We start from the raw sequence: 72,089 nt of genomic DNA on the forward strand, positions 1-72,089 counted from the left end.
ACCCTAGGTTGTATACAGCGGAACACTCTCATCAGTTTGTTACCGGTAAACCCTAGTAGTATACAGCGTTAACACTCTCATCAGTTTGTTACCGGAAACCCTAGGTAGTATACAGCGTTTTACACTCTCATCAGTTTTTGTTACCGGAAACCCTAGGTAGTATACAGCGTTAACACTCTCATCAGTTTGTTACCGGAAACCCTAGGTAGTATACAGCGTTAACACTCTCATCAGTTTGTTACCGGAAACCCTAGGTAGTATACAGCGTTAACACTCTCATCAGTTTGTTACCGGAAACCCTAGGTAGTATACAGCGTTTACACTCTCATCAGTTTGTTACCGGAAACCCTAGGTAGTATACAGCGTTAACACTCTCATCAGTTTGTTACCGGAAACCCTAGGTAGTATACAGCGTTAACACTCTCATCAGTTTGTTACCGGAAACCCTAGGTAGTATACAGCGTTAACACTCTCATCAGTTTGTTACCGGAAACCCTAGGTAGTATACAGCGTTTACACTCTCATCAGTTTGTTACCGGAAACCCTAGGTAGTATACAGCGTTAACACTCTCATCAGTTTGTTACCGGAAACCCTAGGTAGTATACAGCGTTAACACTCTCATCAGTTTGTTACCGGAAACCCTAGGTAGTATACAGCGTTTTACACTCTCATCAGTTTGTTACCGGAAACCCTAGGTAGGTAGTATACAGCGTTTACACTCTCATCAGTTTTTGTTATCTCTCCGGAAACCCTAGGTAGTATACAGCGTTTACACTCTCATCAGTTTTGTTACCGGAAACCCTAGGTAGTATACAGCGTTTACACTCTCATCAGTTTGTTACCGGAAACCCTAGGTAGTATACAGCGTTTACACTCTCATCAGTTTGTTACCGGAAACCCTAGGTAGTATACAGCGTTTACACTCTCATCAGTTTGTTACCGGAAACCCTAGGTAGTAGTATACAGCGTTTTACACTCTCATCAGTTTGTTACCGGAAACCCTAGGTAGTATACAGCAGTTGTTACACTACACTCTCATCAGTTTGTTACCGGAAACCCTAGGTAGTATACAGCGTTTACACTCTCATCAGTTTGTTACCGGAAACCCTAGGTAGTATACAGCGTTTACACTCTCATCAGTTTGTTACCGGAAACCCTAGGTAGTATACAGCGTTTACACTCTCATCAGTTTGTTACCGGAAACCCTAGGTAGTATACAGCGTTTACACTCTCATCAGTTTGTTACCGGAAACCCTAGGTAGTATACAGCGTTTACACTCTCATCAGTTTGTTACCGGAAACCCTAGGTAGTATACAGCGTTTACACTCTCATCAGTTTGTTACCGGAAACCCTAGGTAGTATACAGCGTTTACACTCTCATCAGTTTGTTACCGGAAACCCTAGGTAGTATACAGCGTTTACACTCTCATCAGTTTGTTACCGGAAACCCTAGGTAGTATACAGCGTTTACACTCTCATCAGTTTGTTACCGGAAACCCTAGGTAGTATACAGCGTTTACACTCTCATCAGTTTGTTACCGGAAACCCTAGGTAGTATACAGCGTTTACACTCTCATCAGTTTGTTACCGGAAACCCTAGGTAGTATACAGCGTTTACACTCTCATCAGTTTGTTACCGGAAACCCTAGGTAGTATACAGCGTTTACACTCTCATCAGTTTGTTACCGGAAACCCTAGGTAGTATACAGCGTTTACACTCTCATCAGTTTGTTACCGGAAACCCTAGGTAGTATATACAGCGTTTACACTCTCATCAGTTTGTTACCGGAAACCCTAGGTAGTATACAGCGTTTACACTCTCATCAGTTTGTTACCGGAAACCCTAGGTAGTATACAGCGTTTACACTCTCATCAGTTTGTTACCGGAAACCCTAGGTAGTATACAGCGTTTACACTCTCATCAGTTTGTTACCGGAAACCCTAGGTAGTATACAGCGTTTACACACTCTCATCAGTTTGTTACCGGAAACCCTAGGTAGTATACAGCGTTAACACTCTCATCAGTTTGTTACCGGAAACCCTAGGTAGTATACAGCGTTAACACTCTCATCAGTTTGTTACCGGAAACCCTAGGTAGTATACAGCGTTAACACTCTCATCAGTTTGTTACCGGAAACCCTAGGTAGTATACAGCGTTTACACTCTCATCAGTTTGTTACCGGAAACCCTAGGTAGTATACAGCGTTTACACTCTCATCAGTTTGTTACCGGAAACCCTAGGTAGTATACAGCGTTTACACTCTCATCAGTTTGTTACCGGAAACCCTAGGTAGTATACAGCGTTTACACTCTCATCAGTTTGTTACCGGAAACCCTGGAAACCCTAGGTAGTATATACACGTTAACACTCTCATCAGTTTGTTACCGGAAACCCTAGGTAGTATACAGCGTTTACACTCTCATCAGTTTGTTACCGGAAACCCTAGGTAGTATACAGCGTTTACACTCTCATCAGTTTGTTACCGGAAACCCTAGGTAGTATACAGCGTTTACACTCTCATCAGTTTGTTACCGGAAACCCTAGGTAGTATACAGCGTTTACACTCTCATCAGTTTGTTACCGGAAACCCTAGGTAGTATACAGCGTTTACACTCTCATCAGTTTGTTACCGGAAACCCTAGGTAGTATACAGCGTTTACACTCTCATCAGTTTGTTACCGGAAACCCTAGGTAGTATACAGCGTTTACACTCTCATCTATCACAGTTACTTCCCATCGGCCTCGGAATGAGTTTGTACCGAAGTCTCCTATAAACGGAGTTGTCTCCCCTATATATCAATGTCATATTTGTACCTAAGTCTCTTGAGACGAAGTTATCTCCCCTATATCCCAATGTCAGATTTTTGTACCTAAGTCTATTGAGACGAAGTTATCTCCCCTATATCCCAATGTCAGATTTGTACCTAAGTCTCTTAAGACGAAGTTATCTCCCTTATATCCCAATGTCATATTCGCACTGATCATTTACGGTCGTGTCGGCGGAACAACGGGTCAATTAAATACGCGAGATGTCTAGAATTATACTACGGATATCCCACCTTCAGAGGCTTTGCTAATTTATCATTTGGTAATTCAACAATCTGTTCAAATGGAATGGGCAGGTCTCGTTTCAACTCGCAACATAAATGACCTATGGTAAGTTACATTTGTAATCCCTCTAGACTTGTTGGTACCTTCGATAAGTGACTTTTGGTACCCTCTCTCTATGACATTTGTAACCCCTCTAGACCTGTTGGTACCCTCGATAAGTGACTTTTGTAACCTCTTTAGACCTGTTGGTACCCTCTCTCTATGACATTTGTAACCCCTCTAGACCTGTTGGTACCCTCTCTCTATGACATTTGTAACCCCTTTAGACCTGTTGGTACCCTCTCTCTATGACATTTGTAACCCCTCTAGACCTGTTGGTACCCTCTCTCTATGACATTTGTAACCCCTTTAGACCTGTTGGTACCCTCTCTCCTGTTGGTACCCTCTCTCTATGACATTTGTAACCCCTTTAGACCTGTTGGTACCCTCTCCCTATGACATTTGTAACCCCTTTAGACCTGTTGGTACCCTCTCTCTATGACATTTGTAACCCCTTTAGACCTGTTGGTACCCTCTCTCTATGACATTTGTAAACCCTCTAGACCATTTGGTACCCTCTTTCTATGACTTTTGTAACCTCTCTAGACTGATGGTATGGTATATGTATTAAAGGCGTGGAGACCATGATGTGTACCCGATCTATCACCGCCTATGGAATGAAGTTGTCATGGCAACTGATACCGAATGGAGAGAGGCGCCAGACACGGGGGATGATATTTACGATTCACCTGAAGGACAATAGGAAGGTATTTACAGAGAGGAAGTAAATTAGAGAGAAAGCAAAGTGAAATGGACGAAAACTTTCAACATGAAAATATTTGTAAATAAAACCCCGAGATTTTTTTTTTTAATCTGCTTTCCAGTACTCTCGGATGAAATTGATATTATATTATAGTGTATATAAAGGAAATAGAAAAGAAATATAGAGGATTTCTCTATCTTGTCATTTAGGGGACATTTTTCATGAATCTACTGGAGATCAGATCCTGAATTTAAGTTTGAGCAGAGAAGATTTGGCCTTGTGTAACCTGAAGGATGTGTATATCTTTATCACCATGGTGGCGTTATCACTTTTGCTATCTTTCCCTCCTTGACCTTGACATTCAGATCTCGTGTGACTGATATGAAAAGTTGATTATGAGAGGTAGACATTAGGTACACGCACCGTACACACACTGATTACCAGATCACGTGACAATACTTAACTACAACAAAAGATCTAGTTCTCCAATCTGATATCATTACAAAGTCCTGTATTTATTGATAAGATTCCGATAGTTTTAAATTTCCCTTTTCTCCGACAGTCTATATAAGTGGGTAACTACTCTTTCTCTTTGAGTTGTTATTGGGCAGCAGTGAACAGTGGCTACTGTATGGATTCCTTGCCGTGCCGTGTCGTCTTCCGGTTTCATTTCAAAGCGAGGAGAATGGGGTATGATCAGTTAATTGTGATTTTTAATCATATTAAATATCTTTATAAGATTATTAAAAGGACTAGTTGGCGCAATAATGACTGTAGAGCAAAGGAAAATGACCAGTTGTCGTATAAACATGTTCATTTTCCAAATGATGGTTGTGAAACTATAATGTGAAATGCGTTCAAGCGTCCGGAATTACATTTCGGATCGTTCAAACCACAAATCACGTGAATAGTTTCAACCAGTCGTATGGACGTTTATCGGCTCGGAATAGCGTCAGTCAAACTGAGGGCGGAGTTTAGTAACAGCGATAATCTAACTGTGGGCGGAGTTTAGTAACACCGATAGTCTAACTGAGGGCGGAGTTTAGTAACAGCGATAGTCTAACTGAGGGCGGAGTTTACCTGTTATAGCTGTTACACATTCAACAACTTACGCAATTTCAGTCATTAATACCGCAAAAATTTGGTATACAAAATCGTAAAAATAAATACAGAATTACATGCATGTATATGATCATGACCTACATGTACACATCTATAGTCACAGCTAGGTTAAAGTGAGTAGAAATTTGGTATCTTAACTTTACAATACTACATGTATTTTATTTGAAATCACAGGAGCCAGAGAGTCATTACTTTATACAAGTACATATTATATATATATATGCATTCCAAACGTCTAATTATGTTGTATTGAACTACAATAGAAGTGTTTTAGCACAACTAATCACAGGTTTGAATACAAGCACACTTGTATAAACATTACTACAATTCATACAACTAACAATGCATAATTAGAGGTGAGATGTCTGCGTCCGGATGAAACATCTTCATAAGGCCAAAAATATCTGTTTAGGGTTACCCGACCGACCCTATTTTTTTGTAGCTACAAGGATACTCCTATTAAAAGTTTAACTCTAGGCCAATCTGAGCTGTTACATGTAATACTTCTTTCTTAGTCAAAGCTACAATTATTCATATTGTTAAATAAAGAGTCAAGAGTGAAAGACAATGATGTTTAATCATTTAATTGATAAATAGGAGCCACATGTGTTTAGTAAACAGCTCGCTATTGCATCTGAACTTGACAAAAATATTTATATAAAAAGAATCCCTACCTACCGACCCTATTTTTTTGCCAATGTAACAATGTATACAGCTACAACCGTGTATGTTCCAGGGAACGTTTTACGATGCTGTCAAGATATAGTGTTGTTGTCTTCGATGATCATATGGTACGATTGACTTAAAATCATGTTTAAAACCTTTTTATCTACAAGTGTATGCTAACAAATCTTTGGTACAAAGGTGTGACCAAGTCAAATCGGTAGATCCATTTGAAATCAATATTGTTTGCGCTGTACACCACATGGAGCAAACCAATCGAGGCAACTTTCCAGAGTTTTCATTGGCTGTAATTACAGAATGTTACAACATTTGAGGGAGGAGTCTAATCCGGACCCTTGAACGCAGTTCACTGTAGCCTATCATCATCCTTTTCCGACCATTGTGTTGTGTTAATGATGTGCTAGATAAGTAATATTACTATTTATATTGCTGTTGTTTTTTACATGATGCTCCGGTTTGGATATGTGTATGGATCTGGTTTGGAATAAAGTTGTTCAACGTATGAACCGGTTTGGATACCGTTTAAGAAAATGTAAATCTTTATTATAGGTTCAAAACAGACTATTTCTTCTACTTCAGGTGCACTAAAGTGAATTGTCGTTGTCACAAATTGTTGAACATCTCCAAAAGAGACACAGAAACTATAGGATCTTGTCTTTTCTCTTCTTCCTAACTGACTTTATTCTTCCTAGCGTCTCCCTTGACACCGCCTCACTTTTATGGACATTTATGGAGCGCTCGCCCCTGTGAGATAGGCTCTAGGTTCTGTCCCCTGGCCGAGACACACCAACGTCTATTAAAGTGGTAGTTTCTGCTCCTGCTTAGCACTCAGCATACAGGGAGTGGAACGACTGGTTCGCCCGTTGTCATTATAATGTGATCGGATGGGATGTGTTGCTTGGTGTCTTCGGCGGCATGCTTCAGAGATATAGCACAACACGAACATACCGCAGTCTCCCAAAACACGCACCTCACACTTTACATTCGCTATACACTGCTTACAATGAAGGTCGTCCTTACGCGACCTTGGTTGTTAATAGGACGTTAATTAATCAAACAAACAAACGCATGCACTTATGCGAAAACTTTGGAACACAATGCGTTAAGTGAAAGACTACCAATCGAAGTCATGATTCCAATGTGATCAATTGACTGTTTAGAGAATAAGATCAGAAAGTATTGTCTTCTGGCGGAGAACTAGAAAATTCAATGATTTACATATGAAACCAGGCTCCAGGTTCATAAAAAACAATATTAGACCTAAGTTTAGAGTTAAAAAAATACATGTATGACGTATTTTTGTAACGTCAATTTTGATTTTGCTACATGTATATACAGTGTCTGTCTAAGCACATGGACTCGTTCCTGGTGATGGCATATATAAGATGGATCGCGGCTATTTACATATTGTGTAATCGGTATTATGTAAATAGACGTTACCCATCCTACTTCTATAAATCTCTCACCACTAGGAAAGAGTCCAGAGAGACTGTTTTAGACTTAAAACTGTATTGTGATCTTTGGACCGGGCGTCTGTTTTACTATTCTTGATAAGATTCAATGGTAGCCTTAACTTTTAAACTAATCCGACGTGGTATTCCCTTGTCTCAAGACATTGTATCAAGTTACGCAAAAAGCTATCGTTTCTTACAAATAATTATAGGGACTGTATACAGTACATGTAGGGATTCATAACTTCCTACGCTGATCTCTGTAGCCACCTATTTATAATGTTCATATTTGTTCTTTACCGTATAGCTGGTCATTTACTGGTTTCAAAATTTTCGCGAGTTATACTGAACCCGAGAAAGTTAAAGTTTAGCGGATTTTGTTTGGGGTCTGGTCTCCAGGGTACACAATATCTTTCTTAAGTGCCCGTATCTAATTTTCGTTATGAAATCGGTGTCCCGTGAAATTACGAAAATATAGGCCTACTCACGAAAATATAGACCTACTCACGAAAATATAGACCTACTCACGAAAATATAAGCCTACTCACGAAAATATAGGCCTACTCACGAAAATAACCGGCTATATAGTGCATCTGTATCGATCTACAAATATATGCCAATAGTGTTAACTATGACGATATGCTGACAAATGATTTGTTTGTTTGTTTGATTTATTAACGTCCTATTAACAGCCAGGGTCATGTAAGGACAGCCTCCCATGTATGCTGTGTGTTGCGTGTATGTTGTGCGAGGTGCGTGTTTTGGGAGACTGCGGTATATTCATGTAGTGTCTTCTTGTATAGTGGAACTTTTGCCCTTTTTATAGTGCTATATCACTGAAGCATGCCGCCGAAGACACCAAGCAACACACCCCACCCGGTCACATTATACTGACAACGGGCGAACCAGTCGTCCCACTCCCTGTATGCTGAGCGCTAAGCAGGAGCAGAAACTACCACTTTTATAGACTTTGGTGTGTCTCGGCCAGGGGACAGAACCTAGAGCCTTCCTCACAGGGGCGAACGCTCAACTCAAGGCCAAAAGTGAGGCGGTGCCAAGGGAGGCATTAGGAAGGATAAAGTCAGTTAGGAAGAAGAGAAAAGATAAGATCCTAAATTTAGTCGCCTTTTACGATCATGCAATAGGGGCAGCAGGTACAATTCTAAATGATACTACGCCCAGGATTAACAAAGACCAGTAAATTGCAGTGCTAGGACAGACTTTCTGCGTTCTGTTAACGACTAACTGAAAGAATGTTTTTGTTAACCAGCGTTCATAGCATGCATTGCCAACTTGTTAAAATCAAATGTAATAGGCCGGGATCTAGGGGGGGGGGGGGGGGTCTACGTGCCCCCCCCCCCCCCCCCCCACAACTTAACGAACCAATGTTTTTCTGAAGCCTTATGACCCACTGATAACGAAATCGAGAGGTAACATTGTATAAACTGGGATGAACTTCCGGTTATGACGTCATCAAGATGGCCGCCATCTCGAATTTCACTAAATATTGAAAAATAGTCATAACATTGACATTTTTCAACCGAAGAAGACAAATGAGGCATCAAAATGACCACAATAGAACAACAAATACATATCAGGACCATATAATCCAATATATGTAGTTATTTCTACGCAGGAAATGAAAAAAATCGGATTTTAAGCTCAAAAATGGTAATTTTTTAGCAAATTTTTCATATTTGGCTTGACTCAGCAAAAATGTTTGCCAACAGCAAACTATTATTTCTTGTCAGTTATTTAACCTCTTATCAATCAGTAAAAACAACACCAACAAAAAAAACAATGTTAACATTTTATAAGCTCCGGTTATGACGTCATCAAGATGGCCGCCATCTCGAATTTCACTAACAATTGAAAAATAGTCATTACATTAACATTTTTCAACCGAAATAGACAAATAAGGTATCAAAATGATCATAATAGAACAACAAATTCATATCGGTACCACATAATTCAATATATGTAGTGATTTCTAGGTAGGAAATGAAAAAATCGGATTTTAAGCTCAAAAATGATAATTTTTTAGCAAATTTTTCATATTTGGCTTGACAAAGCAAAAATGTTTACCAACAACAAACTATTATTCGTTAACAGTTATTTGACCTCTAATCACTCAGTAAAACAATAAAAGATATATAGAGATACAAAAAGAATTATTGTTATACCATCATTATGACATTAAGTTTACAAAAAATCACCGGGTGCGTATACAGGGTATATGATTGCTGTTTTTTCCAAACCGCTGACACTACAGTTTCCGGATGTCTTAGAATTTCCTGAAGATAACATTGGCAATTGACGATTCATACCTTAACGCATTTGAATTTTAAGTTGGCTTAATATCTAAGTGGGACTTGACAATTTCCTAACATAAATTGTGATAATCCATTTTCATGTTCGAAAGTTTGTAGACTAGTAGCGTCTCAAAATGATTTTTTACAGCACAACGCCAACTAATAGGGTGTCAAATTAAAACTGAAGAAAGCATTTGTTTCCGTTAATACCACGACACTTTCCGAAATTTGTTTCTTTTAGAAATAGCACATTCACTGTTAACTTTATTTTTCTGTGTATAACGTAAGGAAATGTCAGATGGTTACTGCAGTATAACATATTTCTTTCAATAGTTCTTAATGATAAGCATTATCATTGTGCGTGCTTTCTCGCCAGCATGTCGATGATCTGATGAGCTGATGTGACATTACATTACCGGTTTACCATCGTGGTTCTAATTTGTCAACCGTCCATGGCCAGAGGTAACTTCAATAACATCGGGTTCGCGGATGTGGGAGCTCATCCTGTTTTCAACCTATTGATTCACATATCATATATGATGTTCCAGACCTCTCCGGTAGGATGGAAAAGACACCAGAGCCACATTCTGCGAAGGTTTGAGTTGCTTTTCCTTAATTCGTATGAAGTACAATTCCTCATTTTTGTGAACCCTCAGTGACCATAGATGGCACAGGTGGATTCTTTGAGGTCATAAATGAGGTCTACAGTGAAGTTCCTCTCTTTGCCAAGTTTGGAGAGCACTGTAGAGAGTCTTCAATGGTGTATCCACGCATACACCAGATGCGACACAAACAGTACCTTCAAGGGACTGGGGAAAGTCTGACCAATGAAATTTAACATTTATGACCTCATTAAAGACCTCGAGGATATCACCTGTGCCATCTATAGTCGCACGAGTGTCCACAAGGTTGATGAATGGTGCTTGAATCATTCCACAATTCGAAGAATCTGGATCTGGTGTAATTTCCTGAGAGGTCTGAAACAGCATATACGATATGTTAGAATCTGAAGGAGATCCCACATCCCTGAACCTGTTGTTCCTGATATAAACTCTGGCCATGGATGGGTCATGAAAGATGACAGGCTAGAGCACCACTGGTAATGTAGTGTCACATCAGCTCATCGACATCGAAGACGACGCTCTGGCTTTCGACGAATTGGATACTGATATCTCGATTACTCTGATTCGGACTGCATGTACCAGCTACCAGACATGCCGAGTCACGTCAGAGGATAGTGCAATGAGGCGGAAAAGCACGCACAATGATAATGGTTATAATTGAGAACCAGTGAAAGAAATATGTGACATTGTGGTAACCGTCTGACATTTTGCTTATACTATGCATAGGAAATAAACGAAACTGTGACTTGTCCTACCTAGATATTCTGTCAACTTTACATTCATGTTTGCTACTTATAAATCGCCAATAGTCAACTTATTTGAGGAACTTATAATACACCAGGAAACTGTAGTGTCAGCGGTTTGGAGTTAGAAAAACAGCATATACCCAGTATACGCACCCGGTGAAGTTTTGTAAACTTAATGATGGTATAACAATAATTCTTTTTTGTATCTCTATATATTTTTATTGTTTTACTGAGTGATTAGAGGTCAAATAACTGTTAACGAATAATAGTTTGTTGTTGGTAAACATTTTTGCTGTGTCAAGCCAAATATGAAAAATTTGCTAAAAAATTATCATTTTTGAGCTTAAAATCCGATTTTTTCATTTCCTACCTAGAATCACTACATATATTGAATTATGTGGTACCGATATGAATTTGTTGTTCTATTATGATCATTTTGATACCTTATTTGTCTATTTCGGTTGAAAAATGTTAATGTAATGACTAATTTTCAATTGTTAGTGAAATTCGAGATGGCGGCCATCTTGATGACGTCATAACCGGAGCTTATACAATGTTAACATTGTTTTTTTTTGTTGGTGTTGTTTTTACTGATTGATAAGAAGTCAAATAACTGACAAGAAATAATAGTTTGCTGTTGGCAAACATTTTTGCTGTGTCAAGCCAAATATGAAAAATTTGCTAAAAAATTACCATTTTTGAGCTTAAAATCCGATTTTTTCATTTCCTGCGTAGAAATAACTACATATATTGGATTATATGGTCCTGATATGTATTTGTTGTTCTATTGTGGTCATTTTGATGCCTCATTTGTCTTCTTCGGTTGAAAAATGTCAATGTTATGACTATTTTTCAATCTTTAGTGAAATTCGAGATGGCGGCCATCTTGATGACGTCATAACCGGAAGTTCATCCCAGTTTATACAATGTTACCTCTCGATTTCGTTATCAGTGGGTCATAAGGCTTCAGAAAAAACATTGGTTCGTTAAGTTGTGGGGGGGGTGCACGTAGACCCCCCCTAGATCCCGGCCTATAATAAATGCATGCGAAACGACAACCAGGAAAAATAATGAGTTGCGTCGAGAAAGTGCATGACAGTGTATAAAATGTTGTATCATGACATTTTACTCTGTCAAAATAAGGCAAAGAAAAAAATAACTAGGTTCTAAACATATTTCTATCACCAAATAACCATAGCTTTTTATTTACTCAGCGTGTAGGTACCACAAACGTCCAGGGAGTACTAGGATACCTTTAAGTCCCATTTTGTTTTCGTAATATATTTAACGGTAATAAATGACCATATTTCGTCAAAGTCAAAGTTTGTAGAGTATTCATAAAACATAATGCGAACGATACATGTAGATGCCATTCTGGGGTTCGATCCTGGGGCACCTCAATGATTACTGGATGCTCTATAAGTTACTGATAATTTAGATAGTTCAGTCTTGCTATAGATACACAAAACATGCTACTGAAAGAAAACAAGCTGTCTATGAAATAACGTTCAATAACCCAATAAAAAGTATAGTAAGGAGCAAACTGCTACAGTATCATGAAATGTGTTCAAGGCAATTGGATGGTACTGCTGCTACCCAACGGTATTATCTCGGCAATCAAATAGAAATCTGCTGAAAGTTCAAATGGCTCTCAAAACATTCAAAATATCGATAGAATAAGTGTAAGGAATACAAGATTATCCATCCAAACCGGGATTTTAAAAAATCCAAACCGTAGATCTCCATTTCAAAGTATGGATCCAAACACGTACAATGCATCATAATTTAGTAACGTCGTCTGTATGGATGTGTACATGGCACGCTGATAGCGGAATGTTTATACTTGAAATCTGTCGCTTCAGATTTTCCTTTAAAGGTCGTTTTCAGATGTAATTTCAACAAATCTGACGACACCCCATGTTATCGGCGTGGAATGAGTATCCATTAACTGATTTCGCCACAATAATGTCAAACTAAACATAAAGGACGTTGCATATACATCATAAAGATATCTTTAAATGCAGGATGCACTTTGTTTTAACTATTATCATCTGTAATTAATGGAAATCTATGAAATACAGTTACGTTGTTGTCTTGATACACAACCGGAAGACGATCCAAACATACGGATACCGGCGTGGAATGCATACAGTGGTGGCGTAGGAAGATGGAACGTAATGAGGGGGGCAAAGGTCCTCAATATTTTGTAACCCCCCCCCCCCCCCCCCCCACCCCACACACACACACACAGACACACATCCCGCGCCACACATCCACAGGAATACTTTATATACTTTAAGTTTCGATATTGTTTATGTTTGGGGGTCCGGGGTTATCCCCCGGGAAAATATTACGATTTAGAATGGCTGAGATGAGGTTTACAATGTATTTTGATGATTTAAAAGCGTTCTTAACACGGTAATTTTTCGATTTAAAGTTACTTGCATTTAGAAATGATTATTGTGAATGTCGTCATACCATTATGCAACCCTGCTCGATCTGAACATACCGAAATCACCCCATCGGCACATTGTTGTGTAACTCAAAAAATAATGAATTGATTGTCTTGCTAAGACCTATAAATGAATTAATCTTTTAAGAAGCATTTTTTTGAACAGTATAATCCCTTGATGGACATTTTTAGTCTAGTTCGTGTGTATTGAATTTTCATTATTAACGGTTTGAAAATTACGTGCTTGAACGTCTTTAGGAAACGCGAAGCGCAGCGGAATTTTCTAAAATGAAGTACGAAAAATGTGTAGGAGGACCCTTTTTTCTATCAAGTGTGCATTTTAGAGCATTTCACTAGGCGAAAATGGGGGGGGGAGGGGTGAAGACATGTGTCCTGGGGAACAGGGGAGGGGGAGGCAATTTCCCCCCCCCCCCCGGGCTTCCTACGCCCCTGGTGAATTTGTGCATGTATTTGTAGGTGAAGAATAAGAAGCGATGGAGCCAGATCATGTACATGTCTTATGTTCTCGACTTTCTCGTCAGACAATACGTGGATGCGTCCGGAAATTCTCAAGGTGAGTAACTCATCTTGATCTAGTTCACTTAAATGGCGATTAACTCATCACGATCTTAGTTCACTCAGAAGACGAGTAACTCATCTGATTTTACATTCAAAGACAACAGTAAGTCAGTTAGTGAAACAAAATGATCATCATATTTTTAATACATCACTCAGCGCAGTCATGTAACATTTGTCTACTGTACATTGTTTCTGTAGTGGATGACCGTAATGCCTTTATTCTAACCACTGACGCGGATGTGAACTTTACCCCGGATTCTGTGGAAGCTTTGCTCGATCTGATGACACGTGACCAGTCTGTGGGGGCGGTATGCGCGCGCACACATCCCATCGGATTCGGGCCGCTTGTGTGGTATCAAAAGTTTGAATACGCTATTGGTCACTGGTTCCAGAAGGTAATGGCACAAGAAATCCTCCAAATCAAATAGTAACGTTTTATGATATACACGTATATAATATTGTTTTATCATCATAACGTATATAGTGACGTTTTATTAATTAACCTCTTACTTTGCTTAGTTTATGTACCTGTAGACTATATACAATATGGTGTCTATACCTGTAGACTATATACAGTATGGTGTCTATACCTGTAGACTATATACAGTATGGTGTCTGTACCTGTAGACTATATACAGTATGGTGTCTATACCTGTAGACTATATACAGTATGGTGTCTATACCTGTAGACTATATACAGATGATGTCTATACCTGTAGACTATATACAGTGCTGTGTCTATACCTGTAGACTATATACAGTATGGTGTCTATACCTGTTGACTATATACAGATGATGTCTATACCTGTAGACTATATACAGTATGATGTCTATACCTGTAGACTATATACAGTATGGTGTCTATACCTGTAGACTATATACAGTATGGTGTCTATACCTGTAGACTATATACAGTATGGTGTCTATACCTGTAGACTATATACAGTATGGTGTCTATACCTGTAGACTATATACAGTATGGTGTCTATACCTGTAGACTATATACAGTATGGTGTCTATACCTGTAGACTATATACAGTATGGTGTCTATACCTGTAGACTATATACAGTATGGTGTCTGTACCTGTAGACTATATACAGTATGGTGTCTATATATGTAGACTATATACAGTACGGTGTCTGTACCTGTAGACTATATACAGTATACAGTAATGGTGTCTGTACCTGTAGACTATATACAGTATGGTGTCTGTACCTGTAGACTATATACAGTATGGTGTCTATACCTGTAGACTATATACAGTATGGTGTCTATACCTGTAGACTATATACAGTATGGTGTCTATACCTGTAGACTATATACAGTATGGTGTCTGTACCTGTAGACTATATACAGTATGGTGTCTGTACCTGTAGACTATATACAGTATGGTGTCTGTACCTGTAGACTATATACAGTATGGTGTCTATACCTGTAGACTATATACAGTATGGTGTCTATACCTGTAGACTATATACAGTATGGTGTCTATACCTGTAGACTATATACAGTATGGTGTCTATACCTGTAGACTATATACAGTATGGTGTCTGTACCTGTAGACTATATACAGTATGGTGTCTATACCTGTAGACTATATACAGTATGGTGTCTGTACCTGTAGACTATATACAGTATGGTGTCTATACCTGTAGACTATATACAGTATGGTGTCTGTACCTGTAGACTATATACAGTATGGTGTCTGTACCTGTAGACTATATACAGTATGGTGTCTGTACCTGTAGACTATATACAGTATGGTGTCTATACCTGTAGACTATATACAGTATGGTGTCTATACCTGTAGACTATATACAGTATGGTGTCTATACCTGTAGACTATATACAGTATGGTGTCTGTACCTGTAGACTATATACAGTATGGTGTCTATACCTGTAGACTATATACAGTATGGTGTCTATACCTGTAGACTATATACAGTATGGTGTCTATACCTGTAGACTATATACAGTATGGTGTCTATACCTGTAGACTATATACAGTATGGTGTCTATACCTGTAGACTAAATACAGTATGGTGTCCATACCTGTAGACTATATACAGTATGGTGTCTATACCTGTAGACTATATACAGTATGGTGTCTATACCTGTAGACTATATACAGTATGGTGTCTATACCTGTAGACTATATACAGTATGGTGTCTATACCTGTAGACTATATACAGTATGGTGTCTGTACCTGTAGACTATATACAGTATGGTGTCTATACCTGTAGACTATATACAGTACAGTGTCTATACCTGTAGACTATATACAGTATGGTGTCTATACCTGTAGACTATATACAGTATGGTGTCTATACCTGTAGACTATATACAGTATGGTGTCTATACCTGTAGACTATATACAGTATGGTGTCTACCTGTAGACTATATACAGTATGGTGTCTATACCTGTAGACTATATACAGTATGGTGTCTATACCTGTAGACTATATACAGTATGGTGTCTATACCTGTAGACTATATACAGTATGGTGTCTATACCTGTAGACTATATACAGTATGGTGTCTATACCTGTAGACTATATACAGTATGGTGTCTTACCTGTGACTATATACAGTATGGTGTCTATACCTGTAGACTATATACAGTATGGTGTCTGTACCTGTAGACTATATACAGTATGGTGTCTGTACCTGTAGACTATATACAGTATGGTGTCTGTACCTGTAGACTATATACAGTATGGTGTCTATACCTGTAGACTATATACAGTATGGTGTCTATACCTGTAGACTATATACAGTATGGTGTCTGTACCTGTAGACTATATACAGTATGGTGTCTGTACCTGTAGACTATATACAGTATGGTGTCTATACCTGTAGACTATATACAGTATGGTGTCTATACCTGTAGACTATATACAGTATGGTGTCTATACCTGTAGACTATATACAGTATGGTGTCTATACCTGTAGACTATATACAGTATGGTGTCTATACCTGTAGACTATATACAGTATGGTGTCTATACCTGTAGACTATATACAGTATGGTGTCTATACCTGTAGACTATATACAGTATGGTGTCTATACCTGTAGACTATATACAGTATGGTGTCTATACCTGTCTATACCTGTAGACTATATACAGTATGGTGTCTATACCTGTAGACTATATACAGTATGGTGTCTATACCTGTAGACTATATACAGTATGGTGTCTATACCTGTAGACTATATACAGTATGGTGTCTATACCTGTAGACTATATACAGTATGGTGTCTATACCTGTAGACTATATACAGTATGGTCTACCTGTAGACTATATACAGTATGGTGTCTGTACCTGTAGACTATATACAGTATGGTGTCTGTACCTGTAGACTATATACAGTATGGTGTCTATACCTGTAGACTATATACAGTATGGTGTCTGTACCTGTAGACTATATACAGTATGGTGTCTATACCTGTAGACTATATACAGTATGGTGTCTATACCTGTAGACTATATACAGTATGGTGTCTGTACCTGTAGACTATATACAGTATGGTGTCTGTACCTGTAGACTATATACAGTATGGTGTCTATACCTGTAGACTATATACAGTATGGTGTCTATACCTGTAGACTATACTATATACAGTATGGTGTCTATACCTGTAGACTATATACAGTATGGTGTCTATACCTGTAGACTATATACAGTATGGTGTCTGTACCTGTAGACTATATACAGTATGGTGTCTATACCTGTAGACTATATACAGTATGGTGTCTGTACCTGTAGACTATATACAGTATGGTGTCTATACCTGTAGACTATATACAGTATGGTGTCTATACCTGTAGACTATATACAGTATGGTGTCTATACCTGTAGACTATATACAGTATGGTGTCTATACCTGTAGACTATATATACAGTATGGTGTCTATACCTGTAGACTATATACAGTATGGTGTCTATACCTGTAGACTATATACAGTATGGTGTCTATACCTGTAGACTATATACAGTATGGTGTCTGTACCTGTAGACTACATACAGTATGGTGTCTTTACCTGTAGACTATATACAGTATGGTGTCTATACCTGTAGACTATTTACAGTATGGTGTCTGTACCTGTAGACTATATACAGTATGGTGTCTGTACCTGTAGACTATATACAGTATGGTGTCTATACCTGTAGACTATATACAGTATGGTGTCTATACCTGTAGACTATATACAGTATGGTGTCTATACCTGTAGACTATATACAGTATGGTGTCTATACCTGTAGACTATATACAGTATGGTGTCTATACTGTAGACTATATACAGTATGGTGTCTATACCTGTAGACTATATACAGTATGGTGTCTATACCTGTAGACTATATACAGTATGGTGTCTGTACCTGTAGACTATATACAGTATGGTGTCTATACCTGTAGACTATATACAGTATGGTGTCTATACCTGTAGACTATATGGGTGTCTATACAGACTATATGTATTGGTGTCCTATACCTGTAGGAGTAGTGGTGTCTGTACCTGTAGACTATATACAGTATGGTGTCTGTACCTGTAGACTATACACCTGTCTGTACCTGTAGACTATATACAGTATGGTTACCTGTAAGAGCTATATAAAGTATGGGTGTCTGTACCTTTATGACTACATACAGTTTGGTGTCAATATACCTGTAGACTATATACAGTATGGTGTCAGTATGTTGGTCTCTATACCTGTACCTGTAGACTATATACAGTATGGTGTCTATACCTGTAGACTATATACAGTAAAGATCAATACCTGTATCTTATAATACAGTATGGTGTCTATACCCTGTAGACTAGTACTACATTATTGGTGTCTTATACCAGTAGACTATAAACAGTATGTGTGTCTATACCTGTAGGACTACCTATACTATATACAGTATGGTGTCTATACCTGTAGACTATATACAGTATGGTGTCTGTACCTGTAGACTATATACAGTATGTAATGTGTGTAACTATATACTACCAAGTATGTCAATGTAGACTATATACAGTATGGTGTCATATAACTGTAGACTATATACAGTATGGTGTCTGTACCTGTAGACTATATACAGTAATGGTGTCTATACCTGTAGACTATATATACAGTATGTAACGTTATATAAGTGACAATATGTGTCTATATCCTGTAGACTATATACAGTATGGTGTAGTACTATATACAGTATGGTGTCTATACCTGTAGAACTATATACAGTATGGTGTCTATACCTGTCAATAGTAACGTTTATCAAGTGAATGTAAGTGGTGTCTATAATGTCATATAGAACTATATACAGTATGGTGTCTTTTATAGTCCTATAGTAAACAGTATCAAGTGAATGTCAATAGTACCTGTAGATATATACAGTATGGTGTCTATACCTGTAGAATATATATACAGTATGGTGTCTGTACCTGTAGAAGTGAATGTCTAGTAACGTTTTATCAATGGTGTCTATACCTGTAGACTATATAATATGTAACGTCTATACAAGTGTAGACTATAGTACAGTATCAAGTGAATGTCAATGTAGACTATATACAGTATGAATGTCAATATACCTGTAGACTATATAGTGTATGTCTAGTACCTGTAGACTATATAGTACAGTTCTATGAATATCAATAGTAACGTTTTAATGTCTATACGTGTAGACAGTGATGTCATATACACGTTTATCAAGTGTATACAACGTGTATACCTGTATCATAATGTCAATAGTGGTTTATCAAAGTACCTGTAATAGTACGATTTATATCAAGTGAATGTCAATAGTAACGTTTTATAAGTAATGTGTAGTACTATATATCAGTATGTCAATAGTAACGTTTATACAAGTAGATATCAATATACGTATCATCAAGTGAAAGGTCCAATAGTAACTGATTTAATCAATTGAAATTCAATAGTAACGATTTAATCAAGTGACTAGTCAATAAGAAACGGTTTAATCAGTGAAATGTCAAGAGTAACGTGATTATCAACGTGAATGTACAATGAGTAAACGATTATATCAAGTGACCGTCGTAACATAGTAACAGTTTTTATCAAGTGAATGTCCTATAGTAACGTTGAGATCAAGTGGAATGTCAATATTAACGTTTTTATCAAGTGAATGTCAATAGTAACGTTTTTATCAAGTGAATGTCCATAGTAACGTTTTATATCAAGTGAATGTCAATAGTAACGTTTTTATCAAGTGAATGTCAATAGTTTTTCATCAATGAATGTCATTTTATAGTAATGTCAAATAGTAACGTTTTATCAAGTGAATGTCAATAGTAACGTTTATCAAAGTGACCGTAAATAGTAACGTTTTATCAAGTGAATGTCAATAGTAACGATTTATCAAGTGAATGTCAATAGTAACGTTTTATCAAGTGAATTTCAATCGTAACGTTTTATCAAGTGAATGTCAATAGTAACGTTTTTATCAAGTGAATGTCAATAGTAACGTTAACGCTATATCAAGTGAATGTCAATAGTAACGATTTATCAAGTGAATGTCAATAGTAACGTTTTATCAAGTGAATGTCAATAGTAACGTTTTATCAAGTGAATGTCAATAGTAACGTTTTATCAAGTGAATGTCAATAGTAACGTTTTATCAAGTGACCGTAAATAGTAACGTTTTATCAAGTGAATGTCAATAGTAACGTGATATCAAGTGAATGTCAATAGTAACGATTTATCAAGTGAATGTCAATAGTAACGTTTTATCAAGTGAATGTCAATAGTAACGTTTTATCAAGTGAATGTCAATAGTAAACGTTTTATCAAGTGAATGTCAATAGTAACGATTTATCAAGTGAATGTCAATAGTAACGTTTATCAAGTGTGAATGTCAATAGTAAACGTTTTATCAAGTGAATGTCAATAGTAACGTTTTATCAAGTGAATGTCAATAGTAACGTTTTATCAAGTGAATGTCAATAGTAACGTTTAATCATCAAGTCAATAGTAACGTCAATAGTACAATAGTAACGTTTTATCAAGTGAATGTCAATAGTAACGTTTTATTCAAGTGAATGTCAATAGTAACGATTTATCAAGTGAATGTCAATAGTAACGTTTTATCAAGTGACCGTAAATAGTAACGTTTTATCAAGTGAATGTCAATAGTAACGATTTATATCAAGTGAATGTCAATAGTAACGTTTTATCAAGTGAATGTCAATAGTAACGTTTTATCAAGTGAATGTCAATAGTAACGTGAATATCAAGTGAATGTCAATAGTAACGTTTTTATCAAGTGAATGTCAATAGTAACGTTTTATCAAGTGAATGTCAATAGTAACGTTTTATCAAGTGAATGTAAATAGTAACGTTTTATCAAGTGAATGTCAATAGTAACGTTTTATCAAGTGAATGTCAATAGTAACGTTTTATCAAGTGAATGTCAATAGTAACGTTTTATCAAGTGAATGTCAATAGTAACGTTTTATCAAGTGAATGTCAATAGTAACGTTTTATCAAGTGAATGTCAATAGTAACGTTTTATCAAGTGAATGTCAATAGTAACGTTTTATCAAGTGAATGTCAATAGTAACGTTTTATCAAGTGAATGTCAATAGTAACGTTTTATCAAGTGAATGTCAATAGTAACGTTTTATCAAGTGAATGTCAATAGTAACGTTTTATCAAGTGAATGTCAATAGTAACGATTTATCAAGTGAATGTCAATAGTAACGTTATATCAAGTGAATGTCAATAGTAAACGTTTTATCAAGTGAATGTCAATAGTAACGTTTTATCAAGTGAATGTCAATAGTAACGTTTTATCAAGTGAATGTCAATAGTAACGTTTTATCAAGTGAATGTCAATAGTAACGTTTTATCAAGTGAATGTCAATAGTAACGATTTATCAAGTGAATGTCAATAGTAACGTTTTATCAAGTGAATGTCAATAGTAACGTTTTATCAAGTGAATGTCAATAGTAACGTTTTATCAAGTGAATGTCAATAGTAACGTTTTATCAAGTGAATGTCAATAGTAACGTTTTATCAAGTGAATGTCAATAGTAACGTTTTATCAAGTGAATGTCAATAGTAACGTTTTATCAAGTGAATGTCAATAGTAACGTTTTATCAAGTGAATGTCAATAGTAACGTGATATCAAGTGAATGTCAATAGTAAAACGTTTTATCAAGTGAATGTCAATAGTAACGTTTTATCAAGTGAATGTCAATAGTAACGTTTTATCAAGTGAATGTCAATAGTAACGTGATATCAAGTGAATGTCAATAGTAACGTTTTATCAAGTGAATGTCAATAGTAACGTTTTATCAAGTGAATGTCAATAGTAACGTGATATCAAGTGAATGTCAATAGTAACGATTTATCAAGTGAATGTCAATAGTAACGTTTTATCAAGTGAATGTCAATAGTAACGTTTTATCAAGTGAATGGTCAATAGTAACGTTTTATCAAGTGAATGTCAATAGTAACGTTTATCAAGTGAATGTCAATAGTAACGTTATATCAAGTGAATGTCAATAGTAACGATTATCAAGGTGAATGTCAAGTCGATATATCAAGTGAATGTCAATAGTAACGTTTTTTATCAAGTGAATGTGCGTAAAGATTTATCAAGTGAATGTCAATGTAAATTGTCAAGTGAATGTCAATAGTAACGATTTATCAAGTGAATGTCAAATAGTAACGTTTTATCAAGTGAATGTCAATAGTAACGATTTATCAAGTAAATGTCAATAGTAACGTTTTTTAATCAAGTGAATGTCAATAGTAACCGTTTTATCAAGTGAATGTCAATAGTAACGTTTTATCAAGTGAATGTCAATAGTAACGTTTTATCAAGTGACCGTAATAGTAAACGATTTATCAAGTGAATGTCAATAGTAACGATTTATCAAGTGAATGTCAATAGTGAACGTTTTATTCAAGTGAATGTCAATAGTAACGTTTTATCAAGTGAATGTCAATAGTAACGTTTTATCAAGTGAATGTCAATAGTAACGTTTTATCAAGTGAATGTCAATAGTAACGTTTTATCAAGTGAATGTCAATAGTAACGTTTTATCAAGTGAATGTCAATAGTAACGTGATATCAAGTGAATGTCAATAGTAACGTTTTATCAAGTGAATGTCAATAGTAACGTTTTATCAAGTGAATGTCAATAGTAACGTTTTATCAAGTGAATGTCAATAGTAACGTTTTATCAAGTGAATGTCAATAGTAACGTTTTATCAAGTGAATGTCAATAGTAACGTTTTATCAAGTGAATGTCAATAGTAACGTTTTATCAAGTGAATGTCAATAGTAACGTTTTATCAAGTGAATGTCAATAGTAACGGTTATATCAAGTGAATGTCAATAGTAACGTGTTTTATCAAGTGAATGTCAATAGTAACGTTTTATCAAGTGAATGTCAATAGTAACGTTTTATCAAGTGAATGTCAATAGTAACGTTTTATCAAGTGAATGTCAATAGTAACGTTTTATCAAGTGAATGTCAATAGTAACGTTTTATCAAGTGAATGTCAATATGTCAATAGTAACGTTTTATCAAGTGAATGTCAATAGTAACGTTTTATCAAGTGAATGTCAATAGTAACGTTTTATCAAGTGAATGTCAATAGTAACGTTTTATCAAGTGAATGTCAATAGTAACGTTTTATCAAGTGAATGTCAATAGTAACGTTTTATCAAGTGAATGTCAATAGTATCGATTTATCGTCAATTAACGTTTATCAAGTTGAATAGTAACGTTTTATCAAGTGAATGTTTCAATAGTAACGTATTATCAAGTGTTATATCAAGTGAATGTCAATAGTACGTTTTAATCAAGTGACCGTAAATATTTCGTTTTAATCAGTGAATGTCAATAGTATAACGTGATATCAAGTGAATGTCAATAGAAACGTTTAATATCAATTGAATGTCAAATAGTAACGATTTAATCAAGTGAGATGTCAATATCAATAGTAACGTCAATAGTTTTATCAAGTCGTTTTATCAGTGATGACAATAGTAACGTCAAGTGAATCAATTAGTAAGCCGATTTTTATACAAAGTGAATGTCATTATAACGAATTTAGTTCAAGTGAATGTCAATAGTAACGTTTTTATCAAGTGAATGTCAATAGTAACGATTTAATCAACGTAAATGTCAATATAAACGATTTATCAAGTGAATGTACAATAGTAACGTTTTATCAAGTGAATGTCAATAGTAACGTTTATCAAGTGAATGTCAATAGTAACGTTTTATCAAGTGAATGTCCAATAGTAACGTTTTATCAAGTGAATGTCAATAGTAACGTTTTATCAAGTGAATGTCAATAGTAACGATTATTATCAAGTGAATGTCAATAGTAACGTTTATATCAAGTGAATGTCAATAGTAACGTTTTTTTATCAAGTGAATGTCAAGTAGTAATAGTAACGTTTTATCAAGTGAATGTCAATAGTAACGTTTTATCAAGTGAATGTCAATAGTAACGTGATATCAAGTGAATGTCAAATTGGGTTTCAATAGTAACGTTTTAATCAACTTGATGTCCAAAAGTAACTTTATCAAGTGAATGTCAATAGTAACGTTTTGTAGTCAAGTAGAATGTTTTATCAATAGTCGTATTGTCAATAGTAACGTTTTATCAAGTGAATGTCAATAGTAACGTTTTATCAAGTGAATGTCAATAGTAACGTTTTATCAAGTGAATGTCAATAGTATCAAGTAAATTCAATATTTATCAAGTGAATGTCAATGTAGTAACGTTTATATCAAGTGAATGTCAATAGTAACGTTTTATCAAGTGAATGTCAATAGTAACGTGTATTTATCAAGTGAATGTCAATAGTAACGTTTTATCAAGTGAATGTCAATAGTAAACGTTTTATCAAGTGAATGTCAATAGTAACGTTTTATCAAGTGAATGTCAATAGTAACGTTTTATCAAGTGAATGTCAATAGTAACGTTTTATCAAGTGAATGTCAATAGTAACGTGATATTTTTAATCAAGTGAATGTCAATAGTAACGTTTTATCAAGTGAATGTCAATAGTAACGTTTTATCAAGTGAATGTCAATAGTAACGTTATATCAAGTGAATGTCAATAGTAACGTTTTATCAAGTGAATGTCAATAGTAACGTTTTATCAAGTGAATGTCAATAGTAACGTTTTATCAAGTGAATGTCAATAGTAACGTTTTATCAAGTGAATGTCAATAGTAACGTTTTATCAAGTGAATGTCAATAGTAACGTTTTATCAAGTGAATGTCAATAGTAACGTTTTATCAAGTGAATGTCAATAGTAACGTGATATCAAGTGAATGTCAATAGTAACGTGATATCAAGTGAATGTCAATAGTAACGTTTTATCAAGTGAATGTCAATAGTAACGTTTTATCAAGTGAATGTCAGTAGTAACGTTTTATCAAGTGAATGTCAATAGTAACGTTTTATCAATTGAATGTCAATAGTTACGTTTTATCAAGTGGATGTCAATAGTAACATTTTATCTAGTGGATGTCAATAGTAACGATTTACATCACTGCTTTAGGCCGCGGAGGATGTGCTGGGCTCCGTGCTGTGCGCCCCGGGCTGTTTTAGTGTGTACAGAGTGAGTGCTGTACGGGACATCGTCCCAACTTACGCTTCTAACGTGGAGAAAGCCTTCGAGTTCCTGACCAAGGACATGGGAGAGGACCGTTGGTTCTGTACACTGCTGGTAAATACTTCACACCAACCAAATATGTCCTTATTTCATACTTATTTCAGACCAACCAGATATGTCCTTGTTTTAAACTTATTTCAGACCAACCAAATATGTCCTTATTTTAAACTTATTTCAGACCAACCAGATATGTCCTTATTTTATACTTTTGTCAGACCAACCAGATATGTCCTTATTTCATACTTATTTCAGACCAACCAGATATGTCCTTATTTTATAATTATTTCAGACCAACCAGATATGTCCTTATTTTATAATTATTTCAGACCAACCAGATATGTTCTTATTTTATAATTATTTCAGACCAACCAGATATGTCCTTATTTTATACTTATTTTAGACCAACCAAATATGTCCTACAACTCCACAAAAATAAAGTCCCCAAAAATGACTTACTTGACAAGTTTGATATTAACGTCCATACTGTATACACTCCCCACCAGGTCCAGAGTGGCTGGCGGATTGAGTACTGCGCCGCGTCAGAAAACAAGACCCAGTGCCCGGAGGAGTTCGAGGAGTTCTACAAACAAAGGAGACGATGGATCGCCTCCACCATCGCTAACTTAATGTTACTTGTCAGGGAGTGGAAAATCATTAGCAAGTTCAACCAACGAGTCTCCATCTTCTTCACCATCTACCAAGGCCTACTTTTATTCTCCACGCTCATTGGCCCGAGTGTTGTTATCCTGGTTGTCTCCGGTAATTTGATTGGTTAAGAGTGTTTTAACTGAAACATTATAGATAGCCCAAATACTCATTTTTAATGTTATAGTAAAAAATCTATAACTGAAGAAAATAACAATTTAGAATTGTTTCTATCCCATTAACATAATTATGTAGTGACACCTGTTGTACGAGGGAATTCTGTGGTGTACAAGGAAATTCTGTGTTATACGAGGGAATTCTGTGTTATACGAGAGAATTCTGTGTGACTACCATAGTTTGTGTTATACAGGGGGCCTGGTGTACGTGGTCTATAAGTAGTGTGACTACCATAGTTTGTGTTATACAGGTGGTCTATAAGTAGTGTGACTACCATAGTTTGTGTTATACAGGGGGTCTGGTGTACGTGGTCTATAAGTAGTGTGACTACCATAGTTTGTGTTATACAGGGGGTCTGGTGTACGTGGTCTATAAGTAGTGTGACTACCATAGTTTGTGTTATACAGGGGGTCTGGTGTACGTGGTCTATAAGTAGTGTGACTACAGGGGGCCTGGTGTACGTGGTCTATAAGTAGTGTGACTACCATAGTTTGTGTTATACAGGGGGTCTGGTGTACGTGGTCTATAAGTAGTGTGACTACCATAGTTTGTGTTATACAGGGGGTCTGGTGTACGTGGTCTATAAGTAGTGTGACTACCATAGTTTGTGTTATACAGGGGTACTGGTGTACGTGGTCTATAAGTAGTGTGACTACCATAGTTTGTGTTATACAGGGGGTCTGGTGTACGTGGTCTATAAGTAGTAGTGACTACTACCATGGTCTATAAGTAGTGTGACGCTACCATAGTTTGTGTTATACAGGGGGTCACGTGGTCTATAAGGTGGACTACCATAGTTTGTGTTATACAGGGGTCTGGTGTACGTGGTCTATAAGTAGTGTGACTACCATAGTTTGTGTTATACAGGGGGTCTGGTGTACGTGGTCTATAAGTTGTGTTATACAGGGGGATGTGGTCTATAAGTAGTGTGACTACCATAGTTTGTGTTATACAGGGGGTCTGGTGTACGTGGTCTATAAGTAGTGTGACTACCATAGTTTGTGTTATACAGGGGGTCTGGTGTACGTGGTCTATAAGTAGTGTGACTACCATAGTTTGTGTTATACAGGGGGTCTGGTGTACGTGGTCTATAAGTAGTGTGACTATAAGTTTAGTAGGGGTGTGACTACCATAGTTTGTGTTATACAGGGGGTCTGGTGTACGTGGTCTATAAGTAGTGTGTGACTAACACAATAGTTTGTGTTATACAGGGGGGTCTGGTGTAACGTGGTCTATAAGTAGTGTGTACTACCATAGTTTGTGTTATACAGGGGGTCTGGTGTACGTGGTCTATAAGTAGTGTGACTACCATAGTTTGTGTTATACAGGGGGTCTGGTGTACGTGGTCTATAAGTAGTGTGACTACCATAGTTAGTGTATACAGGACTACCATAGGTTTGTGTCTATATAAGTAGTGTGACTACCATAGTTTGTGCCTGGTGTACGTGGTCTATAAGTAGTGTGACTACCATAGTTTGTGTTATACAGGGGGTCTGGTGTACGTGGTCTATAAGTAGTGTGACTACCATAGTTTGTGTTATACTGGTGTACGTGGTCTATAAGTAGTGTGACTACCATAGTTTGTGTTATACAGGGGGTCTGGTGTACGTGGTCTATAAGTAGTGTGACTACCATAGTTTGTGTTATACAGGGGGTCTGGTGTACGTGGTCTATAAGTAGTGTGACTACCATAGTTTGTGTTATACAGGGGGTCTGGTGTACGTGGTCTATAAGTAGTGTGACTACCATAGTTTGTGTTATACAGGGGGCCTGGTGTACGTGGTCTATAAAGTAGTGTGACTACCATAGTTTGTGTTATAAAGGTGGGCCTTGTGTACGTGGTCTATATGTAGTGTGACTACCATAGTTTGTGTTATACAGGTGGGTGTCTGGTGTACGTGGTCTATAAGTAGTGTGACTAACCATAGTTTGTGTTATACAGGGGGTCTGGTGTACGTGGTCTATAAGTAGTGTGACTACCATAGTTTGTGTTATACAGGGGGTTCTGGTGTAACGTGGTCCTATTATACGTAGTGTGATACCGATAGTTTGTGTTAGTCAGGGGTACTGGTGTACGTGGTCTATAAGTAGTGTGACTAACATAGTTTGTGTTTTACAGGGGGTCTGGTGTACGTTGGTCTATAAGTTGTTGTGATACCATAGTTTGTGTGATACAGGCGGGCCGTAGTGTACGCCTGGTCTATATGTTGTGTGGTTTGTGTTATACAGGGGTGCCTGTACGTGGTCTATAAGTAGTGTGATCTACCATTGTTTGTTATAAATGGGGCCTGGTGTACGTGGTCTATAAGTAGTGTGACTACTCCATAGTTTGTGTTATACAGGGGGGCCTGGTGTTCGTGGTCTATAAGTAGTGTGACTACCATAGTTTGTGTTATACAGGGGGTCTGGTGTACGTGGTCTATAAGTAGTGTGACTACCATAGTTTGTGTTATACAGGGGGCCTGGTGTACGTGGTCTATAAGTAGTGTGACTACCATAGTTTGTGTTATACAGGGGGTCTGGTGTACGTGGTCTATAAGTAGTGTGACTACCATAGTTTGTGTTATACAGGGGGCCTGGTGTACGTGGTCTATAAGTAGTGTGACTACCATAGTTTGTGTTATACAGGGGGCCTGGTGTACGTGGTCTATAAGTAGTGTGACTACCATAGTTTTTGTGTTATACAGGGGGCCTGGTGTACGTGGTCTATAAGTAGTGTGACTACCATAGTTTGTGTTATACAGGGGGCCTGGTGTACGTGGTCTATAAGTAGTGTGACTACCATAGTTTGTGTTATACAGGGGGCCTGGTGTACGTGGTCTATAAGTAGTGTGACTACCATAGTTTGTGTTATACAGGGGGCCTGGTGTACGTGGTCTATAAGTAGTGTGACTACCATAGTTTGTGTTATACAGGGGGCCTGGTGTACGTGGTCTATAAGTAGTGTGACTACCATAGTTTGTGTTATACAGTGGGCCTGGTGTACCCGTGGTCTATACGTAGTGTGACTACCATTGTTTGTGTTATACAGTAGGGCCTGGTGTATGTGCGTCTATACGTAGTGTGACTACCATAGTTTGTGTTATACAGGGGGCCTGGTGTACGTGGTCTATAAGTAGTGTGACTACCATAGTTTGTGTTATACAGGGGGCCTGGTGTATGTGGTCTATACCGTAGTGTGACTACCATAGTTTGTGTTATACAGGGGGCCTGGTGTACTTGGTCTATAAGTAGTGTGACTACCATAGTTTGTGTTATACAGGGGGCCTGGTGTACGCTTGGTCTATAAGTAGTGTGACTACCATAGTTTGTGTTATACAGGGGGCCTGGTGTGTTGTGGTCTATACGTAGTGTGGACTACCATAGTTTGTGTTATACAGGGGGTGGTGTACGCTACTATAAGTAGTGTGACTACCATAGTTTGTGTTATACAGGGGGCCTGGTGTACGCTGGTCTATAAGTAGTGTGACTAACATAGTTTGTGTTTATAAGTTTGTGTGACTACCTGGTGTACCGTGGGGGGACTTCCATGGTGGTGGTACATAGTTTGTGATAATACAGGGGGTCCTGGTCTATAAGTGACTATAGTGTGACTATACCACGCCTGGTACTAAGTAGTGGACTACACATAGTTTGTGTTATACAGGGGGTCTTGGTGTACGTAGTCTATAAGTAGTGTGACTACCATAGTTTGTGTTATACAGGGGGTCTGGTGTTACGTGGTCTATAAGTAGTGTGACTACCATAGTGTTGTGTTATAGGGGCCACTTGGGGTCTGGTGTACGTGGTATATAAGTAGTGTGACTACCATAGTTTGTGTTATACAGGGGGCTCTGGTGTACGTGGTCTACTAAGTTTGTGTGACTACGGGTCAATAGTAGTTGTGTTATATACAGGGGGTCTGGGTGTACAGTGTGGGTCTATAAGTGTGGGTGTGACGTCTACCATAGTTTGTGTTATACAGCGGGGCCTGGTGTATTTTTGGTCTATATAAGTAGTGTGACTATGTTACTCTTTAGTTTGTGTTATTTACTGGGGGGCCTGGTGTACGCACTCACATGGTCTATAAGTTGATAATATTTTTTCATGTGGACTGACATTCTATATATTTTACTTGTTAATTCTTTGTGTAAAATTAACTTCAGATATGTCCATTACTTTTGAAAACCGTGCCAAAAGAAAGAATTTAGTATGCGTACGAAATACGTTTTTCATAAATCTTGAAATTTTGCTAGGCCGTTTCTCGTAAACATATTACTGCCACTTGATCCATTAATATTTCAAAGTGAATGTGGGGACCGCAATGAACCCTGCGAAAGATTAGAAATTGTAAGGAGATTGCTTCAGGAGTGCATTGTGGTCTGTGGGAACCGCAATGAACTCTGGGAGAGATTGGTGGACTGGTTCCCGCCTCAGTTACCTCCCTTGCATACGCTTCACTGAGGTCCCTTGTGAGCGGAGCGAGTAGAGAATTAAGGGAAGGAAACCAGTCTAACACGAACCAGACCAGACTCTTGTTCAGCGGCGAGAGTCTGGGGAATGCGAGACTAGCTTTGAATTCCAGAATGGTTTCCGATACGCTACGACATTCCACTTTGATATTTTTTCAATGGGTGATCGCCCTCGGACTCGCCCGTTTTATACTTTGTATTTTATGATAATTTCCCCTTTTATATACCGACTATGGACTCGCCCATTTTATACTTTGTATTTTATGATAATTTCCCCTTTTATATACCGACTATGGACTCGCCCGTTTTATACTTTGTATTTTATGATAACTTTTCCCTTTTATACCGACTATGGACTCACCAGTTTTATACTTTGTATTTTATGATAATTTCCCCTTTTTTATACCGACTATGGACTCGCCCGTTTTATACTTTGTATTTTATGATAATTTCCCCTTTTATATACCGACTATGGACTCGCCCGTTTTATACTTTGTATTTTATGATAATTTCCCCTTTTATATACCGACTATGGACTCGCCCGTTTTATACTTTGTATTTTATGATAACTTTTCCCTTTTATACCGACTATGGACTCGCCCGTTTTATACTTTGTATTTTATGATAACTTTTCCCTTTTATACCGACTATGGACTCACCAGTTTTATACTTTGTATTTTATGATAATTTCCCCTTTTATATACCGACTATGGACTCGCCCGTTTTATACTTTGTATTTTATGATAACTTTTCCCTTTTATACCGACTATGGACTCGCCCGTTTTATACTTTGTATTTTATGATAACTTTTCCCTTTTATACCGACTATGGACTCACCAGTTTTATACTTTGTATTTTATGATAATTTCCCCTTTTATATACCGACTATGGACTCGCCCGTTTTATACTTTGTATTTTATGATAATTTCCCCTTTTATATACCGACTATGGACTCGCCCGTTTTATACTTTGTATTTTATGATAATTTCCCCTTTTATACCGACTATGGACTCGCCCGTTTTATACTTTGTATTTTATGATAACTTTTTATACAGATGTCAGTATGGACATCCCGATTTCTCTGACAACTCTTTACCTGGGAAGTCTAATCGGAATATTTTTCACCGCCGGGGTTCTTCACCTTCGGGAGTTCACGTGCCTTATCCATGGTTTCTGGTATCTGATGTGTTTACCTTCGGGATACCTCATCCTTAACATATACAGTGTGTGCAACATCACTGACAGATCATGGGGTAAGTGATAATTTAACAGACTGGGTGTTTTCCATGATTATGATAGATTTGTTTAATGAAACGGCATTTTGATAGTACCGTTCTCGGAAGAGTTAGGACAGACGTTACGTAATAACGGCAGTCACATGACATTTTCGGCAAGGACGTTACAATGTCGGTTAATTAACTTCGGTTTGTTTGACTAAATGAGACCTCCTAGCGATGTTCAATATTAATATGATTTTTTATCAAAAAGTTTCGAATCGTTTTCAAAATTCTTCTAAATTATGAAAAAATAAGACTTTGTTTTATTACTTTTAGGTACACGAGAGGAGAAGATCAAGTCGGTTGTCAAAGATACAAGACCCTGGTATGAGATCGCAGGGGAGACAATCCAAAAACTCTTCACGTAAGTGTGCATCAGTATGAAATCATATCGAACATGATCAAATGTTGCTTGTAAAATCAGCTGTAAATTTATAAATTAATCAAACACATCATAGGTGTGATAACCATGATCAGACATCATAGGTATGATTAAAGTGAACAGACGTCATAGGTATGATTAAAGTGAACAGACGTCATAGGTGTGATAACCGTGATCAGACATAGGTGTGATTACCGTGATCAGACGTCATAGGTGTGATTACCGTGATCAGACGTCATAGGTGTGATTACAGTGATCAAAAGTCATAGGTGTGATTACCGTGATCAGACGTCATAGGTGTGATTACAGTGATAAGACGTCATAGGTGTGATTACCATGATCAGACGTCATAGGTGTGATTACAGTGATAAGACGTCATAGGTGTGATTACAGTGATCAGACGTCATAGGTGTGATTACAGTTGATCAGACGTCATAGGTGTGATTACAGTGATCAGACGTCATAGGTGTGATTACCGTGATCAGACGTCATAAGGTTTACTGTGATAAGACGTCATAGGTGTGATACCCCATGATCAGACGTCATAGGTGTGATTACAGTGATCAGACGTCATAGGTTTGTGTGATCAGACGTACAGGTGTGATCAGACGTCATAGGTGTGATTACAGTGATCAGACAGTCATACGTGTGATTACAGTGATCAGGACGTCATAGGTGTGATTACAGTGATCAGACGTCATAGGTGTGATTACAGTGATCAGACGTCATAGGTGTGATTACAGTGATCAGACGTCATAGGTGTGATTACCATGATCAGACGTCATAGGTGTGATTACAGTGATCAGACGTCATAGGTGTGATTACAGTGATCAGACGTCATAGGTGTGATTACAGTGATCAGACGTCATAGGTGTGATTACAGTGATCAGACGTCATAGGTGTGATTACAGTGATCAGACGTCATAGGTGTGATTACAGTGATCAGACGTCATAGGTGTGATTACAGTGATCAGACGTCATAGGTGTGATTACCGGATCAGCAACGTCATAGGTGTGATTACCGTGATCAGACGTCATAGGGTGTGATTACAGTGATCAGACGTCATAGGTGTGATTACAGTGATCAGACGTCATAGGTGTGATTACAGTGATCAGAACGTCATAGGTGTGATTACCAGTGATCAGACGTCATAGGTGTGATTACAGTGATCAGACGTCATAGGTGTGATTACCGTGATCAGAAATCATAGGTATGATTACCGTGATCAAACGTCATAGGTGTGATTACCGTGATCAGACGTCATAGGTGTGATTACCGTGATCAGACGTCATAGGTGTGATTACAGTGATCAGACGTCATAGGTGTGATTACAGTGATCAGACGTCATAGGTGTGTGATTACCGTGATCAGACGTCATAGGTGTGATTACAGTGATCAGACATCATAGGTGTGATTACAGTGATCAGACGTCATAGGTGTGATTACCGTGATCAGACGTCATAGGTGTGATTACAGTGATCAGACGTCATAGGTGTGATTACCCGTGATCAGACGTCATAGGTGTGATTACCGTGATCAGACGTCATAGGTGTGATTACAGTGATCAGACGTCATAGGTGTGATTACCGTGATCAGACGTCATAGGTGTGATTACCGTGATCAGACGTCATAGGTGTGATTACCGTGATCAGACGTCATAGGTGTGATTACCAGTGATCAGACGTCATAGGTGTGATTACCGTGATCAGACGTCATAGGTGTGATTACAGTGATCAGACGTCATAGGTGTGATTACAGTGATCAGACGTCATAGGTGTGATTACCGTGATCAGACACGTCATAGGTGTGATTACCGTGATCAGACGTCATAGGTGTGATTACAGTGATCAGACGTCATAGGTGTGATTACCGTGATCAGACGTCATAGGTGTGATTACCGTGATCAGACAGTCGTCATAGGTGTGATTACAGTGATCAGACATCATAGGTGTGATTACAGTGATCAGACGTCATAGGTGTGATTACCGTGATCAGACGTCATAGGTGTGATTACAGTGATCAGACATCATAGGTGTGATTACCGTGATCAGACATCATAGGTGTGATTACACCGTGATCAGACGTCATAGGTGTGATTACCGTGATCAGACATCATAGGTGTGATTACCGTGATCAGACGTCATAGGTGTGATTACCGTGATCAGACGTCATAGGTGTGATTACCGTGATCAGACGTCATAGGTGTGATTACATTTGATCAGACGTCATAGGTGTGATTACAGTGATCAGAGTCATAGGTGTGATTACCGTGATCAGACAGTCATAGGTGTGATTACCGAGTGATCAGACGTCATAGGTGTGATTACCGTGATCAGACGTCATAGGTGTGATTACCGTGATCAGACGTCATAGGTGTGATTACCGTGATCAGACGTCATAGGTGTGATTACCGTGATCAGACGTCATAGGTGTGATTACAGTGATCAGACGTCATAGGTGTGATTACCGTGATCAGACGTCATAGGTGTGATTACAGTGATCAGACGTCATAGGTGTGATTACCGTGATCAGACGTCATAGGTGTGATTACCGTGATCAGACGTCATAGGTGTGATTACCGTGATCAGACGTCATAGGTGTGATTACCGTGATCAGACGTCATAGGTGTGATTACCGTGATCAGACGTCATAGGTGTGATTACCGTGATCAGACATCAAAGATGTGATTACAGTGATCAGACGTCATAGGTGTTATTACCGGTAGTGATCAGACGTCATAGGTGTGATTACCGTGATCAGACATCATAGGTGTGATTACAGTGATCAGACATCATAGTGTGATTACAGTGATCAGACGTCATAGGTGTGATTACCGTGATCAGCTACGTCATAGGTGTGATTACCGTGATCAGACGTCATAGGTGTGATTATCGTCATCAGACGTCATAGGTGTGATTACCGTGATCAGACGTCATAGGTGTGATTACCGTCATCAGACGTCATAGGTGTGATTACCGTGATCAGACGTCATAGGTGTGATTACCGTGATCAGACGTCATAGGTGTGATTACAGTGATCAGACGTCATAGGTGTGATTACCGTGATCAGACGTCATAGGTGTGATTACCGTGATCAGACGTCATAGGTGTGATTACAGTGATGATCATATTACCGTGATCAGACGTCATAGGTGTGATTACAGTGATCAGACGTCATAGGTGTGATTACCGTGATCAGACGTCATAGGTGTGATTACCGTGATCAGACGTCATAGGTGTGATTACCGTGATCAGACGTCATAGGTGTGATTACCGTGATCAGACGTCATAGGTGTGATTACAGTGATCAGACGTCATAGGTGTGATTACAGTGATCAGACATCATAGGTGTGATTACAGTGATCAGACGTCATAGGTGTGATTACAGTGATCAGACGTCATAGGTGTGATTACCGTGATCAGACATCATAGGTGTGATTACAGTGATCAGACGTCATAGGTGTGATTACCGTGATCAGACGTCATAGGTGTGATTACCGTGATCAGACGTCATAGGTGTGATTACCGTGATCAGACGTCATAGGTGTGATTACCGTGATCAGACGTCATAGGTGTGATTACAGTGATCAGACGTCATAGGTGTGATTACCGTGATCAGACGTCATAGGTGTGATTACCGTGATCAGACGTCATAGGTGTGATTACCGTGATCAGACGTCATAGGTGTGATTACCGTGATCAGACGTCATAGGTGTGATTACCGTGATCAGACGTCATAGGTGTGATTACCGTGATCAGACGTCATAGGTGTGATTACCGTGATCAGACGTCATAGGTGTGATTACCGTGATCAGACGTCATAGGTGTGATTACCGTGATCAGACGTCATAGGTGTGATTACGTGATCAGACGTCATAGGTGTGATTACAGTGATCAGACGTCATAGGTGTGATTACCGTGATCAGACGTCATAGGTGTGATTACAGTGATCAGACGTCATAGGTGTGATTACAGTGATCAGACGTCATAGGTGTGATTACAGTGATCAGACGTCATAGGTGTGATTACAGTGATCAGACGTCATAGGTGTGATTACCGTGATCAGACGTCATAGGTTTTGATTACCGTGATCAGACGTCATAGGTGTGATTACCAGTGATCAGACGTCATAGGTGTGATTACCGTGATCAGACGTCATAGGTGTGATTACCGTGATCAGACGTCCATAGGTGTGATTACAGTGATCAGACGTCATAGGTGTGATTACAGTGATCAGACGTCATAGGTGTGATTACCGTGATCAGAAATCATAGGTATGATTACCGTGATCAAACGTCATAGGTGTGATTACCGTGATCAGACGTCATAGGTGTGATTACCGTGATCAGACGTCATAGGTGTGATTACAGTGATCAGACATCATAGGTGTGTACAGTGATCAGACGTAGTGTGATTACCAGTGATCAGACGTCATAGGTGTGATTACCGTGATCAGACATCATATGTGTGATTACAGTGATCAGACGTCATAGGTGTGATTACCGTGATCAGACGTCATAGGTGTGATTACCGTGATCAGACGTCATAGGTGTGATTACGTGATCAGACGTCATAGGTGTGATTACAGTGATCAGACGTCATAGGTGTGATTACGTGATCAGACGTCATAGGTGTGATTACCATGATCAGAAGTAATAGGTGTGATTACAGTGATCAGACGTCATAGGTGTGATTACGTGATCAGACGTCATAGGTGTGATTACCGTGATCAGACGTCATAGGTGTGATTACCGTGATCAGACGTCATAGGTGTGATTACCGTGATCAGACGTCATAGGTGTGATTACAGTGATCAGACGTCATAGGTGTGATTACAGTGATCAGACGTCATAGGTGTGATTACAGTGATCAGACGTCATAGGTGTGATTACAGTGATCAGACGTCATAGGTGTGATTACAGTGATCAGACGTCATAGGTGTGATTACAGTGATCAGACGTCATAGGTGTGATTACAGTGATCAGACGTCATAGGTGTGATTACCGTGATCAGACGTCATAGGTGTGATTACAGTGATCAGACGTCATAGGTGTGATTACCGTGATCAGACGTCATAGGTGTGATTACCGTGATCAGACGTCATAGGTGTGATTACAGTGATCAGACGTCATAGGTGTGATTACCGTGATCAGACGTCATAGGTGTGATTACAGTGATCAGACGTCATAGGTGTGATTACCGTGATCAGACGTCATAGGTGTGATTACCGTGATCAGACGTCATAGGTGTGATTACAGTGATCAGACGTCATAGGTGTGATTACAGTGATCAGATGTCATAGGTGTGATTACCATGATCAGACGTCATAGGTGTTATTACAGTGATCAGACGTCATAGGTGTGATTACCGTGATCAGACGTCATAGGTGTGATTACCGTGATCAGACATCATAGGTGTGATTACAGTGATCAGACGTCATAGGTGTGATTACCGTGATCAGACGTCATAGGTGTGTGATTACAGTGATCAGACGTCATAGGTGTGATTACCGTGATCAGACGTCATAGGTGTGATTACCGTGATCAGACGTCATAGGTGTGATTACAGTGATCAGACGTCATAGGTGTGATTACGTGATCAGACGTCATAGGTGTGATTACAGTGATCAGACGTCATAGGTGTGATTACCGTGATCAGACGTCATAGGTGTGATTACAGTGATCAGACGTCATAGGTGTGATTACAGTGATCAGACATCATAGGTGTGATTACAGTGATCAGACGTCATAGGTGTGATTACAGTGATCAGACGTCATAGGTGTGATTACCGTGATCAGACGTCATAGGTGTGATTACAGTGATCAGACGTCATAGGTGTGATTACCGTGATCAGACGTCATAGGTGTGATTACAGTGATCAGACGTCATATGGTGTGTGATTACAGTGTGTCAGACGTCATAGGTGTGATTACAGTGATCAGACGTCATAGGTGTGATTACCGTGATCAGACGTCATAGGTGTGATTACAGTGATCAGACGTCATAGGTGTGATTACCGTGATCAGACGTCATAGGTGTGATTACAGTGATCAGACGTCATAGGTGTGATTACAGTGATCAGACGTCATAGGTGTGATTACCGTGATCAGACGTCAATAGGTGTGATTACAGTGATCAGACGTCATAGGTGTGATTACAGTGATCAGACGTCATAGGTGTGATTACCGTGATCAGACGTCATAGGTGTGATTACAGTGATCAGACGTCATAGGTGTGATTACCAGTGATCAGACGTCATAGGTGTGATTACAGTGATCAGACGTCATAGGTGTGATTACCGTGATCAGACGTCATAGGTGTGATTACCGTGATCAGACGTCATAGGTGTGATTACAGTGATCAGACGTCATAGGTGTGATTACAGTGATCAGACGTCATAGGTGTGATTACCGTGATCAGACGTCATAGGTGTGATTACAGTGATCAGACGTCATAGGTGTGATTACAGTGATCAGACGTCATAGGTGTGATTACCGTGATCAGACGTCATAGGTGTGATTACAGTGATCAGACGTCATAGGTGTGATTATAATGATCAGACGTCATGGATGTGATTACCGTGATCAGACGTCATAGGTGTGATTACCGTGATCAGACGTCATAGGTGTGATTACCGTGATCAGACGTCATAGGTGTGATTACCGTGATCAGACGTCATAGGTGTGATTACAGTGATCAGACGTCATAGGTGTGATTACAGTGATCAGATGTCATAGGTGTGATTACCATGATCAGACGTCATAGGTGTGATTACAGTGATCAGACGTCATAGGTGTGATTACCGTGATCAGACGTCATAGGTGTGATTACAGTGATCAGACGTCATAGGTGTGATTACAGTGATCAGACGTCATAGGTGTGATTACAGTGATCAGACGTCATAGGTGTGATTACAGTGATCAGACGTCATAGGTGTGATTACAGTGATCAGACGTCATAGGTGTGATTACCGTGATCAGACGTCATAGGTGTGATTACCGTGATCAGACGTCATAGGTGTGATTACCGTGATCAGACGTCATAGGTGTGTGATTACCAGTGATCAGACGTCATAGGTGTGATTACAGTGATCAGACGTCATAGGTGTGATTACCGTGATCAGACGTCATAGGTGTGATTACATGATCAGATATAGGTGTGATTACCAGTGATCAGACGTCATAGGTGTGATTACAGTGATCAGACGTCATAGGTGTGATTACAGTGATCAGACGTCATAGGTGTGATTACCGTGATCAGACGTCATAGGTGTGATTACAGTGATCAGACGTCATAGGTGTGATTACAGTGATCAGACGTCATAGGTGTGATTACAGTGATCAGACGTCATAGGTGTGATTACAGTGATCAGACGTCATAGGTGTGATTACGTGATCAGACGTCATAGGTGTGATTACAGTGATCAGACGTCATAGTGTGATTACGTGATCAGACGTCATAGGTGTGATTACCGTGATCAGACGTCATAGGTGTGATTACCGTGATCAGAGACGTCATAGGTGTGATTACGTGATCAGACGTCATAGGTGTGATTACAGTGATCAGACGTCATAGGTGTGATTACCGTGATCAGACGTCATAGGTGTGATTACCGTGATCAGACGTCATAGGTGTGATTACAGTGATCAGACGTCATAGGTGTGATTACAGTGATCAGACGTCATAGGTGTGATTACCGTGATCAGACGTCATAGGTGTGATTACCGTGATCAGACGTCATAGGTGTGATTACAGTGATCAGACGTCATAGGTGTGATTACCGTGATCAGACGTCATAGGTGTGATTACAGTGATCAGACGTCATAGGTGTGATTACAGTGATCAGACGTCATAGGTGTGATTACCGTGATCAGACGTCATAGGTGTGATTACCGTGATCAGACGTCATAGGTGTGATTACAGTGATCAGACGTCATAGGTGTGATTACCGTGATCAGACGTCATAGGTGTGATTACCGTGATCAGACGTCATAGGTGTGATTACCGTGATCAGACGTCATAGGTGTGATTACAGTGATCAGACGTCATAGGTGTGATTACAGTGATCAGACGTCATAGGTGTGATTACCGTGATCAGACGTCATAGGTGTGATTACCGTGATCAGACGTCATAGGTGTGATTACAGTGATCAGACGTCATAGGTGTGATTACCGTGATCAGACGTCATAGGTGTGATTACAGTGATCAGACGTCATAGGTGTGATTATCGTGATCAGACGTCATAGGTGTGATTACCGTGATCAGACGTCATAGGTGTGATTACCGTGATCAGACGTCATAGGTGTGATTACCGTGATCAGACGTCATAGGTGTGATTACAGTGATCAGACGTCATAGGTGTGTGATTAACAGTGATCAGACGTCATAGGTGTGATTACAGTGATCAGACGTCATAGGTGTGATTACTGTGATCAGACGTCATAGGTGTGATTACCGTGATCAGACGTCATAGGTGTGATTACCGTGATCAGACGTCATAGGTGTGATTACAGTGATCAGACGTCATAGGTGTGATTACCGTGATCAGACGTCATAGGTGTGATTACCGTGATCAGACGTCATAGGTGTGATTATCGTGATCAGACGTCATAGGTGTGATTACCGTGATCAGACGTCATAGGTGTGATTACGTCATCACGTCATAGGTGTGATTACGTGATCAGACGTCATAGGTGTGATTACAGTGATCAGACGTCATAGGTGTGATTACAGTGATCAGACGTCATAGGTGTGATTACCGTGATCAGACGTCATAGGTGTGATTACCGTGATCAGACGTCATAGGTGTGATTACCGTGATCAGACGTCATAGGTGTGATTACCGTGATCAGACGTCATAGGTGTGATTACCGTGATCAGACGTCATAGGTGTGATTACCGTGATCAGACGTCATAGGTGTGATTACGTGATCAGACGTCATAGGTGTGATTACCGTGATCAGACGTCATAGGTGTGATTATCGTGATCAGACATCATAGGTGTGATTACAGTGATCAGACGTCATAGGTGTGATTACAGTGATCAGACATCATAGGTGTGATTACCGTGATCAGACGTCATAGGTGTGATTACAGTGATCAGACGTCATAGGTGTGATTACAGTGATCAGACTCATAGGTGTGATTACCGTGATCAGACGTCATAGGTGTGATTACCGTGATCAGACGTCATAGGTGTGATTACCGTGATCAGACGTCATAGGTGTGATTACAGTGATCAGACGTCATAGGTGTGATTACCGTGATCAGACGTCATAGGTGTGATTACAGTGATCAGACGTCATAGGTGTGATTACAGTGATCAGACGTCATAGGTGTGATTACAGTGATCAGACGTCATAGGTGTGATTACAGTGATCAGACGTCATAGGTGTGATTACAGTGATCAGACGTCATAGGTGTGATTACAGTGATCAGACGTCATAGGTGTGATTACAGTGATCAGACGTCATAGGTGTGATTACAGTGATCAGACGTCATAGGTGTGATTACAGTGATCAGACGTCATAGGTGTGATTACAGTGATCAGACGTCATAGGTGTGATTACCGTGATCAGACGTCATAGGTGTGATTACAGTGATCAGACGTCATAGGTGTGATTACAGTGATCAGACGTCATAGGTGTGATTACAGTGATCAGACGTCATAGGTGTGATTACAGTGATCAGACGTCATAGGTGTGATTACAGTGATCAGACGTCATAGGTGTGATTACAGTGATCAGACGTCATAGGTGTGATTACAGTGATCAGACGTCATAGGTGTGATTACAGTGATCAGACGTCATAGGTGTGATTACAGTGATCAGACGTCATAGGTGTGATTACCGTGATCAGACGTCATAGGTGTGATTACAGTGATCAGACATCATAGGTGTGATTACAGTGATCAGACATCATAGGTGTGATTACAGTGATCAGACATCATAGGTGTGATTACAGTGATCAGACGTCATAGGTGTGATTACAGTGATCAGACGTCATAGATGTGATTACCGTGATCAGACGTCATAGGTGTGATTACCGTGATCAGACGTCATAGGTGTGATTACCGTGATCAGACGTCATAGGTGTGATTACAGTGATCAGACGTCATAGGTGTGATTACCGTGATCAGACGTCATAGGTGTGATTACCGTGATCAGACGTCATAGTGTGATTACGTGATCAGACGTCTAGGTGTGATTACCGTGATCAGACGTTATAGGTGTGATTACAGTGATCAGACGTCATAGGTGTGATTACAGTGATCAGACGTCATAGGTGTGATTACCGTGATCAGACGTCATAGGTGTGATTACCGTGATCAGACGTCATAGGTGTGATTACAGTGATCAGACGTCATAGGTGTGATTTCCATGATCAGACGTCATAGGTGTGATTACCATGATCACACGTCATAGGTGTGATTACCATGATCAGACGTTATAGGTGTGATTACCATGATCAGACATCATAGGTGTGATTACCGTGATCAGACATCATAGGTGTGATTACAGTGATCAGACGTCATAGTTGTGATTACAGTGATCAGACGTCATAGTTGTGATTACCATGATCAGACGTCATATGTGTGATTGCCGTGATCAGACGTCATATGTGTGATTACCATGATCAGACGTCATAGGTATGATTACACTGATCAGACGTCATAGGTGTGTTTACACTGAACAGACGTCATAGGTTTGATTACAGCGATCAGACATCATAGGTATGATTACAGTGATCAGACATCATAGGTGTGATTACAGTGAACAGACGTCATAGGTGTGATTACAGTGATCAGACGTCATAGGTGTGATTACAGTGATCAGACGTCATAGGTGTGATTACCGTGATCAGACGTCATAGGTGTGATTACCGTGATCAGGCGTCATAGGTGTGATTACAGTGATCTGACGGTATAGGTGTGATTACAGTGATTAGACATCATAGGTGTGATTACAGTGATCAGACGTCATAGGTGTGATTACAGTGATCAGACGTCATAGGTGTGATTACAGTGATCAGACGTCATAGGTGTGATTACCGTGATCAGACATCATAGGTGTGATTACCGTGATCAGACATCATAGGTGTGATTACCGTGATCAGACGTCATAGGTGTGATTACAGTGATCAGACATCATAGGTGTGATTACCGTGATCAGACGTCATAGGTGTGATTACAGTGGTCAGACGTCATAGGTGTGATTACAGTGATCAGACGTCATAGGTGTGATTACCGTGATGAGACATGACTGTCATACTAAACAATTTTTTATCAATAACATTCTAAACGACATGAATTTATTAAACATTCATTATGAAGGACATTCTAAAACACATGAAGAGACTTCGAAACACAGGTGCGACTATTGTTCAGTACTAGCTTTAGGTCTGTCATTTTTTAACCTGGTTCTCCTGTTTTGCTTCCTCCAGAGATTTAGGATGTATTCTGGTTTTAGATGTTGTCAGAGAGTGGAGCGGTCCCCAGCCCCTGGCCCCACTGGCTCCACTGGTGCTCGGGCTAGACATTCATCTGTAACAGACAACAGACTGACAGAGAGCCACAGGGAGTCAAAACTCTACATGGATGAAATAGACGGACAGGCGAATGGTAAGATAGCATTGTAGCTTGCCGTGAAAACAACATCGATATGTCGTCACTGCATACTAAAGCGTTGTCATTTCCAGCGATGTCGTGTATTGGCTAGGATGATGATGTTAATATTTCTGGAGATAAAAGTCAGTCCACAATCATTAATATTTCAATATTACAATACACGGACAGAACATAGTCCATGTATATAACTAGACTCTTGTATTGGTTAAAATGATGTTATGCTATCCTAGGATCCTAGTACTGTATTGGGGTTGGGGCCCTAACGTCATCTTAACGTCGTCAGCTACAACATGGTGGCCAATAAATGTACGCTGATAACCCTGTCAAAAGAAGATGGTGGCCAATAAATGTACGCTGATAACCCTGTCAAAAGAAGATGGTGGCCAATAAATGTACGCTGATAACCCTGTCAAAAGAAGATGGTGGCCAATAAATGTACGCTGATAACCCTGTCAAAAGAAGATGGTGGCCAATAAATGTATGCTGATAACCCTGTCAAAAGAAGATGGTGGCCAATAAATGTACGCTGATAACCCTGTCAAAAGAAGATGGTGGCCAATAAATTAAGCCGATAACCCTGTCAAAAGAAGATGGTGGCCAATAAATGTACGCTGATAACCCTGTCAAAAGAAGATGGTGGCCAATAAATGTAAGCCGATAACCCTGTCAAAAGAAGATGGTGGCCAATAAATGTACGCTGATAACCCTGTCAAAAGAAGATGGTGGCCAATAAATGTACGCTGATAACCCTGTCAAAAGAAGATGGTGGCCAATAAATGTATGCTGATAACCCTGTCAAAAGAAGATGGTGGCCAATAAATGTACGCTGATAACCCTGTCAAAAGAAGATGGTGGCCAATAAATTAAGCCGATAACCCTGTCAAAAGAAGATGGTGGCCAATAAATGTACGCTGATAACCCTGTCAAAAGAAGATGGTGGCCAATAAATTAAGCCGATAACCCTGTCAAAAGAAGATGGTGGCCAATAAATGTACGCTGATAACCCTGTCAAAAGAAGATGGTGGCCAATAAATGTACGCTGATAACCCTGTCAAAAGAAGATGGTGGCCAATAAATGTATGCTGATAACCCTGTCAAAAGAAGATGGTGGCCAATAAATGTACGCTGATAACCCTGTCAAAAGAAGATGGTGGCCAATAAATTAAGCCGATAACCCTGTCAAAAGAAGATGGTGGCCAATAAATGTACGCTGATAACCCTGTCAAAAGAAGATGGTGGCCAATAAATTAAGCCGATAACCCTGTCAAAAGAAGATGGTGGCCAATAAATGTACGCTGATAACCCTGTCAAAAGAAGATGGTGGCCAATAAATGTATGCTAATAACCCTGTCAAAAGAAGATGGTGGCCAATAAATGTAGCCGATAACCCTGTCAAAAGAAGATGGTGGTCAATAAATGTACGCTTATAACCCTGTCAAAAGAAGATGGTGGCCAATAAATGTAGCCGATAACCCTGTCAAAAGAAGATGGTGGCCAATAAATGTACGCGTCCGTGTATAGATCTGAATATCTAGTCCGTGTATAGATAGATCTGAATATCTAGTCTGTGTATAGATAATCTGAATATCTCGTCTGTGTATAGATAGATCTGAATATCTAGTCTGTGTATAGATCTGAATATCTAGTCCGTGAATAGAACTGAATATCTAGTCCGTGTATGAATATCTGCCAATATCTAGTCCGTGTAAAGAATATCTAGTCTGAATATCTAGTCCATGTATAGATCTGAATATCTAGTCCGTGTATAGATCTGAATATCTAGTCCGTGTATAGATCTGAATATCTAGTCCATGTATACATCTGAATATCTAGTTTGTGTATAGGTCTGAATATCTAGTCTGTGTATAGATCTGAATATCTAGTCTGTGTATAGATCTGAATATCTAGTTTGTGTATAGATCTGAATATCTAGTCTGTGTATAGATCTGAATATCTAGTATGTGTATAGATCTGAATATCTAGTCCGTGTATAGATCTGAATATCTAGTCCGTGTATAGATCTGAATATCTAGTCCGTGTATAGATCTGAATATCTAGTCCGTGTATAGATCTGAATATCTAGTCCGTGTATAGATCTGAATATCTAGTCCGTGTATAGATCTGAATATCTAGTCCGTGTATATAATCTGAATATCTAGTCCGTGTTTAGATCTGAATATCTAGTCATGTATAATCTGAATATCTAGTCCGTGTTTAGATCTGAATATCTAGTCCATGTATAGATCTGAATATCTAGTTTGTGTATAGATCTGAATATCTAGTCTGTGAATACTAGTCTTGAATAGTCTGAAATCTAGTCCATGTATAGATCTGAATATCTAGTCCGTGTATAGATCTGAATATCTAGTCCGTGTATAGATCTGAATATCTAGTCCATGTATAGATCTGAATATCTAGTCCGTGTATAAATCTGAATATCTAGTCCGTGTATAGATCTGAATATCTAGTCCGTGTATAGATCTGAATATCTAGTCCATGTATAAATCTGAATATCTAGTCCGTGTATAGATCTGAATATCTAGTCCGTGTATAGATCTGAATATCTAGTTTGTGTATAAATCTGAATATCTAGTCCGTGTATAGATCTGAATATCTAGTCCATGTATAGATCTGAATATAGTCTAGTCCTGTGTGTATAGATCTGAATATCTAGTCCGTGTATAGATCTGAATATCTAGTCCTAAATCTAGTCCGTGTATAGATCTGAATATCTAGTCCGTGTATAGATCTGAATATCTAGTCCGTGTATAGATCTGAATATCTAGTCCGTGTATAGATCTGAATATCTAGTCCGTGTATAGATCTGAATATCTAGTCCGTGTTTAGATCTGAATATCTAGTCCGTGTATAGATCTGAATATCTAGTCTGTGTATAAATCTGAATATCTATGAATATCTAGTCTATGTATAAATCTGAATATCGCCTAGTCCGTGTTTAGATCTTAATATCTAGTTTGTGTAAAGATCTGAATATCTAGTCCATGTATAAATAGATCTGAATATCAAGTCCTTGTTTAGACTTGAATATCTAGTCCGTGTATAGATCTGAATATCTAGTCAGTGTATAGATCTGAATATCTAGTCCGTGTATAGATCTGAATATCTAGTCCGTGTATGGATCTGAATATCTAGTCCGTGTATAGATCTGAATATCTAGTCCGTGTATAGATCTGAATATCTAGTCCATGTATAAATAGATCTGAATATCAAGTCCTTGTTTAGACTTGAATATCTAGTCCGTGTATATATCTGAATATCTAGTCCGTGTATAGCTCTGAATATCTAGTCAGTGTATAGATCTGAATATCTAGTCCGTGTATAGATCTGAATATCTAGTCCGTGTATAGCTCTGAATATCTAGTCTTTGTATAGATCTGAATATCTAGTCCGTGTATAGATCTGAATATCTAGTCAATGTATAAATAGATCTGAATATCTAGTCAGTGTTTAGACATGAATATCTAGTCAGTGTTTAGACATGGATATCTAGTCCGTGTATATATCTGAATACCTAGTCCGTGTATAGAAGTAAATATCTAGTCCGTGTAAAAATATGAATATCTAGTCCGTGTATAGATCTGAATATCTAGTCTGTGTATATATCTAGTCCGTGTATAGATATGAATATCTACTCCGTGTATAGATCTGAATATCTAGTCCGTGTATAAATAGATCTGAATATCTAGTCTGTGTATAGATCTAAATATCTAGTCCGTGTAGAGATATGAATATCTAGTTCGTGTATATATCTGAAAAAATAGTCTGTGTATAGATCTGAATATCTAGTCCGTGTATAGATCTGAATATCTAGTCCATGTATAGGTCTGAATATCTTGTCCGTGTATAGATCTGAATATCTAGTCCGTGTATAGGTCTGAATATCTAGTCTGTGTAAAGATCTGAATATCAAGTCCATGTCTAAATCTGAATATCTAGTCCGTGTATAGATCTGAATATCTAGTCCGTGTTTAGATCTGAATATCTAGTCCGTGTAAAGATCTGAATATCTAGTTCGTGTATATATCTGAAAAACTAGTCCGTATATAGATCTGAATATCTAGTTCGTGTATATATCTGAATATCTAGTCCGTGTAAAGATCTGAATATCTAGTCCATGTATAAATCTGAATATCTAGTCCGTGTTTAGATCTGGATATCAAGACCGTGTTTATAACTGGATATCAGTCCGTGTATAGATCTGGATATCTAGTCTGTGTGTAGAACTGAATATCTAGTCCGTGTATAGATATGAATATCTAGTCTGTGTATATATTTGAATATCCAGTGCGTGTATTGATCTGAATATCTAGTCCGTGTATAGCTCTGAATATCTAGTCAGTGTATAGATCAGAATATCTAGTCCGCGTATAGATCTGAATATCTCGTCTGTGTATAGATAGATCTGAATATCTAGTCTGTGTATAGATAGATCTGAATATCTAGTCCGTGTATAGATCTGAATATCTAGTCCGTGTATATATCTGAATATCCAGTCCGTGTATTGATCTGAATATCTAGTCCGTGTATATATCTGAATATCTAGTCCGTGTATAGATCTGAATATCTAGTCCATGTATATATCTGAATATCTAGGCCGTGTATAGATATCAATATCTAGTCCGTGTATAAATCTGAATATCTAGTCCGTGTATTGATCTGAATATATAGTCCGTGTATAGATTTGAATATCTAGTCCGTGTATGGATCTGAATATCTAGTCCGTGTATGGATCTGAATATCTAGTCCGTGTACAGATCTGAATATCTAGTCCATGTATAAATAGATCTGAATATCAAGTCCTTGTTTAGACTTGAATATCTAGTCTGTGTATAGATCTGAATATCTAGTCCGTGTATAGCTCTGAATATCTAGTCAGTGTATAGATCTGAATATCTAGTCCGTGTATAGATCTGAATATCTAGTCCGTGTATACATCTGAATATCTAGTCTTTGTATAGATCTGAATATCTAGTCCGTGTATATATCTGAATATCTAGTCCGTGTAAAGATCTGAATATCTAGTCTGTGTATAGGTCTGAATATCTAGTCCGTGTATAGATCTGAATAACTAGTCCGTGTAGTAGATCTGAATATCTAGTCCGTGTATAGACCTGAATATCTAGTCCGTGTATAGGTCTGAATATCTAGTCTGTGTATAGATCAGAATATCTAGTCCGCGTATAGATCTGAATATCTCGTCTGTGTATAGATAGATCTGAATATCTAGTCTGTGTATAGATAGATCTGAATATCTAGTCCGTGTATAGATCTGAATATCTAGTCCGTGTATATATCTGAATATCCAGTCCGTGTATTGATCTGAATATCTAGTCCGTGTATATATCTGAATATCTAGTTCGTGTATAGATCTGAATATCTAGTCTGTGTATATATCTGTATATCTAGTCCGTGTATAGATATGAATATCTAGTCCGTGTATAAATCTGAATATCTCGTCCGTGTATATATCTGAAAAACTAGTCCGTATATAGACTTAAATATCTAGTCCATGTATAGATCTGAATATCTTGTCCATGTATATATCTGAATATCTAGTCCGTGTATTGATCTGAATATATAGTCCGTGTATAGATTTGAATATCTAGTCCGTGTATAGATCTGAATATCTAGTCCATGTTTAGATAGATCTGAATATCTAGTCCATGTATAGATAGATCTGAATATCTAGTCCGTGTATAAATAGATCTGAATATCTAGTCCATGTATAGATAGATCTGAATATCTAGTCCGTGTATAGATAGATCTGAATATCTAGTCCGTGTATAGATCTTAATATCTAGTCCGTGTATAGATCTGAATATCTCGTCTGTGTATAGATAGATCTGAATATCTGGTCTGTGTATAGATATTCTGAATATCTCGTCTGTATATAGATAGATCTGAATATCTAGTCTGTGTATAGATCTGAATATCTAGTCCGTGTATATATCTGAATATCTAGTCCGTGTAAAGATCTGAATATCTAGTCCGTGTATAGGTCTGAATATCTAGTCCGTGTATAGATCTGAATAACTAGTCCGTGTATAGATCTGAATATCTAGTCCGTGTATAGACCTGAATATCTAGTCCGTGTATAGATCTGAATATCTAGTCCGTGTATAGATCTGAATAACTAGTCCGTGTATAGATCTGAATATCTAGTCCGTGTATAGACCTGAATATCTAGTCCGTGTATAGGTCTGAATATCTAGTCCGTGTATAGATCTGAATAACTAGTCCGTGTATAGATCTGAATATCTAGTCCGTGTATATATCTGAATATCCAGTCCGTGTAAAGATCTGAATATCTAGTCCGTGTATAGATCTGAATAACTAGTCCGTGTATAGATCTGAATATCTAGTCTGTGTATAAATCTGAATAACTAGTCCGTGTATAGATCTGAATATCTAGGCCGTGTATATACCTTTATATCTAGTCCATGTATACATCTGGATATAAAAGGGACCTCTTGCCACTAGTCCAAAAAATTAACCAATTATGATTACATTTTATATTGTATTTGAATCATCAAAGCGAGGATCCATTTTTTTTTACTTTTTTTTTATGAAGTGAATATTACAAATTATGTTTCCTGCCTTCTGTTTGGACCAGATTTAGACATTGTCTAGTTGTGCCGTTTTGATTGGTCCACATTTAGACATTGTCAAGTTGTTTTGATTGGTCCACATTTAGACATTGTCGAGTTGTTTTGATTGGTCCACATTTAGACATTGTCGAGTTGTTTTGATTGGTCCACATTTAGACATTGTCGAGTTGTTTTGATTGGTCCACATTTAGACATTGTCGAATTGTTTTGATTGGTCCACATTTAGACAGTGTCTAGTTGTTTTGATTGGTCCACATTTATCCATTGTCTAGTTGTTTTGATTGGTCCGCATTTAGACATTGTCTAGTTGTGCCGTTTTGATTGGTCAACATTTAGACATTGTTGAATTGTTTTGATTGGTCCACATTTAGACAGTGTCTAGTTGTTTTGATTGGTCCACATTTAGATATTCTCTAGTTGTGTCTTTTTGATTGGTTCACATTTAGACATTGTCGAGTTGTTTTGATTGGTCCACATTTAGACAGTGTCTAGTGGTTTTGATTGGTCCACATTTAGACATTCTCTAGTTGTTTTGATTGGTCCAGATTTAGACATTGTCTAGTTGTTTTGATTGGTCCACATTTATCCATTGTCTAGTTGTTTTGATTGGTCCGCATTTAGACATTGTCTAGTTGTGTTGTTTTGATTGGTCCAGATTTAGACATTGTCTAGTTGTTTTGATTGGTCCGCATTTAGACATTGTCTAGTTGTTTTGATTGGTCCACATTTAGACATTGCTGTGTTGTAGCTGGTGCACCACATACTCTGCCGGAGGAACTGAGCACAGAAGAAGAGAGCTACTTTGAGGGAGATGTTACCCCAGAGCCCGTAGAGGAATGGTTGGATAAGGACTTCCGGGTGAGTTTAGTATAAATGCTGTATGTTGGCTAATATAAGATCGGTTGGTGTCGTGGTTAATCCACTCGCCTTTCACTTTGCCGGCCGGAGTTTGATCCTCGACACGGACGTGAAAAAGTCAAAGGCCACCTAACCAATCATAAGGGTTTTCTCCGGGTACTCTGGTTTCATCCAACTCACACGCTTACACCCGGACATCGAAAGTATTTTGTATAAGTCGTATAACTTGATTCACAATCGATGTAAAATAAGTATAGTTTATATTTTAATTGACTGAATATCTGTAATAGGACATATATCGGATAATGTAGGACATATATCGGATACTGTAGGACATATACCGGATACTGAGTTCCCGGTACAGTCTCACTGCTTGTTCATCCTCTGTTTTGTTATCATTATTTTTCTCTGATATCGTAAGACTTATTGTTTTGAATTTGAAGATTCGATGACGGGAGGTGTGGGCTTAAGGACAATAATGAGCTCAGCAGTGTATAGGCTTTACATAGTTCTAACTACTTTACATTTACAGCAGGATTACGTCCCCTTGTTTAAAAAGCACGGCTTCGACAGTACGCTCTTTATCAGTGCAATGAAGGAAAAAGATCTAGTGATGATCGGGATAAAGAAGAAAGCCCACGTCACCTATCTGATGGAGAGAATAAATGTTCTTCCTGAATTCCGCATCGAGGTCAAAGTTCCGGTATGTTAATTTTGTTGTATAGTAGTTGTATCATTCCAGTAGATAATTGTTTAGTTCATATTTCATGCACCATATTTTGCTATATGAACAAATGACAATGCTGGCTTTGCAACACAAAGTGTTAACAGATCTTTGTACCAGAACTCAACCGGTGACCATTAAAGATTCTCCACCACTGATAAATTATATTTTTTCTCTACCAAAAACAGGACGAATAAGTATTTTTCTTCAGTTACAAAAGTTACTTACTTTACACCATTACCACCTTTGTAAAAAATTTAGCTTCTAATTTTACTTAAGCATTGATGTAACCATTTTTTAACTTCACTGCGTGAATCCGCGTAGCAAAAGTTTGCAAACAAAATTTATTTCATCACCCGATGAAGTTAAAAAATAGTTACATCAATGCTTATAATTAATTTGTCATACTACTTGTAAGATAGGTATAAACGTACGATTCCATCCTCGGATTTTTTCTTCATTTAAGCATTGAACGTCTTTCAGTCGACATCCATAGCCAAAATGAATGCCAAATGGACAGAGGCAAATAGCGCACTTCATGTTGGATTTGCCTCTGTCCAGTTGGCATTCATTTTGGCTATGAATACCAACTGAAAGACGTTCAATGATTATATTTACATTTGGTTACAATTTTTTGCGGACATGCCAAGGGATTTTGCATCTATAATGAATTAATCATTCGTTATGATCAAATTTCATTGTCTATATGACTGCCAATTGCGCTTGGTAAGGTTACATAGTGGGACTGCAGTGAAAATGTAAATATAGCAATATGAAGAAAAGAGTCTACTAATCAGAACGTCGCATTTATTATGAAAACATATAAAAATTAAGTATTCAAGATAAAACTATTAAAAATAATTAATTACGTCCCGGAAAAATCCATTGCGCTATGTCCTGTATGGAATGAAGTACTGCATGCGCATGCAACAAAAGCAAAATAATTATATTCGTTGATTTTTTGCGTTAATTAGACATATATACACGATTAAACACCGATGATCGTTCCATTGATGAGTATCGTTGATGTGCTGTCGGCAGTGGAGCATCCTTAATGTTCGTTGGCTAACCTTTTTTATTCAAATATAGAATTTAGGAAATGTGTGTTCATACCAAAGTTGAAATTGTAATAAAAATATTAGTAGTGTACGTAATTTTGAGCTATAGTGAATAAAAGATAGCTTTTTGACGTAAATTGTGATTGAACGGGAACTTTACTGTTTTTACCTTACACATGAGGAGCTGAAACAATATGTATTTTTGTATCTGTCTCTAAAATCAATGATTTTCTGATGTTTGTATTTTTGTATCTGTCTCTAAAAACAATGACTTTCTGAGACCGTTGTATCACCTATTCTAAATATATTCTATGCCATCAATTGCCAGAAATTGAAATTTGTTCTACGGTCCAGAGTGATATTACTGGCCAGTCTAGATTGTCACTGGAAACAAAACCCCCACAACAGAACCTTATTATGCCATTCCCGACCTCCCTCTTAATGGTATCGCCACTCTAAATTCTGAGCAATGTTCAGTGATGTATCCCATGTATAATGGTTCATTAAAGCTATATCTAGTACACTACAAGTTCTAACATTAAAGCTATATCTAGTACACTACAAGTTCTAACATTAAAGCTATATCTAGTACACTAGAAAATGTGCTACAAGTTCTAACATTAAAGCTATATCTAGTACACTAGTGCTACAAGTTCTAACATTAAAGCTATATCTAGTACACTACAAGTTCTAACATTAAAGCTATATCTAGTACACTACAAGTTCTAACATTAAAGCTATATCTAGTACACTAGTGCTACAAGTTCTAACATTAAAGCTATATCTAGTACACTAGTGCTACAAGTTCTAACATTAAAGCTATATCTAGTACACTACAAGTTCTAACATTAAAGCTATATCTAGTACACTACAAGTTCTAACATTAAAGCTATATCTAGTACACTACAAGTTCTAACATTAAAGCTATATCTAGTACACTACAAGTTCTAACATTAAAGCTATATCTAGTACACTACAAGTTCTAACATTAAAGCTATATCTAGTACACTACAAGTTCTAACATTAAAGCTATATCTAGTACACTACAAGTTCTAACATTAAAGCTATATCTAGTACACTACAAGTTCTAACATTAAAGCTATATCTAGTACACTACAAGTTCTAACATTAAAGCTATATCTAGTACACTACAAGTTCTAACATTAAAGCTATATCTAGTACACTACAAGTTCTAACATTAAAGCTATATCTAGTACACTACAAGTTCTAACATTAAAGCTATATCTAGTACACACTAACTATGCTACAAGTTCTAACATTAAAGCTATATCTAGTACACTACAAGTTCTAACATTAAAGCTATATCTAGTACACTACAAGTTCTAACATTAAAGCTATATCTAGTACACTACAAGTTCTAACATTAAAGCTATATCTAGTACACTAGTGCTACAAGTTCTAACATTAAAGCTATATCTAGTACACTAGTGCTACAAGTTCTAACATTAAAGCTATATCTAGTACACTACAAGTTCTAACATTTAAAGCTATGTCTTAGTAACACTAGTACACTACAAGTTCTAACATTAAAGCTATATCTAGTACACTACAAGTTCTAACATTAAAGCTATATCTAGTACACTACAAGTTCTAACATTAAAGCTATATCTAGTACACTACAAGTTCTAACATTAAAGCTATATCTAGTACACTAGTGCTACAAGTTCTAACATTAAAGCTATATCTAGTACACTAGTGCTACAAGTTCTAACATTAAAGCTATATCTAGTACTACTACAAGTTCTAACATTAAAGCTATATCTAGTAACACTACAAGTTCTAACATTAAAGCTATATCTAGTACACTACAAGTTCTAACATTAAAGCTATATCTAGTACACTAGTGCTACAAGTTCTAACATTAAAGCTATATCTAGTACACTACAAGTTCTAACATTAAAGCTATATCTAGTACACTACAAGTTCTAACATTAAAGCTATATCTAGTACACTAGTGCTACAAGTTCTAACATTAAAGCTATATCTAGTACACTAGTGCTACAAGTTCTAACATTAAAGCTATATCTAGTACACTAGTGCTACAAGATCTAACACTAGTACACTACAAGTTCTAACATTAAAGCTATATCTAGTACACTAGTGCTACAAGTTCTAACATTAAAGCTATATCTAGTACACTACAAGTTCTAACATTAAAGCTATATCTAGTACACTACAAGTTCTAACATTAAAGCTATATCTAGTACACTACAAGTTCTAACATTAAAGCTATATCTAGTACACTACAAGTTCTAACATTAAAGCTATATCTAGTACACTACAAGTTCTAACATTAAAGCTATATCTAGTACACTAGTGCTACAAGTTCTAACATTAAAGCTATATCTAGTACACTACTACAAGTTCTAACATTAAAGCTATATCTAGTACACTACAAGTTCTAACATTAAAGCTATATCTAGTACACTACAAGTTCTAACATTAAAGCTATATCTAGTACACTACAAGTTCTAACATTAAAGCTATATCTAGTACACTACAAGTTCTAACATTAAAGCTATATCTAGTACACTACAAGTTCTAACATTAAAGCTATATCTAGTACACTACAAGTTCTAACATTAAAGCTATATCTAGTACACTACAAGTTCTAACATTAAAGCTATATCTAGTACACTACAAGTTCTAACATTAAAGCTATATCTAGTACACTACAAGTTCTAACATTAAAGCTATATCTAGTACACTAGTGCTACAAGTTCTAACATTAAAGCTATATCTAGTACACTACAAGTTCTAACATTAAAGCTATATCTAGTACACTACAAGTTCTAACATTAAAGCTATATCTAGTACACTACAAGTTCTAACATTAAAGCTATATCTAGTACACTACAAGTTCTAACATTAAAGCTATATCTAGTACACTACAAGTTCTAACATTAAAGCTATATCTAGTACACTAGTGCTACAAGTTCTAACATTAAAGCTATATCTAGTACACTAGTGCTACAAGTTCTAACATTAAAGCTATATCTAGTACACTACAAGTTCTAACATTAAAGCTATATCTAGTACACTACAAGTTCTAACATTAAAGCTATATCTAGTACACTAGTGCTACAAGTTCTAACATTAAAGCTATATCTAGTACACTACAAGTGCTACAAGTTCTAACATTAAAGCTATATCTAGTACACTACAAGTTCTAACATTAAAGCTATATCTAGTACACTAGTGCTACAAGTTCTAACATTAAAGCTATATCTAGTACACTAGTGCTACAAGTTCTAACATTAAAGCTATATCTAGTACACTAGTGCTACAAGTTCTAACATTAAAGCTATATCTAGTACACTACAAGTTCTAACATTAAAGCTATATCTATCTACACTACACTACAAGTTCTAACATTAAAGCTATATCTAGTACACTACAAGTTCTAACATTAAAGCTATATCTAGTACACTACAAGTTCTAACATTAAAGCTATATCTAGTACACTACAAGTTCTAACATTAAAGCTATATCTAGTACACTAGTGCTACAAGTTCTAACATTAAAGCTATATCTAGTACACTACAAGTTCTAACATTAAAGCTATATCTAGTACACTACAAGTTCTAACATTAAAGCTATATCTAGTACACTACAAGTTCTAACATTAAAGCTATATCAAGTACACTAGTGCTACAAGTTCTAACATTAAAGCTATATCTAGTACACTACAAGTTCTAACATTAAAGCTATATCTAGTACACTAGTGCTACAAGTTCTAACATTAAAGCTATATCTAGTACACTACAAGTTCTAACATTAAAGCTATATCTAGTACACTACAAGTTCTAACATTAAAGCTATATCTAGTACACTACAAGTTCTAACATTAAAGCTATATCTAGTACACTAGTGCTACAAGTTCTAACATTAAAGCTATATCTAGTACACTACAAGTTCTAACATTAAAGCTATATCTAGTACACTACAAGTTCTAACATTAAAGCTATATCTAGTACACTACTACAAGTTCTAACATTAAAGCTATATCTAGTACACTACAAGTTCTAACATTAAAGCTATATCTAGTACACTACAAGTTCTAACATTAAAGCTATATCTAGTACACTACAAGTTCTAACATTAAAGCTATATCTAGTACACTACAAGTTCTAACATTAAAGCTATATCTAGTACACTACAAGTTCTAACATTAAAGCTATATCTAGTACACTACAAGTTCTCTAACATTAAAGCTATATCTAGTACACTACAAGTTCTACATTAAAGCTATATCTAGTACACAGTCTACAAGTTCTATATTAAAGCTAGTTCTAATCTAGTACACTACAAGTTCTAACATTAAAGCTATATCTAGTACACTACAAGTTCTAACATTAAAGCTATATCTAGTACACTACAAGTTCTAACATTAAAGCTATATCTAGTACACTAGTGCTACAAGTTCTAACATTAAAGCTATATCTAGTACACTACAAGTTCTAACATTAAAGCTATATCTAGTACACTACAAGTTCTAACATTAAAGCTATATCTAGTACACTACAAGTTCTAACATTAAAGCTATATCTAGTACACTACAAGTTCTAACATTAAAGCTATATCTAGTACACTACAAGTTCTAACATTAAAGCTATATCTAGTACACTACAAGTTCTAACATTAAAGCTATATCTAGTACACTAGTGCTACAAGTTCTAACATTAAAGCTATATCTAGTACACTACAAGTTCTAACATTAAAGCTATATCTAGTACACTAGTGCTACAAGTTCTAACATTAAAGCTATATCTAGTACACTAGTGCTACAAGTTCTAACATTAAAGCTATATCTAGTACACTACAAGTTCTAACATTAAAGCTATATCTAGTACACTACAAGTTCTAACATTAAAGCTATATCTAGTACACTAGTGCTACAAGTTCTAACATTAAAGCTATATCTAGTACACTAGTGCTACAAGTTCTAACATTAAAGCTATATCTAGTACACTACAAGTTCTAACATTAAAGCTATATCTAGTACACTAGTGCTACAAGTTCTAACATTAAAGCTATATCTAGTACACTACAAGTTCTAACATTAAAGCTATATCTAGTACACTACAAGTTCTAACATTAAAGCTATATCTAGTACACTAGTGCTACAAGTTCTAACATTAAAGCTATATCTAGTACACTACAAGTTCTAACATTTAAAGCTATATCTAGTACACTACAAGTTCTAACATTAAAGCTATATCTAGTACACTAGTGCTACAAGTTCTAACATTAAAGCTATATCTAGTACACTACAAGTTCTAACATTAAAGCTATATCTAGTACACTACAAGTTCTAACATTAAAGCTATATCTAGTACACTACAAGTTCTAACATTAAAGCTATATCTAGTACACTACAAGTTCTAACATTAAAGCTATATCTAGTACACTACAAGTTCTAACATTAAAGCTATATCTAGTACACTACAAGTTCTAACATTAAAGCTATATCTAGTACACTACAAGTTCTAACATTAAAGCTATATCTAGTACACTACAAGTTCTAACATTAAAGCTATATCTAGTACACTACAAGTTCTAACATTAAAGCTATATCTAGTACACTACAAGTTCTAACATTAAAGCTATATCTAGTACACTACAAGTTCTAACATTAAAGCTATATCTAGTACACTACAAGTTCTAACATTAAAGCTATATCTAGTGCTACAAGTTCTAACATTAAAGCTATATCTAGTACACTACAAGTTCTAACATTAAAGCTATATCTAGTACACTACAAGTTCTAACATTAAAGCTATATCTAGTACAATACAAGTTCTAACATTAAAGCTATATCTAGTACACTACAAGTTCTAACATTAAAGCTATATCTAGTACACTACAAGTTCTAACATTAAAGCTATATCTAGTAACACTACAAAGTGCTACAAGTTCTAACATTAAAGCTATATCTAGTACACTACTACAAGTTCTAACATTAAAGCTATATCTAGTACACTACAAGTTCTAACATTAAAGCTATATCTAGTACACTACAAGTTCTAACATTAAAGCTATATCTAGTACACTACAAGTTCTAACATTAAAGCTATATCTAGTACACTAGTGCTACAAGTTCTAACATTAAAGCTATATCTAGTACACTACAAGTTCTAACATTAAAGCTATATCTAGTACACTACAAGTTCTAACATTAAAGCTATATCTAGTACACTACAAGTTCTAACATTAAAGCTATATCTAGTACACTAGTGCTACAAGTTCTAACATTAAAGCTATATCTAGTACACTACAAGTTCTAACATTAAAGCTATATCTAGTACACTAGTGCTACAAGTTCTAACATTAAAGCTATATCTAGTACACTACAAGTTCTAACATTAAAGCTATATCTAGTACACTACAAGTTCTAACATTAAAGCTATATCTAGTACACTAGTACACTACAAGTTCTAACATTAAAGCTATATCTAGAACATGTGCTACAAGTTCTAACATTAAAGCTATATCTAGTACACTACAAGTTCTAACATTAAAGCTATATCTAGTACACTAGTGCTACAAGTTCTAACATTAAAGCTATATCTAGTACACTAGTGCTACAAGTTCTAACATTAAAGCTATATCTAGTACACTACAAGTTCTAACATTAAAGCTATATCTAGTACACTACAAGTTCTAACATTAAAGCTATATCTAGTACACTACAAGTTCTAACATTAAAGCTATATCTAGTACACTACAAGTTCTAACATTAAAGCTATATCTAGTACACTACAAGTTCTAACATTAAAGCTATATCTAGTACACTACAAGTTCTAACATTAAAGCTATATCTAGTACACTACAAGTTCTAACATTAAAGCTATATCTAGTACACACTACAAGTTCTAACATTAAAGCTATATCTAGTAAACTACAAGTTCTACATTAAAGCTATATCTAGTACACTACAAGTTCTAACATTAAAGCTATATCTAGTACACTACAAGTTCTAACATTAAAGCTATATCTAGTACACTACAAGTTCTAACATTAAAGCTATATCTAGTACACTACAAGTTCTAACATTAAAGCTATATCTAGTACACTACAAGTTCTAACATTAAAGCTATATCTAGTACACTACAAGTTCTAACATTAAAGCTATATCTAGTACACTACAAGTTCTAACATTAAAGCTATATCTAGTACACTACATTAAAGTTCTAACATTAAAGCTATATCTAGTACACTACAAGTTCTAACATTAAAGCTATATCTAGTACATCTAGTACACTACAAGTTCTAACATTAAAGCTATATCTAGTACACTAGTGCTACAAGTTCTAACATTAAAGCTATAATCTAGTTACACTACAAGTTCTAACATTAAAGCTATATCTAGTACACTACAAGTTCTAACATTAAAGCTATATCTAGTACACTAGTGCTAACAAGTTCTAACATTAAAGCTATATCTAGTACACTACAAGTTCTAACATTTAAAGCTATATCTAGTACACTACAAGTTCTAACATTAAAGCTATATCTAGTACACATTAAAGCTATATCTAGTACACTACAAGTTCTAACATTAAAGCTATATCTAGTACACTACAAGTTCTAACATTAAAGCTATATCTAGTACACTACAAGTTCTAACATTAAAGCTATATCTAGTACACTACAAGTGCTACATAAAGCTATATCTAACATTAAAGCTATATCTAGTACACTAGTGCTACAAGTTCTAACATTAAAGCTATATCTAGTACACTACAAGTTCTAACATTAAAGCTATATCTAGTACACTACAAGTTCTAACATTAAAGCTATATCTAGTACACTAGTGCTACAAGTTCTAACATTAAAGCTATATCTAGTACACTACAAGTTCTAACATTAAAGCTATATCTAGTTACACTACTACAAGTTCTAACATTAAAGCTATATCTAGTACACTAGTACTACAAGTTTCTAACATTAAAGCTATATCTAGTACACTAGTGCTACAAGTTCTAACATTAAAGCTATATCTAGTACACTACTACAAGTTCTAACATTAAAGCTATATCTAGTACACTACAAGTTCTAACATTAAAGCTATATATCTAGTACACTACAAGTTCTAACATTAAAGCTATATCTAGTACACTACAAGTTCTAACATTAAAGCTATATCTAGTACACTACAAGTTCTAACATTTAAAGCTATATCTAGTACACTACAAGTTTCTAACATTAAAGCTATATCTAGTACACTACAAGTTTCTAACATTAAAGCTATATCTAGTACACACTACAAGTTCTAACATTAAAGCTATATCTAGTACACTAGTGCTACAAGTTCTAACATTAAAGCTATATCTAGTACACTAGTGCTACAAGTTCTAACATTAAAGCTATATCTAGTACACTACAAGTTCTAACATTAAAGCTATATCTAGTACACTACAAGTTCTAACATTTAAAGCTATATCTAGTACACTAGTGCTACAAGTTTCTAACATTAAAGCTATATCTAGTACACTACAAGTTCTAACATTAAAGCTATATCTAGTACACTACAAGTTCTAACATTAAAGCTATATCTAGTACACTACAAGTTCTAACATTAAAGCTATATCTAGTACACTAGTGCTACAAGTTCTAACATTAAAGCTATATCTAGTACACTAGTGCTACAAGTTCTAACATTAAAGCTATATCTAGTACACTAGAAAATGTGCTACAAGTTCTAACATTAAAGCTATATCTAGTACACTAGTGCTACAAGTTCTAACATTAAAGCTATATCTAGTACACTACAAGTTCTAACATTAAAGCTATATCTAGTACACTAGAAAATGTGCTACAAGTTCTAACATTAAAGCTATATCTAGTACACTAGTGCTACAAGTTCTAACATTAAAGCTATATCTAGTACACTACAAGTTCTAACATTAAAGCTATATCTAGTACACTAGTGCTACAAGTTCTAACATTAAAGCTATAATCTAGTATCTAGTACACTACAGTAAAGTGCTACAAGTTCTAACATTAAAGTTAAAGCTATATCTAGTACACTAGTGCTACAAGTTCTAACATTAAAGCTATATCTAGTACACTAGTGCTACAAGTTCTAACATTAAAGCTATATCTAGTACACTAGTGCTACAAGTTCTAACATTAAAGCTATATCTAGTACACTAGTGCTACAAGTTCTAACATTAAAGCTATATCTAGTACACTAGTGCTACAAGTTCTAACATTAAAGCTATATCTAGTACACTAGTGCTACAAGTTTCTAACATTAAAGCTATATCTAAGCTACACTAGTGCTACAAGTTCTAACATTAAAGCTATATCTAGTACACTACAAGTTCTAACATTAAAGCTATATCTAGTACACTAGTGCTACAAGTTCTAACATTAAAGCTATATCTAGTACACTACAAGTTCTAACATTAAAGCTATATCTAGTACACTACAAGTTCTAACATTAAAGCTATATCTAGTACACTACAAGTTCTAACATTAAAGCTATATCTAGTACACTACAAGTTCTAACATTAAAGCTATATCTAGTACACTACAAGTTCTAACATTAAAGCTATATCTAGTACACTACAAGTTCTAACATTAAAGCTATATCTAGTACACTACAAGTTTCTAACATTAAAGCTATATCTAGTACACTACAAGTTCTAACATTAAAGCTATATCTAGTACACTACAAGTTCTAACATTAAAGCTATATCTAGTACACTACAAGTTCTAACATTAAAGCTATATCTAGTACACTACAAGTTCTAACATTAAAGCTATATCTAGTACACTACAAGTTCTAACATTAAAGCTATATCTAGTACACTACAAGTTCTAACATTAAAGCTATATCTAGTACACTACAAGTTCTAACATTAAAGCTATATCTAGTACACTACAAGTTCTAACATTAAAGCTATATCTAGTACACTACAAGTTCTAACATTAAAGCCTATATCTAGTACACTAACAAGTTCTAACATTAAAGCTATATCAAGTACACTACAAGTTCTAAACATTTAAAGCTATATCTAGTACACTACAAGTTCTAACATTAAAGCTATATCTAGTACACTACAAGTTCTAACATTAAAGCTATATCTAGTACACTACAAGTTCTAACATTAAAGCTATATCTAGTACAACAATTCTAACATTAAAGCTATATCTAGTACACTTACACTAAAGCTAAATCTACTACAATTCTAACATTAAAGCTATATCTTGTACACTACAAAGTTCTAACATTAAAGCTATATCTAGTACACTACAAGTTCTAACATTAAAGCTATATCTAGTACACTACAAGTTCTAACATTCTATACTAGTACACTAAAGTTCAAACTATATCTAGTACACTACAAGTTCTAACATTAAAGCATACTAGTACAATGCTACAAGTTCTATACATTAAAGTAACTAATATCTAGTTTGTAAAGTTAATGTTCACAATGTTCTAACATTAAAGCTATATCTAGTACACTACAAGTTCTAAACATTCTAATATTAAACAATGTTCTACAAGTTCTAAATTAAAGCTATCATTTTAGTACACTTTAGTTCTAATGTATAACATAAACCAAGTCAAGTGCTTTAGTTTGTTCTAACATTCAAGCTATATCTAGTAACACTATCAAGTTTGTAACATTAAAGCTATATCTAATTTACACTATAAATTCTAACATTAAAGCTATATCTAGTACACTTTAGTTTGTACAAAATGTTCTAGTGATACAAGTTCTAAATAGTAACAATATCATTTTAGTTTACAAGTTCTAACATTAAAGCTATATCATGTTCAATAAAATAAATAGTAACTCAAACATTACAATTTATATTTAGTACGTTAATGTTCAGTGATATAAAGCTATTAGTACCACAAGTCATTTTTAACATAATGCAGGTATAAAATAGTACACTAAAGTTCTCGAAATGTTCAGTAACATTAAAGCTAACCAATCATCTTAGTACAAGTTCTAACATTAAAGCAATCATCTATTACACTACAAGTTCAATAAAATTAAAGCAATATCTTTGTACACTATGTACAGTTCTAACATTAATATATCTAGTACACTAGTAAAGTTATTTCTACTTTGTACGTTACATGTATAGTAAATATTTTAACATTAAAGCTATATCCAGAACTCATTTTAATTTTACGTTTCTATGTAAAGTATATAATAATTTTGTAAAGTAATTCAATGAATTTAACCAAAATTTAGTTTGTATTAATGTTCAGTGATGTATTAGTAACAAGTTCTATTTAGTTTAAAGTTCTCTACAGGGCTCAGTGATACGAAATAGTAACTCCAACAATTTTAGCACCTGAGTACAACCAATTCATTTTAGTTTGTACGTTCAGTGATATAAATAGTAGCCAATGTTTTAGTTTTGTGATATAATGTTCAATTGTAGCCAACACAAAAGTTTGTACGTTCAATGATATAAATATAACCCAATTAATGTTCACGAATGATCAGTGATCTATTTGTATGAACGTAAATAGTATAATATAAATAGTAACAATCATTTTAGTTTGTACGTTTTAATGTCAATGCTTTAAATAGTAACCAATCATTTTTAGTTTTTGTACGTTAATTGTTTCAGTTTGTACTTATTATAAATAGTAACCAATCATTTTAGTTTGTACGTTAATGTTCAGTGATATAAATAGTAACCAATCATTTTAGTTTGTACGTTAATGTTCAGTGATATAAATAGTAACCAATCATTTTAGTTTGTACGTTAATGTTCAATGATATAAATAGTAACCAATCATTTTAGTTTGTACGTTAATGTTCAGTGATATAAATAGTAACCAATCATTTTAGTTTGTACGTTAATGTTCAGTGATATAAATAGTAACCAATCATTTTAGTTTGTACGTTAATGTTCAGTGATATAAATAGTAACCAATCATTTTAGTTTGTACGTTAATGTTCAATGATATAAATAGTAACCAATCATTTTAGTTTGTACGTTAATGTTCAGTGATATAAATAGTAACCAATCATTTTAGTTTGTACGTTAATGTTCAGTGATATAAATAGTAACCAATCATTTTAGTTTGTACGTTAATGTTCAGTGATATAAATAGTAACCAATCATTTTAGTTTGTACGTTAATGTTCAGTGATATAAATAGTAACCAATCATTTTAGTTTGTACGTTAATGTTCAATGATATAAATAGTAACCAATCATTTTAGTTTGTACGTTAATGTTCAGTGATATAAATAGTAACCAATCATTTTAGTTTGTACGTTAATGTTCAGTGATATAAATAGTAACCAATCATTTTAGTTTGTACGTTAATGTTCAGTGATATAAATAGTAACCAATCATTTTAGTTTGTACGTTAATGTTCAGTGATATAAATAGTAACCAATCCATTTTAGTTTGTACGTTAATGTTCAGTGATATAAATAGTAACCAATGATACAAATATCATTTTAGTTTGTTCGTTTATGTTCAGTGATATACAAATAGTAACCAATCATTTTAGTTTTTGTACGTTAATGTTCAGTGATATATAAATAGTAACCAATCATTTTAGTTTGTACGTTAATGTTCAGTGATATAAATAGTAACCAATCATTTTAGTTTGTACGTTAATGTTCAATGATATAAATAGTAACGCAATCATTTTAGTTTGTGACGTTTAATGTTCAGTTGATATAAATAGTAACCAATCATTTTAGTTAATGTACGATATCCCTTAGTAAACCAATCATTTTTAGTTTGTACGTTAATGATTCAGCTGATATAAATAGTAACGCAATCATTTTAGTTTGTTCCTTAGTAACCAATCATGTTTAGTTTGATATCCCTTAGTAACCAATCATTTTAGTTTGTATACGTTAATGTTCAATGATATAAAGAGTAAACCAATCATTTTAGGTTTGTACCGTTAATGTTCAGTGATATAAATAGTAACCAATCATTTTAGTTTGTTCCCTTAGTAACCAATCATTTTAGTTTGTACGTTTATGTTCAGTGATATAAATAGTAACCAATCATTTTAGTTTGTACGTTAATGTTCAGTGATATAAATAGTAACCAATCATTTTAGTTTGTACGTTAATGTTCAATGATATAAATAGTAACCAATCATTTTAGTTTGTACGTTAATGTTCAGTGATATAAATAGTAACCAATCATTTTAGTTTGTACGTTAATGTTCAGTGATATAAATAGTAACCAATCATTTTAGTTTGTACGTTAATGTTCAGTGATATAAATAGTAACCAATCATTTTAGTTTGTACGTTAATGTTCAATGATATAAATAGTAACCAATCATTTTAGTTTGTTCCCTTAGTAACCAATCATTTTAGTTTGTACGTTAATGTTCAGTGATATAAATAGTAACCAATCATTTTAGTTTGTACGTTAATGTTCAGTGATATAAATAGTAAACCAATCATTTTAGATTGTACGTTTATAGTGATATAATAGTAACCAATCATTTTAGATTTGTAACGTTAATGTTCAGTGATATAAATAGTAAGCCAATCATTTTAGTTTGTACGTTAATGTTCAGTGATATAAATAGTAACCAATCATTTTTAGTTTGTACGTTAATGTTCAGTGATATAAATAGTAACCAATCATTTTAGTTTGTACGTTAATGTTCAGTGATATAAATAGTAACCAATCAATTTTAGTTTGTACGTTATGTTCAGTGATATAAATAGTAACCAATCCTTTTAAGTTTTGTACGTTTTTCAGTGATATAAAAATAGTAACCAATCAATCAATTTAGTTTTGTACGTTAATGTTCAATGTGATATAAATAGTACCCAATCATTTTAGTTTTGTACTTTTATGTTCAGTGATAATAAATAGTAACCAATCAGTTTTTAGTTTGTACGTTAATGTTTCAGTGATATAAAATATGTAGCCAATCATTTTAGTTTGTACGTTAATGTTAGTGTTCATGAATACCAAAGTAACCAATCAATCTTGTACGTTAATGTTGCATGAATAAATAGTAACCAATCATTTTTGTTTTAGTTTAGTAACCAATCAATTTAGTTTTGTACATTAATGTTCAGTGAAATAAATAGTAAACAATCATTTTAGTTTGTACGTTGATGTTCAATGATATAAAAATAGTAACCAATTACATTTTTAGTTTTGTACGTTAATGTTCAATAATATAAATAGTAACCAATCATTTTTAGGTTTGTACGTTTAATGTTCAGTGATATAAATAGTAACCAATCATTTAGTTTGTACGTTAAATGTTCAGTCTGATATAAATAGTAACCAATCATTTTAGTTTTGTACGTTAATGTTCAATGAATATAAATAGTAACCAATCATTTTAGTTAAATGTACGTTAATGTTCAGCTGATATAAATAGTAACCAATCATTTTAGTTTTTACTTTAATGTTCATGATATAAATAGTAACCAATCATTTAGTTTGTACGTTAATGTTCAGTGATATAAATAGTAACCATATCATTTTAGTTTGTACGTTAATGTTCAGTGATATAAATAGTAACCAATCATTATTTTAGATTTGTACGTTAACATGATCAGTGATATAATGTAGTAACCAAATCATTTAGTTTGTACGATAATGTTCAGTTGATATAAATCAGTAACCAATCATTTTAGTTTGTACGTTAATGTTCAGTGATATAAATAGTAACCAATCATTTAGTTTGTACTTTATGTTCAGTGATATAAATAGTAACCAATCATTTTAGTTTGTACGTTAATGTTCAGTGATATAAATAGTAACCAATCATTTTAGTTTGTACGTTAATGTTCAGTGATATAAATAGTAACCAATCATTTTAGTTTGTACGTTAATGTTCAGTGATATAAATAGTAACCAATCATTTTAGTTTGTACGTTAATGTTCAATGATATAAATAGTAACCAATCATTTTAGTTTGTACGTTAATGTCAATCAGTGATATAAATAGTAACCAATCATTTTTAGTTTGTACGTTAAGTTTCAGTTATATATAAATAGTAACCAATTCATTTTTAGTTTGTAACGTTTAATGTTCAGTGATATAAATAGTAACCAATCATTTTAGTTTGTACGTTAATGTTCAGTGATATAAATAGTAACCAATCATTTTAGTTTGTACGTTAATGTTCAGTGATATAAATAGTAACCAATCATTTTAGTTTGTACGTTAATGTTCAGTGATATAAATAGTAACCAATCATTTTAGTTTGTACGTTAATGTTCAGTGATATAAATAGTAACCAATCATTTTAGTTTGTACGTTAATGTTCAGTGATATAAATAGTAACCAATCATTTTAGTTGTACGTTAATGTTCAGTGTATAAATAGTAACCGTTCATTTTAGTTTGTACGTTTTAATGTAACAATCAGTGATATAAATAGTAACCAATCATTTTAGTTTGTACGTTAATGTTCAGTGATATAAATAGTAACCAATCATTTTAGTTTGTACGTTAATGTTCAGTGATATAAATAGTAACCAATCATTTTAGTTTGTACGTTAATGTTCAATGATATAAATAGTAACCAATCATTTTAGTTTGTACGTTAATGTTCAATGATATAAATAGTAACCAATCATTTTAGTTTGTACGTTAATGTTCATGATATAAATAGTAACCAATCATTTTAGTTTGTACGTTTGATGTTCAGTGATATAAATAGTAACCAATCATTTTAGTTTGTACGTTTAATGTTCAATGATATAAATAGTAACCAATCATTTTAGTTTGTACGTTAATGTTCAGTGATATAAATAGTAACCAATCATTTTTAGTTTGTACGTTAATGTTCAGTGATATAAAATAGTAACCAATCATTTTTAGTTTGTACGTTAATGTTCAGTGATATAAATAGTAACCAATCATTTTAGTTTGTACGTTAATGTTCAGTGATATAAATAGTAACCAATCATTTTAGTTTGTACGTTAATGTTCAGTGATATAAATAGTAACCAATCATTTTAGTTTGTACGTTAATGTTCAGTGATATAAATAGTAACCAATCATTTTAGTTTGTACGTTAATGTTCAGTGATATAAATAGTAACCAATCATTTTAGTTTGTACGTTAATGTTCATGATATAAATAGTAACCAATCATTTTAGTTTGTACGTTTAATGTTCAGTGATATAAATAGTAACCAATCAATTTTAGTTTGTACGTTAATGTTCAGTGATATAAATAGTAACCAATCAGTGATATAAAATGGTTTTAGTTTGTACGTTAATGTTCAGTGATATAAATAGTAACCAATCATTTTAGTTTTGTACGTTAATGTTCAGTGATATAAATAGTAACCAATCATTTGTAGTTTTGTACGTTTAATGTTCAGTGATATAAATAGTAGCCAATCATTTTAGATTGTACATTAACACAGTGTTAAGTTGATTACTGAAATACGTGTGTTTGCCAATCTTCTCACATGAATATTCATTATAATCCAGAGGAACTGAAGCGTATCGAAGTGAAGAACACCTCATGCCCTGACACCCCCCCCCTCTCCCCCCCCCCCCGAAACCGAGTGTTACGAGCTAGCACAATTAACCGAGAGGAACATCTGATCCTTTAGGATTTGACGGCGTATTTAACAAAACCGTCCTCCGAGCTGAAAGAGAATACAAAAAATAATGAATAAAACCGTGTTGACCTGTTTTTAATAGCTACAAAATTTATAAAATGTTCTGACCATTGTTTTGTAACTAATCCAGTATCTAATTATCCACTACACATCTGATACTAATGAACAACGCGAACTCCCGACTGGATAGTAATGCGCGCTACTTGTTGTTTTGTAACTTTACCCAAACAATGTCCTAATTAGTTATGTTTCCACAGCTTTTTAAGCTTTTTATAGATGAGTACAAAGTTGGCTGCCTAATGTGTTTTTTTAATGTTGAGCACCTTGTACATCAGCATTGTGTAGTTAATAGTTACACATTTTGAATATCTGAAACATGTGTTTTTCTTTTTTGCTTGCTTGCTTTATAGACTGACAGAAGAATTATATTTGATTAGATTTTTTTTTTTCGAAAATTCTAATGAAGTGACAAAGTTGATGAGAGGGGCCCATTTTTTAAAAACTCGAAAGCGAAACAAATCTAAATATATCTTTATGTATATGATTCCCTAGAAATCAAACAAAACAAAGGTTCCATTGACCTGTGGGTAGGATTGAAGTATTGTAATATGTACATGCAGTTCACAAGTTTATAAATGATATTTTTGAGTACTCTCAGTACTTTGATTTTTTTAGGTACTTGCTTACACTGATAAGAAGTGTGCCTACGTTTAAATTTCAGAGAAACTTAGTGAGTTACGAAATAACTTCCTCGGGGTATTAGCTGTCGCTAACACATTGTGGCTAATACTGCTCGCAACACTGGCATCCAAAATGGAATTGAAAGTCAGCGGCACAGATCCCGTGGGTAAGTTCTCTAAATGTCACGGCCATTCAGATAACGTAATACCGCACAAATCAAGTCGTCTTTACGATATATATATTAGTCAAAGTCAGATCTCTAAATGTCACGGCCATTCAGATATCATGACACCGCACAAATCAAGTCTTTACGATATATATATTAGACAAAGTCAGATCTCTAAATGTCACGGCCATTCAGATATCATAATACCGCACAAATCAAGTCTTTACGATATATATATTAGACAAAGTCAGATCTCTAAATGTCACGGCCATTCATATATCATAATACCGCACAAATCAAGTCTTTACGATATATGTATTAGACAAAGTCAGATCTCTAAATGTCACGGCCATTCAGATATCATAATACCGCACAAATCAAGTCTTTACGATATATGTATCAGACAAAGTCAGATCTCTAAATGTCACAGCCATTCAGATATCATAATACCGCACAAATCAAGTCTTTATGATATATATAATAGACAAAGTCAGATCTCTAAATGTCACGGCCATTCAGATATCATACACCGCAAAAATCAAGTCTTTATGATATTTATAATAGACAAAGTCAGATCTCTAAATGTCACGGCCATTCAGATATCATAATACCGCACAAATCAAGTCTTTACTATATATATATTAGACAAAGTCAGATCTCTAAATATCACGGCCATTCAGATATCATAATACCGCACAAATCAAGTCTTTACTATATATATATTAGACAAAGTCAGATCTCTAAATGTCACGGCCATTCAGATAATCATAGCAAATCAACCGCATAAATCAAGTCTTTAATCTTACGATATATATATTAGACAAAGTCAGATCTCTAAATGTCACGGCCATTCAGATATCATAATACCGCACAAATTAAGTCTTTACGATATATATATTAGACAAAGTCAGATCTCTAAATGTCACGGCCATTCAGATATCATAATACCGCACAAATCAAGTCTTTGCGATATATATATTAGACAAAGTCAGATCTCTAGATGTCACGGCCATTCAGATATCATAATACCGCACAAATCAAGTCTTTACGATATATATTAGACAAAGTCAGATCTCTAAATGTCATGGCTATTCTTATATCATAATACCGCACATTCAAATCTTTACGTTATATGTATCAGACAAAGTCAGATCTCTAAATGTCACGGCCATTCAGATATCATAATACCGCACAAATCAAGTCTTTACGATATATATATTAGACAAAGTCAGATCTCTAAATGTCACGGCCATTCAGATATCATAATACCGCACAAATCAAGTCTTTACGATATATATATCAGACAAAGTCAGATCTCTAAATGTCACGGCCATTCAGA

General features: G+C 35.9%; 2 protein-coding genes across 2 annotated transcripts; both read left to right on the plus strand.

Annotated features, from left to right (window-relative positions):
- The first annotated feature begins 3,583 nt into the window (after positions 1-3,583).
- On the plus strand, positions 3,584-26,263 carry LOC138305868 (chitin synthase chs-2-like). Its single transcript, XM_069246129.1, has 5 exons — positions 3,584-3,860; positions 13,724-13,820; positions 14,024-14,220; positions 25,374-25,541; positions 25,991-26,263. Exons 1-5 carry the CDS (start codon positions 3,738-3,740, stop codon positions 26,261-26,263), a joined length of 858 nt encoding a protein of 285 aa, XP_069102230.1. The 5' UTR covers positions 3,584-3,737.
- A 5,555-nt stretch (positions 26,264-31,818) lies between these two features.
- LOC138305869 (uncharacterized) lies at positions 31,819-52,851 on the plus strand. Its single transcript, XM_069246130.1, has 6 exons — positions 31,819-32,013; positions 32,314-32,401; positions 43,889-44,040; positions 51,424-51,533; positions 52,066-52,236; positions 52,741-52,851. Exons 1-6 carry the CDS (start codon positions 31,824-31,826, stop codon positions 52,849-52,851), a joined length of 822 nt encoding a protein of 273 aa, XP_069102231.1. The 5' UTR covers positions 31,819-31,823.
- Positions 52,852-72,089: the final 19,238 nt, after the last annotated feature.

This window comes from Argopecten irradians, chromosome 13 (genome assembly GCF_041381155.1).
Source record: "Argopecten irradians isolate NY chromosome 13, Ai_NY, whole genome shotgun sequence".
NCBI classification, from domain to species: domain Eukaryota; kingdom Metazoa; phylum Mollusca; class Bivalvia; order Pectinida; family Pectinidae; genus Argopecten; species Argopecten irradians.

Coding starts and splice junctions, on each gene's coding strand:
- LOC138305868 (XM_069246129.1), top strand. CDS start 3,738: ATGATGTGTACCCGATCTATCACCGCCTATGGAATGAAGTTGTCATGG. Junction 3,861..13,723: donor ACCTGAAGGACAATAGGAAG/GTATTTACAGAG, acceptor ATGTATTTGTAG/GTGAAGAATAAGAAGCGATG. Junction 14,221..25,373: donor TTGGTCACTGGTTCCAGAAG/GTAATGGCACAA, acceptor TCACTGCTTTAG/GCCGCGGAGGATGTGCTGGG.
- LOC138305869 (XM_069246130.1), top strand. CDS start 31,824: ATGGACATCCCGATTTCTCTGACAACTCTTTACCTGGGAAGTCTAATC. Junction 32,014..32,313: donor CATCACTGACAGATCATGGG/GTAAGTGATAAT, acceptor TATTACTTTTAG/GTACACGAGAGGAGAAGATC. Junction 52,237..52,740: donor GCATCGAGGTCAAAGTTCCG/GTATGTTAATTT, acceptor AACGTCTTTCAG/TCGACATCCATAGCCAAAAT.